Here is a 72,089-nt window from a genome sequence, read left to right on the forward strand (position 1 = left end):
CCACCATAAACAAATCATAAACATATTGCAAACCCTACAGCGGGAATCCCTCACGCTTGCGCGACACGGAGGGCACAATAGGACAGCACCAATAATAAAGCTTGCAACTCAAACCAATCATGATCATCAATTAACCCATAGGACAAAACGGATCTACTCAAACATCATAAGATAGCCATACATCATTGGGGAATAATATACAGCGTTGAGCACCATGTTTAAGTAGAGATTACAGCGGGTAAGAGAGAGGTTACACCGCTGCATAGAGGGAGGAAGATTTGGTGGAGATGTTGGTGAACATGGCGGCGGTGTTGGTGAAGATCGCGGTGATGATGATGGCCCCCGGCAGCGCTCCGGCGCCACCGGAAGCAAGGGGAGAGGGTCCCCCTTCTTCTTCTTCTTCCTTGACCTCCTCCCTAGATGGGAGAAGGGTTTCCCCTCTGGTCCTTGGCTCCCATGGCGTGGGAGGGGCGAGAGCCCCTCCGAGATTGGATCTATCTCTCTGTTTCTACGTTTTCTGTTTCTTCCCCTTCACCGTTTCCTTTATATCTGGAGATCCGTAACTCCGATTGGGGTGAATCTTTCGCCTAGATTTTTCTCATAAAATTAGCTTTCTTGCAGCAAAAGTATAGCCTCAACCGCCTTACGGGTGGCCCACGAGAGCCCAGGGCGCGCCCCAGGGGGGGCGCCCCCTTGTCTCGTGGCCATCTTGGGCACTGTTTCGCGTTGATTCCACCTCCCAAAAATCACAAATATTCCAAAATAATTCTCCGTCCGTTTTTATCCCGTTTGGATTCTGTTTGATATGGGTTTTCTGCGAAACATAAAACATGCAACAGACAGGAACTGGCACTAGGCACTGGATCAATATGTTAGTCCCAAAAATAGTATAAAAAGTTGCCAAAAGTATATGAAAGTTGAAGAATATTGGCATGAAACAATCAAAAATTATAGATACGACGGAGACGTATCAGCATCCCCAAGCTTAATTCCTGCTCGTCCTCGAGTAGGTAAATGATAAAAAGATAATTTTTGATGTGGAATGCTACCTAGCATTATCTTGATCATATGTCTAATCATGGCATGAATATTAAGACATGAGTGATTCAAAGCAATAGTGTCACATCCTAGCTAGCCATGCATTAGAGTGTTGCATCATGTTTCCTCTTTCATCAGAAACTTGAAATGGGGATCTGTGAAACCCTCAGAATCATTTTTTGAAAATGATCCAAATAAAAATTTCTCCAAAAAGGTCCAAGAAAATGCTCATGTTGCTCTCTGAAAATATTGGACAGAGATAAAAATCAAACCAATATTTTTAAGAGCTCATAGGTATTTATTTTGGGCATTTGGAATTAATGCATAAATATTTGCATTGGAAATATATTAATTATATATATTAATATATGTCCAAATATTATGCCATTTATAAAGGAGCTCTGAAATAATATATCTAGCTCCTGCAAAAATTGGCATAAGGAAATAAAATGATTTAATATTTTATTTAAATCAAAACAAATGTCAGAAATTAGAAAACAGAAAAAAAATAAAAGGGAGAAGCTTACCTGGGCTCCTCCCTGTGCAGCCCAGCCAGCTGGCCGGCCCAGCCAGCAGCCGGCCCAGCCCACCTCCCTCCTCTGTCGTCTTCGTCCCGACAGAGGGAGGGGAGTGTGGCCGGCGCGCGCGCGCGCCACCGCGCCACGCCACCTCTCTCCCTGCCTGCCTGCCCTCCCCTCCTCGCCTCGATGCCCTGGACGACGCCACGCCTCCCCCCTGCTCTCTCTCACTCTCCCCCGGCTCTTCCCTCCTCTCCCTCGCTCTCTCTCTCACACGGCCGAACACCACCGTCGCCGCCGTTCGCCACAGCAGCCGTCTCCGGCCACCCCTCGCTCCCCCGACTAGCTCAGAAGCTCCGCCACGACCCCCTCTTCCTCCCCACCGCTCCACAGCTCCCCGGAAGCCCTGCATCGCCGCCACGTCGCCGTTCCCCTCTTCGGGCTCCGACCATCGTCGCCGTCGAATTCGTCGTCTCCAGCGCGTCCCCGAGCCCGCTAACCATCCCTGCAGCTCCGCGGTGAGCCCCCGGATCGTTTCCCCCTTCTCCCCTGGTCTCTCCCGACCTCTAGGCCCTAGCCCCACCTTGGCCGAGAGCTCCACGCCGCCGGCGATGTCGCCGTCGTGGCCACGGTCACCGTAGCACCCAACCGAGCACACTATCGTGCTCCACACCTCACTAGGATCACGCAGCACACACTAACGCCTCCCCAAACCCCCTGCAACATCGATCCCGACCGCACCCGAACTCCGGCGGCCGCAGCCGAGCTCGCCGCCGTCGACTCCGGCCACCCCAGGCCCAGCCACGGCCACCGTTCGACGCGCGGGAGCAAGGGCTCTCCAACGAGCCCAAGCGCGGCCTTGCCCGTGCCCTGTAGCGCGATCCCGCGTCGCGCCGCCGTCTCGGGCCTCGCCGGCGTCACGTCGCCGGTGGGTTTGACCCACTTTGACCACGGCAGGACACCCCCTGAGTCCCTGACAGGTGGGCCCAGCCCTGTAGCTAATTAGGATTAGTGCTAACCACTGTTAGTTAACCCCCTGACACTGACCAGTGGGCCCCAGCGCCACTAATCCCTAATTAGGATTAATCTAAACCTGTTAAACCCCCCCCCCTGTCACTGACGTGTGGCCCCCACACGTCAGGTTTGACCCCAGACAGCCGCAGTTGACCACTGACGTCATGCTGACGTCATGCTGGCGCAATAATTATAATTTCTGGATTTAATTTAAATCAGGAAATTCCAGAATATTATTTAAACTTCAAAAATTCATAACTTTTATTCTGTAACTCCAAATTGGACAAATTATATATGAAAAATGATCAGAAAAATCCAATCTATCCATCTGTACTATTTTCATGCATGATCAAACAAGTTAAATTGATGTTTTAAGCAGAACAAGGAAAAGCACTTAAAGAGGCCATGTTTGAGTTTGAAATTTGAATCTTTGATTCAAATTTGTTCAAACCCTTCTGGTTTTAGTTGCATTAGCCCAACACACTCATATTGCCATGTTTCATGCATGCATCATATTGTTGCACATTGTTTGGTGATGCTTGTGTATCGATGTCCTTTGCGACAGGTTCTGCCCCCGAGGAGTACCGTGATTACCCTAACGAAGAACCGTATCAGTGCATCGAACCATCAGGCAAGCAACCAACCATTTGATCATATCGATACAATCCCATGTTCTCGCTCCTGCTCTCTTTTACTGCATTAAGACAACGCGTTTCAAACTGCTGTGTGCTACGGTAGTTGAACCCATTTCCTCTGCATGACCTGTCATTGCCACAGTAACTAGATGAAACCCACTAGCATGTGTAGGAGTTGATTGAGCCATATGTATGTGTTGTTCCTACCTTGCTATGCCTGCTATGCTTAGAGTCGTGTCAGGTCTGGTTCATCTGGGTGATGGGCTAGAGTGAAATGATTATGTCGGTAATGAGAGTGGTGTGGTGAACACGATTTGGTAAAGGTATCGATGAGAGGCCATGTAGGAGTACATGGTGGGTTGTTTCATTGAAGCCGACCTTAAGCACTGAGATCTGTATGTGTGATTTAAGATACAGCTACTACCATGCATTGGGCCCTGAAATATGACCCCGCTCGACTTCTTATTCACCCTAGCCCTCTGTCCAGGAGTTGCACGTAGTTTCTGGTGTTTGTAGCCTACTGGAGGCCGTGGACAGCGCTGACCGTAGGGGTGGGCTGTGATGCGGTAGGTACGTGGCACGGTGTACCGAATACCCGTTAGGTATCTCGGGAACCCTGTTCACATCGTTCGGGGCCGTATGGGAAACCTCGGCCGGACTCCCTGCGGATGGAACCTGAATAGGCGATAAACCTGGACTAGAGGCTTAAGTGTTTAGGTAGGTCGTGGTCTACACCCACGTCGGCTTTCGCTTGAAGTCTGCCGAGCACATGTCGTGTGCAGACGCTAAGTGGTGGAAACATGTATGAAGAAGTACACCCCTGCAGGGTTATCATAATCTATTCGAATAGCCGCGTCCGCGGTAAAGGACTACTTGGTTGCCGATACAGTTCATAGACAAGTAAATGGAAACTACTAAAAGCCTCAAGATAAGTGTGAGTGCCGAGGATGGCTCTTCCGTAGGAAGACGGAGGTGGATCCTCGGTAGTGTATTGAAGTGGTGAGTAGTGGACTCGTGTGCGCAAAACCATTTCAAGTTGGAGTATCGTAGGATAGTCTAGCCAAGAGTCAAAGCTGGCTTGCTGCAATAACTCCACCAACCCTTCTTGATAATATGCATGTATGTAGGATCTGATGTAAGTCTTGCTGAGTACCTTGTACTCATGTTGCTATAATCTACATTTTTACAGAAGACGCTGCAACCCCTTCTGATGGGTTCTATGTAGACGTTGACATCAACGAGTAGGCTAAAGACCCAGGTGGTGACCCTGAGCTTGTGATGGACCACGTAGTATAGCTAGGCTTTCCAAGCCTCTTTTATTTTACTAGTTGTCTGTACTCAGACAATGTACTTCCGCTGCTGGTTTGTATGACTGTATGACTTGTATGTTGGGTCGTGAGACCCGTACCTTTGTGTATGTATGTATGGCTCTCTGAGCCTTAAATAAAGTACTTGTGTCGTAGAGTCATGTTGTGATGCTTCGTTGTATTTGCACATATCGAGCATATTGTGTGTATGATTGAAATGCTTGGTATGTGTGGGATCTGACTATCTAGTTGTTTATCTTTAGTAGCCTCTCTTACCGGGAAATGTCTCCTAGTGTTACCGCTGAGCCATGGTAGCTTGCTACTGCTCTGGAACACTTAGGCTGGCCGGCATGTGTCCTTCTTCGTTCCTGTGTCTGTCCCTTCGGGGAAATGTCACGCTTTGAGTACCGGAGTCCTGTTAGCCCGCTACAGCCCGGTTTACCGGAGTCCTGCTAGCCCAGTGCTACAGCCCGGACCCACTTGCTGATGACCGACACGTTCGAAGCTGGGTCATGGATGCCTGTCCCTGTAAGTCCGTGCCACTTTGGGTTTACGACTAGTCATGTCAGCCCGGGCTCCTTATCATATGGATGCTAGCGACACTATCATATAAGTGAGCCAAAAGGCGCAAACGGTCCCGGGAAAAGGTAAGACGACACCCGTGGGATACCGTGCGTGAGGCCGCAAAGTGATATGAGGTGTTACCGGCTAGATCGATGTGACATCGAGTCGGGGTCCTGACAGCGTTGGCATCAGAGCCGGACTGCCTGTAGGTTCTCCAAGCCAAACTGGTCGATGTTGAGTCTAGAAATTCTTTAGTTATATGTAGGGGAATTGTTTGTGGGTTGGAACGTAAGGCTCTTTTTACTCCTTTATCTTATGACATTCTGATCTGAGTCATTCCATTCTTCCACCGGGGGTTAAGGAATTAGGATCTGTTCTCTCTATCAGGATCACGAGTTACTAATCAGTAGTACCTTATAAGTTGATGGATTCAAGCCTAGTTCAGTTTTACTACCACATGATGTTGTTAGAATGGATTCAGAACTTTGATATGATGATGTTGAGTGTGTACGAAATCCTTTGTCAAATGTCTCAAAATCCTTTTTGAGCATTTACAGCTGTTATGCTGCCGAAATTTTGCTAGAAATTCTAATGCCCTTGCATTATGATTGTGCTTTCAGATGGCCACTCGCGACCTCAATCAAGTGGTTCGCCTGACTCGATGCCTAGATGTACCCGGCCATACTGCCAAGTTGGTCAGGGTAATGACTGAGGCTGGATACCGTTGGTATCCTGAGTACACGGTCGAAGAGCAATTCCGAGACTTTAATCAAAGCCAGTATCTCTGCACTGTCAGGATATTTCCATCTTATCCTGGATCCACCGAGCCTCTTCACTGCTCCTATGGACTCGGGGTTACTATTGAGATGGCTGTGCAGGACGCCGCCTACTCTATGATGACCATTATGTGAGTCAGATCTGGTTTATTTCGGGACTCTGATTTCCGGTATATGCCAGGATCACTTCCGGGAGCACAAGGGTATCTCCAGGCTATTTATGCTGACCCCACTCAGGAGGATTCACGGACTCGCACCACTGCTGAGATGCTCGAGGATAAGGACCGTGAAAATCGGGCCTTAAGGTTAGAGCTCTTCAATACCCGTGCTGACCACTGGGCCACTTTGACTCGGTTCGCACCGGCGGTGCAAGCTGGATGTTCAGATATGCGCGATCTCTATCCTGTGAGATCTGCTCTGCCGGACGTGATGGTTTGGCGTGATGTAGGAGGCATCACCCCACCTCGCGGTCCCCGCAGGCCACCGTCTGTTGGTCCAAGGCCTCATCCTAGCCCCTATGGTCCACAAGCTCCGCGAGACCGTCTGTTTCCGGATGATCATGTTGAACTTCCAGGCTATGGAGGCGACTTCTACGAGGACTACTACGGATCGGTCTGAGTTAGTGGTAGTATCACTAGTTCGCACTAGCTGTGTCTTCTATCGTCCCGCGTGACTCGTGGGATATGACCTAGTTTGTACTCTTACCGGATGGTTGTAGATTACCGACCCGTCAATTTGGTCACAATCAAGAACAAATATCCACTTCCCAGGATCAACGATCTGTATGATCAGCTCGCTGGATCCTCAGTCTTCTCCAAGATGGATTTGAGGTTGGGCTACCATCAAATCAAAATCAGAAACGGGGACATTCCTAAAACGGCCTTTGTTACTCGTTATGGCCAATACGAGTACACCGTCATGTCCTTCGGTCTAACCAACGCTCCAGCCACCTTTTCTCGGTTAATGAACTCAATCTTCATGGAGTATCTGGATAAATTCGTCGTAGTTTACCTCGATGATATACTCATCTACTCCAAGAACGAGGAAGAACATGCCGAACATTTGAGGCTAGTGTTGAAGAAACTTCGAGAGCATCGCCTTTATGCCAAATTTTCTAAATGTGAATTCTGGTTGTCAGAAGTGACCTATCTAGGTCATGTAATATCTGGTAAAGGTATTGCTGTTAATCCTGAGCGAGTTCAAGCCATCCTTAATTGGACTCCACCTGAATCGGTCAAGCAAGTTCGGAGTTTTCTAGGCTTAGCGAGCTATTGTCGTCGTTTTGTCGAGAACTTCTCCAAAGTTGCTAAACCCCTAACCGAACTCCTCAAGAAAGATAAGAAGTTCGAATGGACTCCACAATGTGAGCACAGCTTTCAGGAACTGAAAAGACGCCTGACCTCTGCTCCCGTACTGGTACCGCCAGACTTTTCCAAGGACTTTGTTATCTACTGCGACGCCTCGCGACAAGGACTAGGTTGCATTCTTATGCAAGATCGACACGTAATTGCTTACGCTTCACGGCAATTGCACCCACATGAGGAGAATTATCCTACTCATGATCTAGAGCTTGCAGCCGTAGTCTATGCACTTAAGACCTGGCGACATTACCTCCTCGGTAATCGTTGCGAAATATTCACTGATCACCAAAGTCTGAAGTACATTTTCACCCAACCGGATTTGAATCTCAGGCAGAGACGTTGGGTTGAATTGATCACAGACTTCGACTTAGGAATAACTTACACCCCAGGGAAAGCCAACGTCATGGCTGATGCGCTAAGTCGTAAATCTTATTGTAACAACCTGATGTTACAACAAAGTCAACCGCTCCTCCATGAGGAATTTCGGAAGCTTAACCTTCACATTGTACCTCAAGGTTTTCTTTCCACCTTGGTAGCAAAACCTACTCTTACGGATCAAATCATCGCTGCCCAAAGGCGAGATAAGGGAATATCTAAAATCAAAGAGAACATTGCTAGCGGAGGTGCTAGTTGTTTCTCCACAAATGATCATGGTGTTGTGTACTTTGAGAACCGTCTAGTGGTTCCCAAGAACCAGCATCTACGGCAATTGATCCTTAAGGAAGCTCATGAATCTCCTCTCACCATTCATCCCGGTAGTACTAAGATGTATCAGGACCTACGCCAGAGGTTCTGGTGGACTAGGATGAAGAGAGAAATTGCTCAGTATATTGCAAATTGCGACGTCTGTCGTCGTGTAAAAGCAGAGCACCAACGGCCTGCTGGCACCCTTCAACCCTTAGCTATTCCTGAATGGAAATGGGATAAAATTGGTATGGATTTCATTACCGGTTTTCCCAGGACCAAGAGAGGGAATAATGCTATTTTCGTCGTGGTCGATCGTCTTTCCAAAGTAGCCCATTTCTTACCTGTTCGTGAGAGTATAACCGCTAGTCAGCTGGCAGATTTGTACATCTCCCGAATAGTGTCTCTCCATGGTGTTCCTTTGGAAATTAACTCGGATCGAGGAAGTCTTTTCACCTCTCGATTTTGGGAAAGTTTCCAAAATGCTATGGGGACTCGTCTCTCCTTTAGCACCGCCTTCCACCCTCAGTCGAGTGGTCAAGTGGAACGCGTCAACCAGATTCTAGAAGACATGCTTCGAGCCTCTGTTATCTCATTCGGAATGGACTGGGAGAAGTGCCTTCCATTTGCCGAATTCGCTTACAACAACAGCTATCAATCTAGCTTGGGTAAAGCCCCTTTTGAAGTTCTCTATGGACGACGGTGTCGAACACCCCTTAACTGGTCAGAGACCGGGGAAAGACAATTCTTTGGCCCGGATATGATTCAGGAAGCAGAAGAACAAGTTCGCATCGTTCGTGAAAAGTTGAAAACAGCCCAATCTCGTCAAAAGAGTCAATATGACCGAAAACATAAGGCTATGACTTTCGAGGTTGACGAGAAGGCTTATCTTCGGGTCACCCCTCTGAAGGGAACCCATCGTTTCGGTATCAAAGGCAAATTGGCTCCTCGTTACATTGGACCTTTTCGCATTCTCGCCAAACGAGGAGAAGTTGCCTACCAGTTGGAACTACCTCCGCACCTCTCCAGAGTCCACGATGTCTTTCACGTTTCTCAACTCAGGCGTTGCTTCTCGGATCCTATCCGTGAAGTGGACCACGAAACGCTTGATCTTCAAGATAATCTTACATATCGAGAGTACCCCATTCGTATCCTCGATCAAGCCGAACGTACCACCCGACGTCATAATATCAAGTTTCTCAAGGTTCAATGGTCGCACCATTCTGAGGATGAAGCAACTTGGGAAAGGGAGGATCGTCTTCGACTCGAGTATCCCGCCTTCTTCCCGGAGGAACCCAAATCTCGGGACGAGATTCTTTTGAGTGGGGGTGAGTTGTCACATCCTAGCTAGCCATGCATTAGAGTGTTGCATCATGTTTCCTCTTTCATCAGAAACTTGAAATGGGGATCTGTGAAACCCTCAGAATCATTTTTTGAAAATGATCCAAATAAAAATTTCTCCAAAAAGGTCCAAGAAAATGCTCATGTTGCTCTCTGAAAATATTGGACAGAGATAAAAATCAAACCAATATTTTTAAGAGCTCATAGGTATTTATTTTGGGCATTTGGAATTAATGCATAAATATTTGCATTGGAAATATATTAATTATATATATTAATATATGTCCAAATATTATGCCATTTATAAAGGAGCTCTGAAATAATATATCTAGCTCCTGCAAAAATTGGCATAAGGAAATAAAATGATTTAATATTTTATTTAAATCAAAACAAATGTCAGAAATTAGAAAACAGAAAAAAAATAAAAGGGAGAAGCTTACCTGGGCTCCTCCCTGTGCAGCCCAGCCAGCTGGCCGGCCCAGCCAGCAGCCGGCCCAGCCCACCTCCCTCCTCTGTCGTCTTCGTCCCGACAGAGGGAGGGGAGTGTGGCCGGCGCGCGCGCGCGCCACCGCGCCACGCCACCTCTCTCCCTGCCTGCCTGCCCTCCCCTCCTCGCCTCGATGCCCTGGACGACGCCACGCCTCCCCCCTGCTCTCTCTCACTCTCCCCCGGCTCTTCCCTCCTCTCCCTCGCTCTCTCTCTCACACGGCCGAACACCACCGTCGCCGCCGTTCGCCACAGCAGCCGTCTCCGGCCACCCCTCGCCCCCCCGACTAGCTCAGAAGCTCCGCCACGACCCCCTCTTCCTCCCCACCGCTCCACAGCTCCCCGGAAGCCCTGCATCGCCGCCACGTCGCCGTTCCCCTCTTCGGGCTCCGACCATCGTCGCCGTCGAATTCGTCGTCTCCAGCGCGTCCCCGAGCCCGCTAACCATCCCTGCAGCTCCGCGGTGAGCCCCCGGATCGTTTCCCCCTTCTCCCCTGGTCTCTCCCGACCTCTAGGCCCTAGCCCCACCTTGGCCGAGAGCTCCACGCCGCCGGCGATGTCGCCGTCGTGGCCACGGTCACCGTAGCACCCAACCGAGCACACTATCGTGCTCCACACCTCACTAGGATCACGCAGCACACACTAACGCCTCCCCAAACCCTCTGCAACACCGATCCCGACCGCACCCGAACTCCGGCGGCCGCAGCCGAGCTCGCCGCCGTCGACTCCGGCCACCCCAGGCCCAGCCACGGCCACCGTTCGACGCGCGGGAGCAAGGGCTCTCCAACGAGCCCAAGCGCGGCCTTGCCCGTGCCCTGTAGCGCGATCCCGCGTCGTGCCGCCGTCTCGGGCCTCGCCGGCGTCACGTCGCCGGTGGGTTTGACCCACTTTGACCACGGCAGGACACCCCCTGAGTCCCTGACAGGTGGGCCCAGCCCTGTAGCTAATTAGGATTAGTGCTAACCACTGTTAGTTAACCCCCTGACACTGACCAGTGGGCCCCAGCGCCACTAATCCCTAATTAGGATTAATTTAAACCTGTTAAACCCCCCCCCCCTGTCACTGACGTGTGGCCCCCACACGTCAGGTTTGACCCCAGACAGCCGCAGTTGACCACTGACGTCATGCTGACGTCATGCTGGCGCAATAATTATAATTCTGGATTTAATTTAAATCAGGAAATTCCAGAATATTATTTAAACTTCAAAAATTCTTAACTTTTATTCTGTAACTCCAAATTGGACAAATTATATATGAAAAATGATCAGAAAAATCCAATCTATCCATCTGTACTATTTTCATGCATGATCAAACAAGTTAAATTGATGTTTTAAGCAGAACAAGGAAAAGCACTTAAAGAGGCCATGTTTGAGTTTGAAATTTGAATCTTTGACTCAAATTTGTTCAAACCCTTCTGGTTTTAGCTGCATTAGCCCAACACACTCATGTTGCCATGTTTCATGCATGCATCATATTGTTGCACATTGTTTGGTGATGCTTGTGTATCGATGTCCTTTGCGACAGGTTCTGCCCCCGAGGAGTACCGTGATTACCCTAACGAAGAACCGTATCAGTGCGTCGAACCATCAGGCAAGCAACCAACCATTTGATCATATCGATACAATCCCATGTTCTCGCTCCTGCTCTCTTTTACTGCATTAAGACAACGCGTTTCAAACTGCTGTGTGCTACGGTAGTTGAACCCATTTCCTCTGCATGACCTGTCATTGCCACAGTAACTAGATGAAACCCACTAGCATGTGTAGGAGTTGATTGAGCCATATGTATGTGTTGTTCCTACCTTGCTATGCCTGCTATGCTTAGAGTCGTGTCAGGTCTGGTTCATCTGGGTGATGGGCTAGAGTGAAATGATTATGTCGGTAATGAGAGTGGTGTGGTGAACACGATTTGGTAAAGGTATCGATGAGAGGCCATGTAGGAGTACATGGTGGGTTGTTTCATTGAAGCCGACCTTAAGCACTGAGATCTGTATGTGTGATTTAAGATACAGCTACTACCATGCATTGGGCCCTGAAATATGACCCCGCTCGACTTCTTATTCACCCTAGCCCTCTGTCCAGGAGTTGCACGTAGTTTCTGGTGTTTGTAGCCTACTGGAGGCCGTGGACAGCGCTGACCGTAGGGGTGGGCTGTGATGCGGTAGGTACGTGGCACGGTGTACCGAATACCCGTTAGGTATCTCGGGAACCCTGTTCACATCGTTCGGGGCCGTATGGGAAACCTCGGCCGGACTCCCTGCGGATGGAACCTGAATAGGCGATAAACCTGGACTAGAGGCTTAAGTGTTTAGGTAGGTCGTGGTCTACACCCACGTCGGCTTTCGCTTGAAGTCTGCCGAGCACATGTCGTGTGCAGACGCTAAGTGGTGGAAACATGTATGAAGAAGTACACCCCTGCAGGGTTATCATAATCTATTCGAATAGCCGCGTCCGCGGTAAAGGACTACTTGGTTGCCGATACAGTTCATAGACAAGTAAATGGAAACTACTAAAAGCCTCAAGATAAGTGTGAGTGCCGAGGATGGATCTTCCGTAGGAAGACGGAGGTGGATCCTCGGTAGTGTATTGAAGTGGCGAGTAGTGGACTCGTGTGCGCAAAACCATTTCAAGTTGGAGTATCGTAGGATAGTCTAGCCAAGAGTCAAAGCTGGCTTGCTGCAATAACTCCACCAACCCTTCTTGATAATATGCATGTATGTAGGATCTGATGTAAGTCTTGCTGAGTACCCTTGTACTCATGTTGCTATAATTTACATTTTTACAGAAGACGCTGCAACCCCTTCTGATGGGTTCTATGTAGACGTTGACATCAACGAGTAGGCTAAAGACCCAGGTGGTGACCCTGAGCTTGTGATGGACCACGTAGTATAGCTAGGCTTTCGAAGCCTCTTTTATTTTACTAATTGTCTGTACTCAGACAATGTACTTCCGCTGCTGGTTTGTATGACTGTATGACTTGTATGTTGGGTCGTGAGACCCGTACCTTTGTGTATGTCATGTATGGCTCTCTGAGCCTTAAATAAAGTAATTGTGTCGTAGAGTCATGTTGTGATGCTTCGTTGTATTTGCACATATCGAGCATATTGTGTGTATGATTGAAATGCTTGGTATGTGTGGGATCTGACTATCTAGTTGTTTATCTTTAGTAGCCTCTCTTACCGGGAAATGTCTCCTAGTGTTACCGCTGAGCCATGGTAGCTTGCTACTGCTCTGGAACACTTAGGCTGGCCGGCATGTGTCCTTCTTCGTTCCGGTGTCTGTCCCTTCGGGGAAATGTCACGCTTTGAGTACCGGAGTCCTGTTAGCCCGCTACAGCCCGGTTTACCGGAGTCCTGCTAGCCCAGTGCTACAGCCCGGACCCACTTTCTGATGACCGACACGTTCGAAGCTGGGTCATGGATGCCTGTCCCTGTAAGTCTGTGCCACTTTGGGTTTATGACTAGTCATGTCAGCCCGGGCTCCTTATCATATGGATGCTAGCGACACTATCATATACGTGAGCCAAAAGGCGCAAACGGTCCCGGGAAAAGGTAAGACGACACCCGTGGGATACCATGAGTGAGGCCGCAAAGTGATATGAGGTGTTACCGGCTAGATCGATGTGACATCGAGTCGGGGTCCTGACAAATAGTCTATCATTTGACATAAAAAACAGTAATACTTCGAGCGTACCAATAAAGCAATCATGTCTTTTCAAAACAACATGGCCAAAGAAAGTTATCCCTACAAAATCATATAGTCTGGTTGTTGCTCTATCTTCATCACACAAAGTATTTAATCATGCACAACCCCGATGACAAGCCAAGCAATTGTTTCATACTTTAATAATCTCAAACTTTTTCAACTTTCACGCAATACATGAGCGTGAGCCATGGATATAGCACTATAGGTGGAATAGAAAATGACAGTGGGGGTTATGTGGAGAAGACAAAAAGGGAGAAGGTCTCACATCAACGCGGCTAATCAACGGGCTATGGAGATGCCCATCGATTGATGTCAATGCGAGAAGTAGGGATTGCCATGCAACGGATGCACTAGAGCTATAAGTGTATGAAAGCTCAAACTGAAAACTAAGTGGGTGTGCATCCAACTTGCTTGCTCATGAAGACCTCGAGCATTTGAGGAAGCCCATCATCGGAATATACAAGCCAAGTTCTATAATGAAAATTCCCACTAGTATATGAAAGTGAAAGCATAGGAGGCCCTCTCTATGAAGAACATGGTGCTACTTTGAAGCACAAGTGTGGTAAAAGGATAGTAACATTGCCCCTTCTCTCTTTTTCTCTCATTTTTTTTCTTTTTTTCTTTTTTTTTCTTTTTTTCTTTTTTTTTCTTTCTTTTTGGTGGGCTTCTTTGGCCTCCTTTTTTTTATTTGGGCTTCTTTGGCCTCTTTTATTTTTCATAAAGTCCGGAGTCTCATCCCGACTTGTGGGGGAATCATAGTCTCCATCATCCTTTCCTCACTAGGGCAATGCTCTAATAATGATGATCATCACACTTTTATTTACTTACAACTCAATGTCTAGAACAAATATATGACTCTATATGAATGCCTCCGGCGGTGTACCAGGATGTGCAATGATCTAGCGTAGCAATGATATCAAAAAACGGACAAGCCATGAAAACATCATGCTAGCTATCTTACGATCATGCAAAGCAATATGACAATGAAAAGCTCAAGTCATGTATATGATGATGATGAAAGTTGCATGACAATATATCTCGGAATGGCTATGGAAATGCCATGATAGGTAGGTATGGTGGCTGTTTTGAGGAAGATATAAGGAGGCTTATGTGTGACAGAGCGTATCATATCACGGGGTTTGGATGCACCGGCGAAGTTTGCACCAACTCTCGAGGTGAGAAAGGGCAATGCACGGTACCGAAGAGGCTAGCAATGATGGAAGGGTGAGAGTGCATATAATCCATGGACTCAACATTAGTCATAAAGAACTCATATACTTATTACAAAAATCTACAAGCCATTGAAAACAAAGTACTACGCGCATTCTCCCAGGGGATAGATTGGTAGGAAAAGACCATCGCTCGTCCCCGACCGCCACTCATAAGGAAGACAATCAACAAATAAAATTGTGCTCCAACTTTATCACAAAGCGGTTCACCATACGTGCATGCTACGGGAGTCACAAACCTCAACACAAGTATTTCTACTAATCCACAATCACCCACTAGCATAACTCTAATATCACCACCTTTATATTGCAAAACTATTGCAAGGAATCAAACATATCATATTCAGCGATCTACAAGTTTATGTAGGATTTTATGACTAACCATGTGAATGACCAATTCCTGTCATCTCTCTAAATAGATATAAGTGAAGCAAGAGAGTTTAATTCTTTCTACAAAAGATATGCCCACGCTCTAACAAATATAAGTGAAGCAAAATAGCATTCTACAAATGGCGGTTTTCTATGTGAAGAGAAACAGGCAATCCAAACTTCAAATGATATAAGTGAAGCACATGAAGAATTCTATAAAGCCATACTCAAAAGATTTAAGTGAAGTGCAATGAGCATTCTATACATCAACCAAGGATATCTCATACCAGCATGGTGCATAAAAGAAAAGTGAAAACTAAATGCAAAAGACGCTCCAAGACTCGCACATAATGCATGAACGAAACGAATTCGAAAACATACCGATACTTATTGAAGAAAGAGGGGATGCCTTCCAGGGCATCCCCAAGCTTAGACGCTTGAGTCTCCTTGAATATGTAGTTGGGGTGCCTCGGGCATCCCCAAGCTTGATCTCTTGCCTCTCTTCATTTTCCTCATATCGAGACATCCTCGATTAGACACTACATCCACACAAAACTTCAATAGAAAACTCGGTAAGATCCGTTAGTATAATAAAGAAAATCACCACTCTAAGTACTGTAGCAAACCAATTCATCTTTTATTTTTGCATTGTGTCTACTGTAATATAACTTTTCCATGGCTTAAACCACTGATATAAATTGATAGATTCATCAAAACAAGCAAACTATGCATCAAAAACAGAATCTGTCAAAAACAGAACAGTTTGTAGCAATATGAACATCCACCATACTTATGGTACCCCAAAAATTCTATCAAAATTAGGAAAAATAAAAAAGTTGTATAGAAAGACAGTGCGAAAGAAATCATAACCAATTGACGTTCCAGTTAAAAATGTAAAATCGCGCCCTACAGCCAAAGTTTCTGTCCTGCATCGTACAAACCAACAAGCATTGTAAACATCCTAAAGGCAAACCTTGGCACATTATTTTTATAATACAATGGAATTGTACAAGGGTATAATTATTTTTGATGAAAAGTTTCTGTAATCAAGATTCACAAAGTTTCCGTGAGCATGAACAAAGTTCAAGGAGCTCTCCCACTTCAACAATGCTTGTCTCTCTCACTTTCACTTTCCTTTTTGAAAAGTTTTTAGGTTTCCCTCTTTATTTTTTTGTTTTTAAACTATATAAAAGCACTCAACAGAAATAAATGACTATCTAAAACTTCTGGGTTGTCTCCCTGGCAGCGCTTTCTTTAAAGCCATTAAGCTAGGCATTAAAGTGCTCAAGTAATGAATCCACCCGGATCCCAAGGTATATCAAAGCCAATTTAAATCAACAATTATTTGTAATTTAGTAGTGAGCACAAAGTAACATATATCATGCAACAACAAAGTCTAACTCTCTTCCTATGCATCGGCATGTCATAAAAGAACAATTCATGCACACATAGTAAAGGCCAATGCATAGTATAAACGGTTTCTTGCAATTCTATCGTGTTGGAAACATAGAGAGGTGGAGACATAGTTCCTCTCTCATAATAATTACAAGTAGGAGCAGCAAGCACATGCATATTATATCTATCAAAATCATCATGTGCAACGGTAAAAGGCAACCCATCAATATAATCCTTAATAAGCACAAACTTCTCCGATAAAGTGTGGTAGGGAGAATTCAAAAAGATAATAGGACTATCATACGTGGGTGCAATAGCAACAATTTCATGTTTAACATAAGGAACTATAGCAAGTTCATCTCCATAAGTAATTCATATTGGCATCTTGGCCACAAGCATAGCAAACATCATCAAAAAGGGATATTTCAAACAAATTCAAGGGATCATAGCAATCATCCTTCGGTAAGCATGAAGGGGAATTAAACAATGTATGAGTTGAAGAGTTACTCTCATTAGAAGGTGGGCACGGGTGATCAATCCGCTCTTCCTCCTTTTGTTCTTCGCTCTCCTCATCATCTTTTTCATCCAACGAGCTCACTGTTTCATCAATTTCTTCTTCCATAGCTTCCTGCAAAATATTAGTCTCTTCTTGGACAGGTTGACTTTCTTCATAAAAGCATTAATATAGTAATTGTATTCATAATTTTCATAGCAATATCCAAGTATAGCAAGATTTTCCGGCCTATAACCATCATCATCAAAAGCTTCATACTTTTCAAACAAAGCTTCAATATCATAGGCAGCCTTAAAAGCAACAAATTCTTCTATTTGTTCCACATCATAGTAATCATATATACCATTAGCATAAGAAGCTAAGGTTTCATTATCGTTAAATTTGCATGAAAAGGGAGGTGTGGATCCTCCATCCTAGAGCAACAAGTAATATCATATCTCATGCATAGATTCCAGGCATACCAACGCAACATAATAAATTGATCCCATAATAGTTTCCCTTTTTGTGTCGAGCGATAATCCCTAAAGTATTCACATTGATCCAACGTGTCTCCCATTATAAAGTTGAATGGGGCTTTCTCAGGATTATCAAAGCAGTACATAATATCTTTCGCATAATGAGAACCGAGGGTTTTAGGAGTTACCCCATCCTCATGAGTAGCAAGTACAGCTAATTTTTTTGGTATTTTGCGTTCCATATCCATAACTAAAGATAGAGAACAACTTAGAACAGCAAATAAAAATTACTTAGTGATAAAGCAAACAAGCACACACGAGAGTATTCACCCCATGCTATGAATCCCCGGCAACGGCGCCAGAAAAAGGTCTTGATAACCCGCAAGTATACGGGATAGTTGTAGCCTCTTTCGATAAGTAAGAGTGTCGAACCCAACGAGGAGCTAAAGGTAGAATAAATACTCTCTCAAGTCCCATCGGCCACTGATACGACTCTACGCACGCTTGACGTTCGCTTTACCTAGAACAAGTATGAAACTAGAAGTACTTTGTAGGTGTGATTGGATAGGTTTGCAAGATAATAAAGAGCACGTAAATATAAACTAGGGGCTGTTTAGATAAAGAAGCAATAAAGTAAATATTAGTAGAGAGCTTTTTGTTATGAGAAAGTTATTTGTCCAAGGCATTCGATAACTAGACCGGTAATCATTATTGCAATTCTATTTGAGGGAGAGGCATAAGCTAACATATCATCCCTTACTTGGAATTCTATGCACTTATGATTGGAACTCTAACAAGCATCCGCAACTACTAAAGATTCATTAAGGTAAAACCCAACCATAGCATTAAAGCATCAAGTCCCCTTTTATCCCATACGCAAACAACCTACTTACTCGGGTTTGTGTTTCCGTCACTCACGCAACCCACCATAAGCAAATCATAAACATATTGCAAACCCTACAGCGGGAATCCCTCACGCTTGCGCGACACGGAGGGCACAATAGGACAGCACCAATAATAATACATGCAACTCAAACCAATCACGATCATCAATTAACCCATAGGACAAACGGATCTACTCAAACATCATAAGATAGCCATACATCATTGGGGAATAATATATAGCGTTGAGCACCATGTTTAAGTAGAGATTACAGCGGGTAAGAGAGAGGTTACACCACTGCATAGAGGGAGGAAGAGTTGGTGGAGATGTTGGTGAAGATGGCGGTGGTGTTGGTGAAGATCACGGTGATGATGATGGCCCCTGGCAGCGCTCCGGCGCCACCGGAAGCAAGGGGGAGAGGGTCCCCTTCTTCTTCTTCTTCCTTGACCTCCTCCCTAGATGGGAGAAGGGTTTCCCCTCTGGTCCTTGGCTCCCATGGCGTGGGAGGGGCGAGAGCCCCTCCGAGATTGGATCTGAGCCCCTCCGAGATTGGATCTATCTCTCTGTTTCTGCGTTTCCTGTTTCTTCCCCTTCACCGTTTTCTTTATATCTGGAGATCCGTAACTCCGATTGGGGTGAATCTTTCGCCTAGATTTTTCTCATAAAATTAGCTTTCTTGCGGCAAAAGTAGAGCCTCAACCGCCTTACGGGTGGCCCACGAGAGCCCAGGGCGCGCCCCAGGGGGCGCGCCCCCTGTCTCGTGGCCACCTCGGGCACTGTTTCGCGTTGATTCCACCTCCCAAAAATCACAAATATTCCAAAATAATTCTCCTTCCGTTTTTATCCTGTTTGGATTCCGTTTGATATGGGTTTTCTGCGAAACATAAAACATGCAACAGACAGGAACTGGCACTGGGCACTGGATCAATATGTTAGTCCCAAAAATAGTATAAAAAATTGCCAAAAGTATATGAAAGTCGAAGAATATTGACATGGAACAATCAAAAATTATAGATACGACGGAGACGTATCAGGATGCTACATGTAATATTTGCGGCTGTGATGAGGGGGGTGAGTTTCAAGCTGTTGTGGAATGTACAAAAAGCAGAGCATTGAGAGAAGCCCTAAAAAAGGAATGGGCCCTGCCCTATGAGCATGCTTTCCATCAAACAGGCCCTGACTGGCTCCAGATGTTACTCTTCCCAGAACCTGATGAAGTTAGGGCCAGAGTTCTCATGATGTTGTGGAGGAGCTGGCATCTACGTGATGATATTGTGCATGGGAATGGCATGGAGCCGATCAAGAAATCAGTCATGTTTCTGTTGCAGTACGAGAAGGACTTGGTTAGGGATGTTCAGACACATATGTCTGTGGCTGGAAAAGATATTTGGCCTTTGGCCAAAGAAGCACCCCAGCAGAAAGTGCACAAATGCAGCAAATTGACTGCTCCATCCCGCGGCACTATCAAAATCAATTCCGAGTCGCCTTCCTGCCAGACAGCGGAGAATGTTGGGCGGGCGTTGTAGCCAGGGATCATAATGGTCAGATCATCTTGTGCATGGGGAAACGGCTGAGTCCCTCGAGCTCTGTAGAAGAGGTCGAGGCCAGAGCTGCTCTGAGTGGTCTGCATGCATTGGAGACGATGTATAAGGGCCCGATGGAGTTGGAAATGGACTGCAAGTCAGTTATCATGGGACTGACAAACACAGATCCCTGTCTGTCCCCCTGTTTCGCAGTAATCCAAGACATTAAATCTATGGCGGCCCGGTTTGCCTCGCACAAATTCTCCTTTGTTGGGCGAGAATGCAATGCACTGGCACATGAAATCACAGCTGAAGCCAGGAGGGTGGGAGATATGCATGCCACTACTCGAGTGCCGGACAGGTTAAGAGACATGATGCTAAAAGAGTGTAACAACCATTTGGAGTAGTTTGTTTCTGCTCTGAATTCTCAAAAAAAAGGTATCATCCAGACAACTGCTTCCATAATGTTGAGAACATTTGAACAATCTTCTTTTCTGGGGTCGTTTACTAACAGACACAAGACATTAAGATAATAAATAGACAGTGAGTATCAGCTGATATAATATTTGTGAAACAGCCGAGCTGCATTTGCATCACATCAATCAGATCAAGGAAAATAGGTCCTCATAAATATATGCAACTGATGTCGCAAGCACATCAATAAGAGGTGCACCTCGTCTGACACAAACATTGGTACGCCTGCAAGTTTTAGCCGTAAACATCCTTTTTTTGCTATCCCGTGGTCCTTTTGAGCTGATAGTCGCGTGTTCATGAACGCGTGCAAGAGGATGCCATTATCTGTCGTCGTGATGGCATTGACGTTAGTTGGGCCTGACAAGGCATATGCATTGATCTCTCTTGAAGATGTCAGCGGAAGAAGGCGGCGGCGGATTCATCAGTGTGCGCATGGCAACCTGGGGTGGCCACCGGATTAGATGGTGTGCGTGGATGCGCCAGGGCACTCCACAAGACTTGTAGGTGTAGCGATTGAGGTCGCCAGAAAGGTGGCTTTGGGTTGATCCATGTATCTACTTTGTCAAACTCTATTGAATAATTAATAAATATGGTTATGTGCATTACTCGATGCAGAGGCCGGAGATAATCCTCATTTTTGAAAAAAAGTTGTCGACAAATCATAAAGAAGCAACTCTAATTTAAGCCATCTTAATCTCCGCAAAAAAAATATTGACTTGCTTTAGAAAAGTTCAGCCTTGTTTTCATAGCTAAAGTAATGATTATCTGGAGTATAGCAGATCGGTTATATTTTCCGCAAGATAAAAAAAGATCAGTTATCCTTGTCACAACTAACTCCCCCTTTATCACTTTTTTTAGCCCTGGCTGTAGATCAATTGTTCTATGGTATTTTTCATTAAATAAAATAGGTATACAGAGTTACAAAGAAACAAAAATAAAAAGAACTCCCTTTATCACTTTTGCTTTAAACTCCCGCAAAAATGCTAAGGTTATGTATGTTAGGCATCTCCAACGCAGATTACCAAACGGACATTATCAAATGTTGCCGACAGGTCCGGACATTCATGGACATCTCATGAGGCAGAGGCCATCCAACCGTGATCACCAAATGTCTAGCCCATTTCAAACAGATCGAACACAAAGACAGACGAAATTTAAGCTAAATGAATGAAATTGAAGCAAGTTCCGGATATTGTATGCAAACAGATGATATATTTAACTAGTTGAACCTAAGCCTAAACTAAAACTAGGCCATCTATCGGGCAATGACTTCATAGGCATGGCCACTGAGGCTACCGGCACCTCCGCCGTCGTATGGTCCGCCTTCATTGTCGCATTAGTGGCGGGAGGCATGTCAGGCGTTGCAGCACCCCTGCCGGCCCACCACGGTGCGCTCGCAACGCAGATGCTGTCACATCCTCAATCGTCTCGCGACGCTTGCCTTTGGCGGCCCGGGCGAAGAGGGCACGCTCGGACTCTACCAGCCCCACTTGGAGGAGCTGCGTGATGACGGCGCCAATGGAGGGGCATCTGACTCGACAGTGGTCTTGGACCGGTCGATGGAGCAAGCCTCCACGAGTGCAGGGTCCGCGAGCACCCAGGCCGGTGCCACCTAGGTCTTAGGGCGTGTTTGGTTGCCTGTATAGGCCTCGACCAGGCCCGCGCGGGAAGTATCCAGCCTGTTTGGTAGCCCGCATACACTATTGGGCCTGCATCGTACACTTCTTAAAGCACCTTGGGCCTAGCTCACTAGAAACGCACGAATCGGCAGTTTCTCCAGGGACAGGCCCGAGCGGTGCACGTGGGCGGCTGCAGCTGCACGCGCGCGGCCACGCTCGAGAAGCCGCGTTGCTTCCCGAAGCGCCGGCAATTATTAGCCTCACCGCCCCTCACCGCTCCCTCTCCCCACTCTTCCCCACTCTCTGAACTCTCACCGGCGGCGGCGGATCAGAGCAGAGGAAGAAGACCACCGAACTCCATCATCGACGGTGGCAGATCGGAGCAGAGGAAAAAGACCACCGGACTCCATCAATGGCGGTAAGAACTTCTCTCTCTTCGACATGCACGCTTGATTCGATCCACGGCGATAGATTCGATCCACGGCGGAGGGGAATGGGGAATAGAGGTAGATAAGCATAGGGGTAGTTCATACTAGTTCATAGCAGTTCATACGAGTTCATACATGCAAGATCAGAATGCAGAAGGTGGATTGCGGGATTGGGGGATTGGGGAATAGGGGGATAGGGTGTACACAACGGACATCGGCTGACCGCGGCGGCCGTCGTGCGGAGCGGCTGGTTGAGCCGCTGGCCTTCATCTTCTTCTTCATCGCCATGCGGGCCGGCGGGTCATCCTCGTCGTCCTCGGCGGAGTCGAGGTCGATCTGCCAGGTAGGATGGCCTGGCTCCGCCGCCCTAGCTGGCATGTGCACTGCTTCTTCTTCCTCCTCCTTAGGCTCCCCGCCGATGACCGCCGGCGGCGCGATAGCCGTCTCCAAGTACACTGCGGCACGGCGGTCATTAGGAGCCAAGTAGGTCTTGTACTTGCACCACTTCTTCCTCTGTTTAGCGTCGTCGAGGATGGCCTGATTCATGGCCCAGCGAATGATGTCAACTGCCATCGCGCCCTTTGTTGGGTCAGGAATCAGCGTCTTCAGCTCTTCTTTACTGGCCTTCATGAGGACTGCATTAGATTCATTCTGCATGTCCGGCATGGAGCCGAAGTTCGAGCACACCTCCATGGTGTTCTCGAACTTGGTGCGGTCACCAGTCGACCACCCAAGGAAGAAGGCCCTCCAGCCAATACCCCAAGGGAAGGGGTTGGCGTTGGAGCTGGAGCTAGAGCTCATGGCGATGGGGAGGAGGAAGGTTGACAGTGAGAGAAGAGAGGAGGTGGGTAAGTAGTGGTGGGCAGGGTGAGTAAATATAGGGGGGTGGAGAGGAGGAGAAGAGTGACAGTCATGTCGTTTTAACTACAAGCTCTTCGATTAGCCATGAACTTTGTGCAGTGCGTGACTCCATGAATTGTGTGCAGATCGAGGAGAGCAATGAGATGGGCACGGAGGTGCTCATGGCCGTTGACAACAAGGGCAAGCAGCCCCTTCACCCAATGCCCGACGAGGTTGTGCTGCCGCCCACCGCCGACAAAGACCCGAAGACGCATGAGGGTGGCGACAACAAGGGCATGGAGGAGCCCCCCAGCAACAAGCGCCGCAACTACGGCCACTACCATCAGGAGGATGGCCCAACTCACTTCTGCAAGGTCATCCTTGCACCGAAGATTGAGTGCATCCCCATGCCCCTGGACTTCACCAAGCACTTCGTCACGGTGCCGACGGAGTTCAAGCTCGGGAACAACACCGGCTGCTCCTGGAAGGTGACGGTCAAGCTGATGAATGACTGGGTGACCCTGGATCAGGGTTGGGCCACCTACGCAGTCGTTCATTATATCAAGATCGGCTACATGGTGACGTTCAAGCTCCTCACTCCCGACACCCTCAAGGTCATCATCTTCGACGACGATGGCATTGAGGTCGTCAACAAGTGCGGGAAGCACGACAAAGCCTTCGCCGCCAAGGAGTAGGGTCGGGCCACCTCTTTCGAGCGTACTATCAAGTCTGCTTTGAAGATGTTTATGGTTTATGCGTTGAACTGTTATGAAGTGTGGTACTGCTTATATCTGGATTATGCTAGTTGATGCTCTGTTTATACTCTGTTGTGCTTACGATGTGTGCTGCCGAAGTGTGGTGGCAACCTCACCAACTAGCCAAAGAGGTTACCACACACCAGGCGTTGTATACAACCAAACACCATGCCTTGGGTTTGTCCACTAACATGCAAGCAACCAAATACCAGGCAGTGTGGTTCTGCCCATGCAAGCAAGAGGCCATGCAGGCAACCAAACAACATGCAGATAGTGCATTTAAAGCTGCATTTGCATATCCAGGTTGGGTGAAGAAGTGTATGCAATGCGGGTACTGTAGCGCACGGCAACCAAACACGCCCTTAATGAATGTCGCCATGCATGTGTGCGCCGAGCCTCCGCCTAGGCTTTGCACTTGCACAATGTGGCGTCGGGACCTTGTAGTAGTGTAGACACGGGGGCGGCTTCAACGATGGCGGGCAGGACGGGTGCTCCTTGTCGACAGGGATTTGGACGTCGTGGTTGGGCAACGGGGACGGCAACTCCTTCAGGCGAAGGTGGCTAGTCTGAGCGACTGCCGCCGAGCAGCTACCATGAACGCACATCAAAGTTAAGAGTGGCAGACGATGCGCGCTAAGATTCATGCTCAAAATCCGTAGTTTGCTGGAAATCACCTAAAATGACGTCAGCTGAATAACATTTCCCTTTGTTTCTCGGTTACGCCTAACAGAAGAAGAATGGCAGGCTAAAAACTGACGTCAACTGAATAGCATTTCCCTTTGTTTTTCAGTTATGCCTAATAGGAAAAAAAATGGCAGGCCTTGTTATTTCAAAACAGAAGGGAATCAACTAGAGTAACAAATATGAGATGCAACATGCTCATTTATTCTCACTTAAAAAATAACCAGCTAATCCCCTGACCACAAAAGATCCGAAAGCAGAGTCAAAGCAACTTCCACCCGTCATGGAACTCGGGCTACATTCCAACTAAACAAGTTGAACAACATAGCCAACATTTTCATGCATTGTCATGGCAACACAGTGTATCAAAATTGAGGTGATATGAACTACATCGGCACCTTCACATCCTACAGGCTACAGCAAACCATATAGTGTCAAAGCACCAACTACACAATTCTACAGAGCGGTGACGTAAATATATATCTCAAACTTTGCTACTTCACTACTCTGGCTTTAGGCATGGTCGCAACCAAACCGAAACGCTGGATCATATGATGTACATTGGCAACTCAAAAACCTTGACGGCAAGGGTACATCTTTGCGCATAATGACCGAACACATGAAGTTCCTCTGTTCCTCAGCCGGTTAACAGATGCTACTGCAGCCGCTTAGGCTGGAGATGACAGGCCAAGGCAAATCAAAAACTGCAATTCCGTGGTGCACATCCACTAGCCATTAATTTGGGGGAAGATTTGCGATATCTTCATAAAAACATCCATGACCTAGCATCATAGACATCCAAGTGAAAGAGAAGCAAGGTGAGTTCGATCATAAAGTTAACATGTGAGCTGACGACCCAACTTAACTAAATTAAAAAATACCTCTTGGTCATTTTGGTATTTTACAATATTCAGAGGGTTCTGCGAGCACTGCATCAACAAGATGCCATGTCAGAATAAGCAAATGACTAGGGATAACTGGATATATCCAATTCCAAATGCTTGCAATTTGAAAATACCATTAACTTTGAGAATGGCAAGTGGGTCCAGGTCCCACATGCCATTAAAACACCAGTGGCATTTTTTCAGCAACACAAGCTTTGTAGTGGCATAAATCTAAATTTCCAAATAACTATGCAGTCCAACAAAGTTTGTACAGAACTTACATCCATGATGGCCGTTTGAATTTTTGGATTCTGGAATGCAACAGCAACTTCTGGGTTCGCCATTATTTTCGCTACAACTTCCTCTGGAGTCATGCCAACTTGAGCTGTACAAGCAATTAAAAAGCTTCAGAATTCACATGTAATCATATCAATTCGAAATCAAATTTAGGAGTCTTGTAGCAAAAATAAAAGCTGATTCAGGGAAGAATGAAGTCGTAAACTCGCAATTCAAATCTCCTTAACAATTTCCATCACCTACCAAGTAGTATAGCAATAACCCCAAAAATAGGAGCACGAGGCAGGCTATGATAGGCATTTATAGAACAAGAAAATAGCAAGGGTACAAAAAGAACTAAAAACATGGGAGCATGCATCGACACTATGCTAGGCATTTAGTAAGAAAATGGTAACGCTATTCGACACTAAATGTTCAATACTCCCTCTGTTCCCCAATCTAGTGCCCAAAGTTTTTTTCACGAAAATTCCACTTTGTAGTGACTAGTGTGTATCAGCACCCGCTGGCGATTCTAGTCCCGCGCCGCACGGACGCACTCGGTTTCCTCTCAATCCTCTCTTTCCTTTGTTCGCTCTATTCCCTCCTCCTGCACGCGATGCGTCGCCTCCTGGAAGCTTGTGCCACCGTCTGAGAAGGCGACAGCCATGCAGGCCGTCGGGATTGGACCAGCGGTGGTGGAAATTCAAGGAGATGGAGGAAGAAGTTGACGGATGGCGCCATGGGCGGGAAGAGGAGTCACCAGATGATGGCGCCACGGGCAGGAGGAGCCACCTGACAATGGTGGCGCTAGGGACTGGCTGGACGCCCTCAACACACAGGAGGTTGGCGTGGTCATGCCCTCTGCCAACGTTGACCTCAACGAAAGGTTGGCCGCTGCCTCCCAACCTCAAGTGTCCGCCTCGGGCGCAACCACGTCACCTCGTCCACAACCGGCATCTCGGCGTCCATGGCCGCTGCCAGCATGCCCGTGTCTGTTGCCAGCATCACCATGTCCACGGCCGGCGTTCTCCGCGTCCAGTGAGAACAAGTCACGAGGACACGCCACCGGCAAGACCTAGCCGCAACAGCACGTTGCCACTTTCTTCTCTACTATTACTGCTTGTGCACATGGGACTAGGACAAACCATTGGTATTCAGAATTTTCTTCATATAAGTTTAGACGGGAAAAAGGTATTGAATGGTAGATAATGGGAAATCACCCACAGAATTCATGATTTTGAATTTCCAAACAGCACCCAACTAAATGTGGAAGTGTTGAATCACTCACCAAACTGCTGCCTAACTTCAGGACTGCTAAGGTCAAAGTTCTTCAAGTGATCAACCATGCGGTTATCCCATTGACCAGGAGATGCGCCCATGTTGTTTCTGTTAATAGCCACAACAATGGTATATAAGAAGGTTAGAGAAGATATGCACAGTATTACGTTCATAGATTGGTACAGTTCAACCCCACACTGCAAGAGGCATAATAGACTGTTACAGTAAGCAACATCATGGGTCATCGGTATGACTTCTTAGCTAACATAAGTTACATAAACATATAAGCAGAAACATATGCACAGATAAGCAGTGCTAAGAATAATTGCATTACAGCATATCCTCCAGTTGCTGGCGGTACATCGGATTCTGAAGCATCGCTGCAAAATAAATTCCCACATCACCATATAAAACAGAAAATAAACTCCAATTTATGTGATACTTAAGTGTTTTAACAAATTCACAGGAGCATACACTTGAATGAATCTGGGTTCCTCATCTCCTCGGGCAAGTAGCTGCAACATGTGAAGAAATCAGCATCGTTAAAAATACTGAAGAGATATAAGTTACACTTAATTTTATATTTTTTATGACATACACACTAGAATAATTTCATACTACCTCCGTCCCAAAATAAATGTCAACTTTAGTACAACTTTGTACTACAGTATAAAGTTGAGACTTGTTTTGGGACGGGGAGAGTATTACTGAAACTGGCACACGCATATGTTGTCCACTATATGGGAGCCAATGCCAGTACGACCACCTCACTAAGCCATGATTGCAGTGCTGAAAAAATACCAATGCAAATTACATAGTTATTTTAAGTTATAGATTTACATCCATGCGGAACTAATCTACACACAAGCAGTTGTCCACCTATAGATTGATGCCAACTAAAGTAGTTAAATTCAGTAATGAATTATTCGTCTGCTAATCAAAGTGTTTATGTTAGCATAATAATCCTTAATTATCCTCATCATCCAGAAAATGAATACATGAAGAAACCCTCTACAAACGGGAGTACCACTTGTGCCATATTGAACACAGATGTTGTGATTCATTAAACCATATAGAACCACTTGGACTCATATATAGATCAGAAACCCATTTGGGCCACAAGCAGCATAAAACAGGAAAGGACCTAGCCACTACATAGGTGTGCTGGGTCCAGCTGGCTCCTAAGGTGCTACATGCGACATGATAGATTCGGTGTGCAGATAGCCAGCAGGACTTATTGAGCCTTACAACCAAATGGTGAATGCATCTACTAAGGAATGAAAATATGAAGGGAAAACATGGCACAGAGTGTTCTAAAAGGCATTAGGTGCTACGCAGGTGGTGCCTAGAGCCTAGTCACAAGCTAGTCATAGGGAGTGGGGCCTAGTGCCTAGGTGGGCAACAGAGACACATTTTACAAGAGTGAGCACAAGATGTAAAGTTGAACTTGGTTGCAACTTACGGGTAAACCATCTTCTGCACAGCTGGGTCTTCCATCATTTTCTCAATTGTATCAATAGATAGCATAGGTCCTGATTTACCTGTACAGCATAATCAGGATCAATTTAGTTCACTTGTACACACATGGAAGCAACTGACAAAAAGAATATTACAACATCATTTTACGAAAATACAGATGAGCGAATAAAATATAAGTCCTAAATTTGAGTAGATAAATGTGCAATTACTAACTGGATTCAGTTGTCCAGGTAGAGGAATCTTCACTCGGCTTAAAAGCAGCACCATTTGTAGGAACCTTTAAGAACCATCGGAAAGTATTAATTACAACAAATTGTACAGGGAGCCTATTACCAAGCTTCTGAAGGGAACTTACTTGTTCAGTATCACCCTTCGTTTCACTTTCAGTGCTATCACTTTTTACATCTACCGTCTGCAATGAAGATTGAAGCTCCTTCTGTTTTTGCAACTCTTCGGGAGAAACATCAACGAAGGCTGCACAGATTTTGTTAACAAAAACACAATCAAATACAGATGCCAAATATCTGAAAAATATGATGCTAAGCACTATTAAGAAAAGAAGCAGCACAGTCGAGCCCATTCAGATCATGTTCACGCTCATTAGTGGTGCGTGTTTATTTCCTAATGTTGTGCTACAAGAGGAGCCCAGAAATAGGACCACAGAAATATAAATTAAGTGCATCAAGAGGTATAAATTCAGCATGTTATAGACAATTTGGCACATAGAAGATCCCATTTGCCACTCAACTGTAGTTGGAGGGGAAAATTTCGGACATGAAAGGTCGTACCAAATTTCTTTGAAGGCTTCGATGTTTCTGCCACATCAGCTGCTTCCGAAGATCCAGTTGCTGCCACTTCAGTAGCTGAAACATCAACAGTTGCACCTTTGGGGGTATTTTTCCTTGGTCCTGAGTATGGGTAACTACTTGGTGCCGTGGAACCTGCCTGTGGTGGCATGGAGAATGGGAATGGCGAGTTCGCACCAAATGTGTTTTGTGGTGCCTGGGTCATCATCGACTTGAATGCTTGTTCCATTGCATATTTCTGCAAGAAATCAGTAAAACATTAAAACAGGAATAGGCACTAGGTAGGCAAGTAAATGTTGGTCATGTACAGCTAAATACATTTTTTTTTATTTAAGTTGATCAACCAGGACTAGCCCTCGGTGGCCTTTGTTTAAAGAAGAGGAAACTTGTGCGGCAGGTAGAGCCTCAAACGCACGGCAAGGCTAGAGACACCAACCTACTCAAGCTAGCAACATATGGTAGCACGCAGCTATACGAGAAATACCATAAAGGCAACAGCAAAGTGTATATGACCAAGGCGACAAACAGAATATTGAATTACTTAAAGCCATGCAGAAACATACTAAGCCATGCAGAAACATACTAAGCCATGCAGAAAGGGATTTATCATAATACCATTTAACGAAATTTGGTGCCCAATGTCAATGAAAATCAAATCTTAAAAAATTCTTTAACATGAAAAGAAAATTAACTGGCCATCAAAGTAAAGCACAATGACACCCTTATCGGGCCAGAAACAAATCTCTGAAACAGCGAAGTGAACTGGTAGAGTATAATACAGATGTGTCGGAAGGTTAAGCAGGTTCAAGCAAAAAACGACTCAATAATTTTACCTCCATGACTCATGCCCAATTATACAAAGGTACACCAATGGGTCATTCTGAGGAACACTGTGCAAATAATTGAGGATACATACTCTTTCTGGAGTGCAGAAACAAAGAATAACTGCGAGCTCACCTTTACCATCGAAGAAACCTGATAAACCAACCACCAAGTATTAATTTACGAAGAGAAGATATGCACAAAAATAAACTAAAGCACAAGAGGAAGCAGAATTTCGCACCATGGAAAATGCTGCAGATAATGCTACACCAACGCCAATCCAGAAAACAGGTGAACCACTGCATAGATTTTGGAACTCGCCATCATGGGAAGGTAAATTTGAGAACAGAAAATGCAGGAAAAACAAAGAGATAAACTCACATATATGATGAGGGAGGCGGCATGGGAGGCACGGTGCCAGTTCCCGTCGATGTATTCTCGGTGCTGGTTGAAGACGATATGCTTGCAAATCCCTTTGTGTTAAATCCATCTGAAACTGATGTAGCAAACAGCATATAGTATGTAAAAATAAGAACAAGGAGGAAGATGCTCACAAGAATATCAAAATGAGTGCAAACCAAAGCAAATTAACATACGATACTTATCAGGTAGTACTGAAACTGATGTAGCAAACAGCATATAAGTATGTAAAATAAGAACAAGGAAGATGCTCACAAGAATATCAAAATGGGTGCAAACCAAAGCAAATTAACATACAATAGTTATCAGGTAGTACTATAAAAAAAATATGGATGGATGAGGTGCGCATTATCTACTTAACAAGTAGTATGTCAGAGACACGGATGGATAAACTGACAATTTCCAATCTCAAGCTATCATGTGCCCTTGCTGCAAATACAAATAGGAGAACATTGTTGCGGATGCACGATGCAACAAGGTCGAATTCTCAGCCGTGGATCTAGCTCACGAAAACCACAGCTCAGAGTCGAGTGCCGCAAACTTTGGCCGCTTGCTCCTTCCTAATCAAAGAGCGCATCGGGGGTCGCATCGCATCGCATCCAAACACAGCACAATTCACGCGGAGGCGACGGAACAAGGCGGTCCCTCACCGTTCCTAGATCCGCGGGACGCGGCGGAGACGACGAGCCTCGGCCGCCTGGCTCCCCTCCGCCCGGCGCCAGCGGAGAGCGGCGCCGCCGAGAGGGGCCGCGACGGGCGGCTGGCGGCGGAGAGGAGGGGCAGGCGGGGAGACGCGGAGCAGGAGGAGGCGAGGACGAGGCTCTCCATCCCGGGCTGGGGGAGGCGACCTTAGCTCCACTCCGGTCTCTGGGTCACGAGGCCTTGTTGCTCTCGCCTCTGGCTGGCGCTAGGGTTTTGGGTTTGCGTGCGGAGAAGCCGAACTGGATGGCGAAACCAAAGCCCTCCCCTCTCTCGCCTTTCGCTGTTGGGGTGGTTCGCGAGCAGGCAGGCTGTAGTAACATAACAGGGGAGGTAGAGCAACATCTATCCACTCGTACAATACAAGCAGGGTTTCACTCCGCACTTTCTGCTGGAAGAAAGACGAGATCCGTGCAAGTGCACAACATTCTGCACCTTGGAATTCCTTCCCACGCTTGGAACAGGGCCTGACGATCCCTACATTTTCTGAGCTGAGCAGGTTTTGGTTGTAATATGTATGTATTCAAAATAGAAGTTGGAACTTTTGATCTAATTTTCACAAACACCTTGCAAAAATGATATTGATACACCGAAAGTTCATTTTCCGCGCACCAGGTTGGCGGAGTATGCTGACATAGACGACTGACGAGATCTGAACATGGAATAAGGATCATGAAAACTTGGAAAACCAAAAATCTGCATACATCTTTTTTATTTGGGAAAGGGCATACACCATCTCAATATCTCTGATTCAACACCGACCAGTCAATAACTACCAGCTTGAGTCATTACATAGTTACAGAGTACAATGGAACACACGAAAGGGCACAGATTGCCATCAGCCTGACTGTGCCAAGGTTTTTCTCTTTTTTGGCAGCGCAAATATTCAGTAAATATAATTGGCTCACATTAACCTCTCATCTCCTGATTATGCATAGCAGAATGGTCATTCTGATGTCTGAGTGTGCTTGCTTGTCAGATGTCGATGTACAGATATTTTGACCACAGAAGCTGAATATATTTATGCCAGGGAGATACATGCATCAACAACTGAAAATGCTGCAAGTCAAAAACAAATGTCAAGTGTATTACGCGGCCCTGATCTTTTGCGTGTTGAGATTATATCTGCATCTTACTTCATGTTTGCTGCTCCTTTGCTCTCTTACGAGCCAGTGCTCGTTCTCTAGCCGCGGCAAGTGCATCATTACTCCTCTTGTAGTGCTCACCGGTGATTGGTGCTGGTTGAGTATTCTGGAGAGCCTGTGAAGCAGATGAGGAAACATATGCCTCTTTCTCAGTAGATCTAGCAGATGTAGAATCTTTCTCAGTAGTTGCAGTTTCTGCCACACTTCCACTTTCATGAGCCTTCTCAGATCCTCCACTGGATTCCCTCCTGCGCTTAGGAGAACGACTAGATCCTTCGGCATCAGACTTGCTACCTTGAATATCTTCTGCTTTACTTTCCAACTTTTCAGGTTCTGCAGCTTCTGTGCCCTCATGTGTCCGTGCACCGAAAGCAACATTCTTAGCAAGCCCAAAGTAAAAATCACTCAAGTCTTTCTTTTTAGTTACCTACATAAAAACAGATAACAAAATTCAAATTAGTTAGCCAAAAGACAAGATAACTGTTAAACATTAGATATATGTTTTCTTTGCAAGGGAGATAAACTTATGTACAAACCAGCTTTTATTGCATTAATGTTGTGGGCAAAGTTAATACAGATTACTCGGAGGATGTTTGTGTAAGCACAAGCCAGCATGTCAAATTTTTGCATGACGGGAAAAGGTAGAAAGTGAGGACAATCCTTAAAAACGAGGGGAAAATAAAATAGAACGTAAGGGGAAATAAAATTATAAAGTGGTACAACGCAGAATTCAAAGGTACAATTGTACCAACTCCCTTCGTTCTCCAGCTCTTCTGGCTGCACAAATGGCACAGCCACACAGCACACTTGCTTGATCAGACAAAACGGCACAATTCAGAATAAGAGTTTCATCATCATCACTCGCGATCATCCGACTTTTTCAAGTTTCCATGCGAATATACAGACCAACCCTAGTACCTACATGGTCATACTTCTGACAGAACAAAGAATGGCATGCCATACCATATCATATACGAACAAAGTAGCATAAAATGTGCAACTTAAAAAACATATAAACTAAGCATGAAGATAAGTAGCATATGTATAAGAAATTAAGAACAATGTATATAATGATAAACAAGTGAGCAAAACTTACATCATCCCTTTCTTCTTGAAGCTGCCGTCGTCTTTCTTCCTCTAGCCATTTTTTCTCCTCTTCAAGTTTCTTCCTGTAGGCAGATGTTACAAACTTGTCCTTGTCAGCAAACAGGTGGTCTTCCTTGCTCCTCTCTTTATGAAGCTTCCTCTCATACACTATGTCCTGTTCTCTTTTACGTTGTTCTGCTTTCTCCTTAAGTGCTTCAATGTACTTTGACTGCGAAAACAAAAGCATGGAACCAGGAACTTAAACAGTTAGATGCCCCAGTAAGAGGTCCAAATATATGCGTCCAATTTAGCTTGCATTATGTGATTCAGATTAATAGTAGGATTTGTTGCATTTGCACAACCCGCCGCACATTCTACATTATGTGCTTGTCTCTGCATAGATGTCTGTTACACATTTAACAAAACCAACAACCTCACTACACCAACGAAGAACCATAAACATACCCAAAGGCATTATACAAACCAACCATGAAGGACAATTTCAGTTAGTCCTAAGCTACATGTTTGGCCTTCAATTATGTCTCAAAAATTAGAAGGCAGATGATCTCTACCTTTTACGCTAAAAAAATGTGATGTTCCAAACATTTATCTGGCAAAACTAGCAGGAACCAATCACCAAGATAGACGCCATTTCCCAAATAACTATCTCAGGCTGATGTTTCTTTCCAGCAAACAGACAAACAAATATCTGGAAATTGCTCCTTACAAATTAAAACTTGAGTGCCCCGGATCAAACTAAGAAACTGGACACGAAACTAACCAGCAACAACATTACACCTCGCCGTGGTATATAATCTCCAGTGTATCCAATTAAGCATAAATGAACCAGACGAGGCGCCCCTAAAAAATTGCATTGGTGCAGGACGGATAATTTACCTCGCGAACAACCTTGGCCTGTATCTTGGGCCGAGCGGCCTTCTCCTTCATATCATCGTACACCTCATCATAAGCAAACACCGAGGGATCCTCCTCCATCGCCTTCTTCTGCAGTTCCTCCACCTGCGCGGTCACACCGTGACGCAAAGAAGAAATCAACCATCTAATGGCCCGACAACAGAGAAGGAGAATGCACAGCATGATTTCCAGTGGAGCCAGGATTGGAGCAGATCCCGGGCTCAAAGTTTATCTGTTTAAGCGCTTATAACTAACCCGTAAAGTACCCTTGTCACGTCATCAAAAACTATAGCTCAATAGCACAGCTATGGTAGAATTGAAATCGAAGTTTAAAGATCCAAGAAAATAGATAAACATGACAAAAATACAAATGGTGGTACAAGAATACAAAAGATGGCACTACCAAATCAATGAGTTACTAGAGCCGACGCTATCAACAATATTATTCGGACTGAGTTGAGCATAAGGTTAATTGGTTGGTTACAGGCACATGTGGATAAAATCTCTTCATCGTCTATTTATATAACTTAACATTGACACAAAATGAACCAATTAATTAATTGTTTAATCCAAGACATAAAAAACAAAAAATGATGCGTAGCAGCATGGCAAATCCATGAGCAGCAAATGTGCATCTGCGCGAGTCAGGGAGCAGCGAGCTCGACCAACAGGCTTGGCTCGGTTCCTCTAGAATCAGGGACTGGCGGGGAGACGAGGGATCGGCGCGGCAGCCAACAAAGGCGGGGAGCAACGGCACAACACGGCAGGATAGCAGAGGGAGACAACCGCGAGGCGGTGCGGCAGAAAGAGATGACGGAGCGAAAGCGCAGAGGCGGCGACCGGCGGGGACTGCGTGGCGCGGTGAGGCGGGGCAGGGAGCAGTAAAAGGGCTCGTGCAACAGAGGGCATGGGATCCGGATGGCTGCTTACCTTCTCGAGGGCGCGTTTCTTCGATGACTGGCGGAGGATGTCGGCCTCCACATCGTCATCGCTGTCGTCGGCGAAGGCCGCCAGGGGGCGCGCCGGAGGTGGCGGTCGAGACGACGAGGAGGCCGCCGGCTTTTTGCGCAGCTGCAGCCCGTACCTCTGCATCCCTGCGTCAGTGGCGAACTGTGGGCACGACGCAGAGCAAACCCTAGCCTGCGAATTTCGGTTTCGCCCCAACTGTGGTAGCTCGGAAGGGGAGCCGCGGCGCGACAAGGACCAGGCAGGCGAGATAGAAACTTTACGCTTCCTTGGACAGATAGCGGTGACCCTGGGCATAGGACGCCTTCGAATTGGAAAGACGGGCTACATATTATTTTGACTTTATCTAAAAGAGGTTGAGATTAAACTTCAACGGAAATCTCATCAGAGAATTCTAGCAGATCCCACAAAATGTCCGGCCGCTATAATAACCACCATTTTACAGGGTCGGAGAGAAAAATCGCCCTGCATAGGTCTTGGAAAAAATTAGAGGAGCGGTATATTTCAGCCCTCCTACCGCATATGCTCAGTCCTCCCTCGGATTTACCGATTCCCCCATCTCTCGTGCAAGTTAGTGGGAGGGACATTTCTGCTACTTGCTTCCTGCCCTCCCTCCCCTCGCCGCCGCCGACGATCTCCCCGACCTCGTGCCTTCTCGCGTCATCACGCCCCCAATTGATGGCATGGAGAACCCACGGTAGTCGCCCGTCGGTTTTCATGCCTCGCATACCCTATCGGTGTTGCCTCGACCTTTTGTGCCTCCCACGGTCGGCTTCCTCGCTGTCGTGCCAACTTCTCCCGCCGCCAGCATGAAGCGGAAGCGGTAGGGCAACCACATCGTCCATGGAGCCGTCCCAGCCGTCGCGCCAACTTTCTTCCGCCATACTCCCTCGAGGACGGGCGCCTCCTCCACCCCCTCCAGTGGATGGACAAAATCACAGGTCGAGGGCCCGAGGAAGAAGGCAGTGGCAGCTCGAGGACGGGCGCCTCCCCCCCCCCCCCCCCCCCCCCCCCCCCCGTGGCCCATGTACCACGCAATCCTGGCCACTCCACCGGCGTCCACAACATGTTCGAGGAAATGCCGGAGAGGTAAGAAAAAATTCCGTTTCAACCAGTGTGTGCCGAATTTGGTTCTTTGCTTAGTGTTTTGGCCTTTGGATTTTGTAGTTATGTTCATACATCATATGCGGATTTGCTGGAGGAGAACGAGGTGAATATATGAGTGCTCCACTTGACACATTCAATTCGGGCATGGGAGCTGAGGTCGAAGCCGAGGTGGAAGAGGGGAGTAACGACAATGATGATGTAGAAGAGTTTGAGGAGGAGTTCGATGCTAGCCAAGCAAAATTTGGAAAATGAACCGAGAATTACACGGGGATGTAGGATCTTTGTTTGGTGAGAGCTTGGGAGAGTGTGTCACTTGATGCGGTGGCCGACAAAGAATGTTGACAATGCATTGAGGACAAGTAGCATAAGCTCATGTCGATCCCATTCAGCCGCTCATTGAAATCACTCCAACGCTGGTGGGATGTGATAAACGACTCAGAGCAAACCCTGGCCTTCGTATTTTGATTTTGCCCCAACTATGGCAGCTCGGAGGGGAGCCGCCGCGCAACAAGGACCAGGCGAGATAGAAAGTTACACTTCCTTGGATGGATAGCGGTGGCCCTGGGCCTAGGATGTCTGCCTTTGAATTGGAAAGACGGGTACATATTATTTTTACTTTTTCTATAAGAGCCCAAGATCTCTATTCCGGGGGAGTACATAGTCGTTTCATTTCATTTCGTTTCGTTTCCCATCGATCAAAGCCTCCTCCCCACCTATGTCTCCTACCCTCCCCACCAATTTTTTCCTATCCAACCTCAAACAGGTGGACAAAAAATCCAAAAAAAAACCATGCACATCTCCCTCCCAAATCCTTAGCTAAGCCATCGCTCATCTTCCCTCCACCTACAGCCGCCGCCGCACGCCCACACCCCGCACCACATGCCATCTATCATTGTCGCCACGGATTTCTCCCCGTGCCCCAACCTCCAAGTTCTAGAAGGAGCATCCAGACCTTCAACCTTGCGAGCACCCACGAACGGCGGTATAGCAACCACCAACACCCAAGACGGCGGCCATGGCATCGGCCTTGAACCCTCTCCCTCATGAACAAATAGGAAGCGGTGGCTGGAATTTTGGACCGGCCACGACTCTGGAGAACCAGCAAGTGAAAACAACGGCGCCTTGATTTGTGCAGGTATTGTCCATCTCACTTGGGCAAGGTCGTCCTGACACCACTCTCCCCATCCCCTCACTCCCTGTCTGCCACGTCTGTTGCTGGCTTCCTCCACCATGCGGCGTGCCACCCAGTGCACCTCTCCCTCCCTCGGCGGTGAGAACAGGCGTGGGTGCCCTACCCGTTCGGCCTGCAGCCCCTGCCCATGCCATGGAGGAGCTCTAGGTCAAACTCTCTACTCGCATTGCTCAACTGCTCTGGTGCTCCTATTTTTCTCCAAATGGATCGGATAACCTCTAATTTTATCTCCTGGGTCCTCACAAATATACTTGTCGAGCTCAACTTAAATTGACAGAGTGCCTAACGACAGAGTAAAACTACCAATGATATGATATATTTGAATGCAATCATCTCTACTCCTAAAGGGGAAGTACGTAGTTGTTTCGTTTCATTTGGTTTCATTACCCATCGATCGAAGCCTCCTCCTATGTATGTCTCCCCCCTCCCCCGATTTTTTCCTGACCAACATAAAAAAATGCACATCTTCCTCCCCAATCCCAAGCTAAGCCATCGCTCATCTCCCCTCCACCGGCAACTGCCGCACGCCTGCACCCCACACCACGGCCCCTCTATCATCGCGGCCACTGATTTCTCCCTATGCCCCTACCTCCATGATCCAGAAGGAGCATCTAGGCCTTCAACCTTGTTGTCGCTATCAAAACCGGTGGATCTCGGGTAGGGGGTCCCGAGCTGTGGATCTAGGATCAATGGGGAACAAGGGACGAAGAACATGGTGTTTACCCAGGTTCGGGCCCTCTCTAAGAGGTAACCCTACGTCCTGCTTGATTGTATTCGATGTGTGTGGTATGGTTATAGAGTCGATCTACCTCGAGATCAGGCGAGCTAAACCCTAGGTCGATGGGGTGTTGGATGTTGCTCTAGCCCTAAGACTAGAACCCTCTGGTTTATATAGACACTAGTAGGATTAAGGTTACATGTGATCGGTGATGACCCACAAGTATAGGGGATCTATCGTAGTCCTTTAGATAAGTAAGAGTGTCGAACCCAACGAGGAGCAGAAGGAAATGACAAGCGGTTTTCAGTAAGGTTTTCTCTGCAAGCACTGAAATTGTAGGAAATAGATAGTTTTGTGATAAGATAAATTGTAATGAGTAACAAGCAATGAAAGTAAATAAAGTGCAGCAAGATGGCCCAATCCTTTTTGTAGCAAAGGACAAGCCTGGACAATTTCTTATAATGAGAAAAGAGCTCCCGAGGACACATGGGAATTATCGTCAAGCTAGTTTTCATCACGCTCATATGATTCACGTTCGGTACTTTGATAATTTGATATATGGGTGGACCGGTGCTTGGGTACTGCCCTTACTTGGACAAGCATCCCACTTATGATTAACCCCTATTGCAAGCATCCGCAACTACAAAAGAAGTATTAAGGTAAACCTAACCACAACATTAGACATATGGATCCAAATCAGCGCCTTACGAAGCAACGCATAAACTAGGGTTTAAGCTTTTGTCACTCTAGCAACCCATCATCTACTAATTACTTACCAATGCCTTCCTCTAGGCCCAAATAATGGTGAAGTGTCATGTAGTCGACGTTCACATAACACCACTAGAGGAAAGAAAACATACATCTCATCAAAATATCAAACGAATACCAAATTCACATGACTACTAATAGCAAGACTTCACCCATGTCCTCAGGAACAAACGTAACTACTCACAAAGCATATTCATGTTCATAATCAGAGGAGTAATAATATGCATTAAGGATCTGAACATATGATCTTCCACCAAGTAAACCAATTAGCATCAACTACAAGGAGTAATCAACACTACTAGTAACCCACAGGTACCAATTTGTGGTTTTTAATACAAGATTGGATACAAGAGATGAACTAGGGTTTTGAGAGGAGATGGTGCTGGTGAAGATGTTGATGGAGATTGAACCCCCTCCCGATGAGAGGATCGTTGGTGATGACGATGGTGATGATTTCCCCCTCCCGGAGGGAAGTTTCCCCTGCAGAACAGCTCTGCCGGATCCCTAGATTGGTTCCGCCAAGGTTCCGCCTCGTGGCGGCGGAGTTTCGTCCCGTAAGCTTGCCTCTGATTTTTTCCAGGGTAAAAGCCTTCATATAGCAGAAGATGGGCACAGGAGGGCCACCAGGGGGGCCAGGAGACAGGGGCGCGCCCAATAGGGGTGGGCGCGCCCCCCCCCGCCCTCCTGGCCAGGGTGTGGGCCCCCTCTGGTGTTTTCTTTGCTCAATAATTCTTATTAATTCCAAAACTGACTTCCGTGGAGTTTCAGGATTTTTGGAGCTGTCCAGAATAGGTTTCCAATATTTGCTCCTTTTCCAGCCAGAATTCCAGCTGCCGGCATTCCCCCTCTTCATGATAAACTTTGTAAAATAAGAGAGAATAGCCATAAGTATTGAGATATAATGTGTAATAACATCCCATAATGCAATAAATATTAACATAAAAGCATGATGCAAAATGGACATATCAACTCCCCCAAGCTTAGACCTCGCTTGTCCTCGAGTAGAAGCCGAAATCAAAAAATATGTCCACATGTTTAGAGATAGAGGAGGGCATCATGATCATTCTTATAACAACAACATATAAAGATTTTGTCATATGATTTCTTATGCTCAAGTAACAATCAATTCACAATGTCAAGTATGGTTCAGAAACTTCACTGGGAACTAACAAACTATAATCTCAGTCATTGAAGCAATTGCAATTTATCATAACATCAGAAAGAGTCAAGAATAGAGCTTTTCAGCAAGTCCACATACTCAACTATCATATAGTCTTCTACAATTGCTAACACTCCCGCAATACTTGCGGTTATGGAGTTTCAACCAGACACTGAGAAAGATAGGGGCTTATTGTGTTGCCTCCCAACGTATTCACCTTTGGGTGATGTCAACAATAATAATTCATGCTAACTTACATCCAATTGGATATATATATCAAGATATTTCAAACACGAGGAGCTTGCCAAAGGATAAAATGAAAAAGGGAAAGGTGAAGATCACCTTGACTCAAGCATAAAGTAAAAACATAAAGTAAAAGATAGGCCCTTCGCAGGGGGAAGCAGAGGTTGTCATGTGCTTTTAGGGTTGGATGCACAAAATCTTAATGCAAAAGAATGTCACTTTATATTGCCACTTGTATATGGACCTTTATTCTGCAGTCCATCGCTTTCATTGCTTCCATAACAAGATCGTATAAAGCTTATTTTCTCTGCACTAATAAGTCATACATATTTAGAGAGCAATTTTTATTGCTTGCAACATGACAACTTACTTGAAGGATCTTACTCAATCCATAGGTAGGTATGATGGACTCTCATGGAAAAACTGGGTTTAAGGATATTTGGAAGCACAAGTAGTATCTCTACTTGGTGCAAGGAATTTGGCTAGCATGAGGGGGAAAGGCAGGCTCAACATGTTGGGAAGATCAATGATAATATACTTTAACTGAGATGTGAGAAAACATAAACATTACATTGCCTTCCTTGTCCAACATCAACTCTTTTAGCATGTCATACTTAATGAGTGCTCACAATCATAAAAGATGTCCAAGATAGTATATTTATATGTGAAAAACTCTCTCCTATTATTACTTCCTATTAATTGCAACGATGACCAAAACTACGTTTGTCAACTCTCAACAACTTTTATGCCTCATACTTTTTAGGTGTGAAGTCATTACTATCCATAAGATCAATATGAACCCTTTTATTCTTTTTATTCTTTCTACTTTCTCAAGATCATGGCAAGACAACAAAGCCCTTGACTCAACACTAATCTTTATCATAGATAGCTCACGGACTCGATTACATAAAGAGATCACAAAGCAAAACTCAAAACTAATTGATACTAAAACTTCAATCTACTAGATCAAGATACTACTAAAAGGATCGAACTAAGTAAAATGGTAAAGATAGGAGTGTGATGGTGATACGATACCGGGGCACCTCCCCCAAGCTTGGCAGTTGCCAAGGGGAGTGCTGAAAGCACAAGTGCTCCCTAGGTGGTTTTGGTAATTAATGTCAACATATCTCTTGTTGGACTAACACTTTTATCTAGTATGTTTCAGATAAGTTCAACAATGGAGTGTCATGGACTAAAGGATGTGGGAACTCCTTCAAGATGCTAAGGACAAAGGATTGGCTCAAGCTTCAAGCTCAAGACTCTTCATTTTACATTTTAGTGATCCAAGATCACATTGAGTCTATAGGAAAAGCCAATACTATCAAGGAGGGATGAGGTGTTGCTTAATGAGCCTCTTGCTTCAAGTGCTTAGTGATATGCTCCAAATACCCTCAACTACTTTCCCACTTCCACACATATGTCCTAAACCTAAAGTCAAACTCGGCCCCACCGATTCTTCCTATCCGGCGCCACCGAGTTTGGATGTCTTAGCCACTGCCACAAACCCTAAGCAAATCGGTCTCACCGATAGGGATCTCGGTCTCACCGAGATGGGATTGTAATCTCTCTGTGTATGTCCATTATCAAAATCGGTCTCACCGAGTTTGAGCAATCGGTACTACCGAGATTACAATGCAAACTTTCTGGTTGACTCATTACCAAAATCGGTCCCACCGAGTTTGATAATCGGTCCAACCGAGTTTGCCTGACCAACTCTCTAGTTAGCTAATTACCAAAATTGGTCCTACCGAGTTTGTGTAATCGGTCTCACCGAGATTACGTTATGCCCTAACCCTAATCGAATCGGTCCTACCGAGTTGCATTTCGGTCCCACCGAAAATCCTAACGGTCACTAAATTTACTAAATCGGTCCGACCGAGTTTGTTGATTCGGTCCCACCGAGTTTGGTAAATTGTGTGTAACGGTTAGATTTTGTGTGGAGGTTATATATACCCCTCCACCTCCTCTTCATTCGTGGAGAGAGCCATCAGACTAAACCTACACTTCCAACTTACCATTTCTGAGAGAGAACTACCTACTCATGTGTTGAGGCCAAGATATTCCATTCCTACCATATGAATCTTGATCTCTAGCCTTCCCCAAGTTGCTTTACACTCAAATCCTCTTTCCACCAGATCCAAATCCTATGAGAGAGAGTTGAGTGTTGGGGAGACTATCATTTGAAGCACAAGAGCAAGGAGTTCATCATCAACGCACCATTTGTTACTTCTTGGAGAGTGGTGTCTCCTAGATTGGCTAGGTGTCACTTGGGAGCCTCCGACAAGATTGTGGAGTTGAACCAAGGAGTTTGTAAGGGCAAGGAGATCGCCTACTTCGTGAAGATCTACCGCTAGTGAGGCAAGTCCTTCGTGGGCGACGGCCATGGTGGGATAGACAAGGTTGCTTCTTCGTGGACCCTTCGTGGGTGGAGCCCTCCGTGGACTCGCGCAACCGTTACCCTTCGTGGGTTGAAGTCTCCATCAACGTGGATGTACGATAGCACCACCTATCGGAACCACGCCAAAAACATCCGTGTCTCCAATTGCGTTTGAATCCTCCAAAACCCTTCCCTTTACATTCTTGCAAGTTGCATGCTTTACTTTCCGCTGCTCATATACTCTTTGCATGCTTGCTTGATATGTGTTGTGAATGTTAAACTTGTGCCTAAACTCCACTTAAACTTTAAGAACTTAAAAACTGCAACTTTGGTACTTAGTGTCTAATCACCCCCCCTCTAGACACCTCTTCTCAAGGTCCTACAAGTGGTATCAGAGCATTGGTCTCCATTGCCTTGGTTTAATCACCATTGGAGGAAGATGGATGAGTCTACTTTGGGGAGTCTTAGACATAGAGTGCCTATTCTTGATGGAGAGTATTTTCATGAGTGGAAAAATGAGATGCTTGTAATTTTCAATCAATATCATTTGAACAAGTACATTGCTAGCCCTTGTGCACCTTATGTTGACCCTATGCATCCTACCCATGATGAGTCAATTGACATGGTTAGGAATCTTAGAACTGCCGAACTTATTATTAGAGGATTGCCTAGAAACTTGATTGGATGTTTGCCTACTCTTAAGTGTGCCTACACTATATGGAAATTTCTTGAGGAACGATTTCCAGATTATTCATTGAAAAATCTTGATGAAATTCTCCATAAGTCTATTGCTTTGAGTAAAATGAATACTAGTGATCCTATGTTTGGTGATCGTCTATTTGAGCTTACAAACCTTATGCGTGCCAAAGGAAATGTTGGTATTATTAGTGATATTATTTCCGAAGCTATAAAAATTCATAGACAAGATCATTGTCAAACTCACTCTAACGAATCACCCTCTCTAGGATTTGATCCACCACATGACGATGTTGAACATGGATACTATGATGAGGATGATGATAGTGACTTCGATCTTGATGATGCAATGAGACATTTTGGTCTTATGGCAAATCTTCGGGGATATATGTCAGGAGGAAAGGAATGGGTTCTTGATAGTGGATGTACCGATCACATGACCGGAGATAAAGACATGTTTCGTGAGCTTGCTGATAATGATAGTCCTCGAAAGTATGTCACTTTCGGTGACAACTCAAAGGGTAAGGTGGTTGGCCTCGGTAAGGTGGCCATATCACATGATAGCTCCATACAAAATGTCATGCTCGTTGAATCTCTTGGATACAACTTACTTTCAGTATCTAGACTTGCTGATTTCGGTTTCAATGTCCTATTTACTGAAGTAGATTGCCAAGTGTTTCGTCGAGACAATCATAAAATGGTCTTTACCGGTATACGTAGAGGTGATCTATACATTGTTGATTTCACTAAAAAGGCTCAACCTAAAACTTGCTTCATTGCTAAATCCTCAAAAGGTTGGTTATGGCATAGACGACTAGGTCATGTTGGTATGCGAAACCTTGACAAGCTTATTAAAGGGAATCATATCCTTGGAGTTAATGATGTCATATTTGATAAGGATAGACTTTGCAGTGCTTGTCAAGCAGGTAAACAGGTTGGAGGAAGGCATCCCGTGAAGAACATTATGACCACAAGGAGGCCACTCGAGCTACTTCATATGGATCTCTTTGGTCCCAACTCTTACAAGAGTCTCGGTGGACATTCTTTTGGTCTAGTTATAGTTGATGATTTTTCAAGATTTACGTGGGTGTTCTTTCTCGATGATAAATCGCAGGTCCAAAAGATCTTCAAAAACTTCGCTAGGAAGGCCCAAAATCAATTTGAAGTGAAGATCAAGAAGGTTCGCAGCGACAACGGAACGGAGTTCAAGAACGCAAATGTGGACACCTTTCTTGACGAAGAAGGGATTTCACACGAGTTCTCGGCTATGTAGACACCTCAACAAAATGGAGTTGTTGAGAGGAAGAACCGGACGCTCATCGAAATGGCGAGAACGATGCTTGATGAGTACAAGACGCCGAAGCACTTTTGGGCAGAAGCGGTTGAGACAGCTTGTCATGCAACAAATCGCTTGTATCTTCACAAGCTACTCGGCAAGACGGCATACGAGCTCCTCACCGGTAACAAACCCCAAGTTGGATACTTTCGAGTATTCGGCTCAAAGTGCTACATTCTTGATAAGCATCGTCGTTCTAAATTTGCTCCTAAGTCTCATGAAGGTTTCCTACTAGGTTATGGCTCAAACTCTCACACTTACCGTGTCTACAACAATTTCACCCGAAAGGTTGAAGAGACGGTAGATGTGAAGTTTGATGAATCTAACGGCTCGCAAGTAGAGCAATTGCCAATTGATGTAGGAGACAAAGATCCTTCGGAAGCAATCCAAGACTTGTCTATTGGCAAGGTCCGTCCAACGGAGGTGAAGGAGAGTACCTCGTCCGTCCAAGTGGAAGCTTCTACTTCACGACAAGGTGAACCAAGAGTTGATACGGAAGCATCCACAAGTGGGACACACCAAGATGAAGAAAACGAGGAAGTGCATCAAGATGAACGTCAACAACCTCCTTCTCCACCACGACAAGAGAACGACAACGCCAACAATGAAGAAGGCCAAGAAGAAGAACAAGATGAAGAAGATGTTCAACCAAGACCAAGCAAAAGCTTTCACGAGTTCGAGCAAGAATTGCTAAAGACCATCCCGTCGAGCAAATCTACAATGATATTCAAACCGGGAGAATCACTCGCTCTAAAACTCGTTTAGCTAACTTTTGTGAAAACTATTCTTTCATCTCTAGCATTGAACCTATGAAGGTCGAAGAAGCATTGGAAGATCCGGATTGGATAAATGCTATGCATGAAGAGCTACACAACTTTGAGAGGAACCAAGTTTGGACATTGGTTGAGAAGCCCGACAACAACCACAACATCATCGGTACCAAATGGGTGTTTCGCAACAAGCAAGATGAAGATGGACAAGTAGTTCGCAACAAAGCACGTCTCGTCGCCCAAGGCTACACACAAGTCGAAGGTATGGACTATGGTGAGACTTACGCTCCCGTTGCTAGACTTGAGTCCATTCGCATCTTACTTGCCTATGCTAATCACCATGATATCACCTTGTACCAAATGGACATTAAAAGTGCTTTTCTAAATGGTGAAATAGAGGAGGAAGTTTATGTTAAACAACCTCCCGGCTTTGTCAATCCTAAGAAACCCAATCATGTTTACAAACTTCACAAAGCTCTTTATGGTCTTAAACAAGCTCCTAGAGCATGGTATAAATGCTTGACCAAGTTCCTTATTGAAAAAGGCTTTGAAATTGGGAAAATTGATTCTACTCTTTTTACTAAAAGGGTTAATGGAGAACTATTTGTGTGCCAAATCTATGTTGATGATATTATATTTGGTTCAACTAACCCTCATTTTAGTGAAAAGTTTGGGAAGCTAATGTCGGAGAAGTTTGAGATGTCTATGATGAGTGAACTCAAATTCTTTCTTGGGTTGCAAATCAAGCAAACTAAGGAAGGTACTTTTGTCTCTCAAACGAAGTACACCAAGGACTTATTCAAGAAGTTCAATATGCAAGAATGCAAAGGTATGACTACACCCATGCCTACTAGTGGACATCTTGACTTAACCAAAGATGATGAACCGGTTGATCAAAAGGTTTATCGCTCTATGATTGGTTCATTGTTATATCTATGTGCTTCACGTCCCGATATTATGCTAAGTGTGTGCATGTGTGCACGATATCAAGCTGCTCCTAAAGAATGTCATCTTAAGGCCGTGAAAAGGATAGTGAGATACTTAATCCATACACCAAATTTTGGCATTTGGTATCCTAAGAGGGCCTCTTTCGATCTTGTTGGCTACTCCGACTCGGACTATGCCAGAGACAAGGTTGATAGAAAGTCCACTTCGGGTACTTGTCAATTTCTTGGTAGATCTCTTGTGTCTTGGTCCTCCAAGAAACAAAACTCGGTATCCTTATCCACTGCCGAAGCGGAATACATTGCCGCTGGTTCATGTTGTGCTCAATTACTTTGGATGACCCAAACTCTTAAAGATTATGGGATATATGTGAAACATGTTCCATTGCTTTGTGACAATGAAAGTGCTATCAAAATTGGTCATAATCCTGTGCAACATTCTCGAACTAAGCATATTGAAGTTCGTCATCATTTCATTCGAGATCATGTTGCTAAGGGTGACATTGATCTTAAGCATGTTCGCACCGAAAAGCAATTAGCGGATATATTCACTAAACCTCTTGATGAGAAAGTGTTTTGCAGGTTAAGAGGAGAATTGAACATCATTGATGCTTCAAACTTGGAGTAGAAACTCCATTGGATACATGCAAGACATGAGCTTATGACTAATCCTTGATATTTCTCTTATGATGAAAATCTTATGTCTTGGATATATTTGTATCTTGCATGTTATCTAACCCATGTAGGTACTTGGTTGAATCAAATTCCATGAGATTGTAATCTACTCATATCTTGAGCAATCTCTACATCACCAAGTCTCTACACAAAGGTGGTTGAAGACAAGGAAGCACGAAACCATTCAAACATATCCTTTGACAAATTCTATGTTGAGCTTCATGATTGTCATTTTTGGATACACAAGTGCTCTTCCTTGCAAGAACTAACCCATGTAGGTAGATGGACTCAAATTCCAAGTGGTGCTCCAAATTCTTGATGAGCTACATCAACCTTGAGCAACCCACACAAGTTCAACTACATGGACAACACCACCAACCAAGGTATGTTATTCCATCTTAGAGAAGCTTTACTCCAAGTCATGAGTTAAAGCAACTCGACAAGATGTGAATACATCAAGATGCTTAAACGAAAAATGGCAACCCCATTTTGAGCTTAAACGATGAGTATGACCTATGATCAAGTGATCTCACTTGACTCCTAAGTCAATATACTCTAACATAGGTGACTTTGTCACCGACCATCTCTAGATGAAGTTCTCTTATGTTCTTTTCTGTGTTTTTGCATTCGTCTCATGCATATTTGTTTCCTTAAAAAAACAAAAAAAAAACTTCATCTAGATTTCCTTCTGTTTTCTCTGCATTTTCTGCATCCAATTCATTGCATATCATTTAGTTAATTCCTTGCAAATCCTTGTGAGATATTATTAGTCTAGTGAGCTGAGGTGACAAGTGTTTTCTCTGTGATGAACTCGGTTTCACCAATTTGTTGTTTTCGGTCCAACCGAATCCTATCGGCACAACCGAAGCCTACAACTCGATGCCACCGTTTCACAACAGGAAGAACAGTTTGCCACTTATTCTGTGTTTCTTTTGATCCAGCTCCACTCAATGAATCTTGTCCTCTACAAGCATCACATTTTTATCAACGCTTTGTACTATGACTCAAGGATCAAACCCATTCAACAGATTCCAGAAAACCCTTCTTGAAAATTGATGTCAAAAGGGGAGAGAGAGATCACATCAAAGCTTATCACTTAAAGAGATCACATCAGAGAGAGAGTATCACCTCCTCAAAGGGAGAGAGAGATCCTTCAGGGGGAGAGAGAGATCTCCAGGGGGAGAGAATACTAGTAGAGAGTATTTCTAAAGGATCCCAGATGCTTGGTGTTCAAGAGGAGAGATGCCACATGTCTTCTTGAGGGGAAAGACATGTTCATATGTGCTTATTTGCATTAGTTTGCATTAGCTCTGTTCATTTATATCTTTCAGCTCTAATTTTCTGTTCCCTATCTTCTCCCAGTATCCCATGCTAGATTCAGGGGGAGCAAGACATCTAAGGGAAAGAAATCATCTAAATTCATTGCATATCTTTACTCTTGGGGACATGTCTAATCCAATGTAGTACTTAGTACTCACTCTCTACATGTCATCCCAGTCTTGGTATTCTTGTAGTTTCTTCTGTTTGCTTTGGCTAGTAGGTGCATCTGTGTTATCTAACCTTATTTTCACAGGTTCATTCCATCCTAAGCCAACTCAAGACTACAAGGTAAGTATATGCATCACAATCATGTGTATGAGGAATTCTTGCTGATGTACATACTGTTTGCAAGAAGGACTCATGGGCATGAAGGTATTTCCTTTAATACTTTTTGCTCTGATGCATATGGCCAAGATACATGTAACACATTGCCTGCTCTATCATGGTTATGCTCTCACATGCTTCTATATTCCATATTCACATGATTGCATACATGTAGGGGGAGCCTATGCTTGTTACATGTCTTTCTAAAGCTTTACTTGCTATTCTTTATATCTTTATCTAAAGCTTTGATGTATGTTGTCATCAATTACCAAAAAGGGGGAGATTGAAAGCACAAGTGCTCCCTAGGTGGTTTTGGTAATTAATGTCAACATATCTCTTGTTGGACTAACACTTTTATCTAGTATGTTTCAGATAAGTTCAATAATGGAGTGGCATGGACTAAAGGATGTGGGAACTCCTTCAAGATGCTAAGGACAAAGGATTGGCTCAAGCTTCAAGCTCAAGACTCTTCATTTTACATTTTAGTGATCCAAGATCACATTGAGTCTATAGGAAAAGCCAATACTATCAAGGAGGGATGAGGTGTTGCTTAATGAGCCTCTTGCTTCAAGTGCTTAGTGATATGCTCCAAATACCCTCAACTACTTTCCCACTTCCACACATATGTCCTAAACCTAAAGTCAAACTCGGCCCCACTGATTCTTCCTATCCGGCGCCACCAAGTTTGGATGTCTTAGCCACTACCACAAACCCTAAGCAAATCGGTCTCACCGATAGGGATCTCGGTCTCACCGAGATGGGATTGTAATCTCTTTGTGTATGTCCATTATCAAAATCGGTCTCACCGAGTTTGAGCAATCGGTACTACCGAGATTACAATGCAAACTTTTTGGTTGACTCATTACCAAAATCAGTCCCACCGAGTTTGATAATCGGTCCAACCGAGTTTGCCTGACCAACTCTCTGGTTAGCTAATTACCAAAATCGGTCCTACCGAGTTTGTGTAATCGGTCTCACCGAGATTATGTTATGCCCTAACCCTAACCGAATCGGTCCTACCGAGTTGCATTTCGGTCCCATCGAAAATCCCAACAGTCACTAAATTTACTAAATCGGTCTGACCGAGTTTGTTGATTCGGTCCCACCGAGTTTGGTAAATTGTGTGTAACGGTTAGATTTTGTGTGGAGGCTATATATACCCCTCCACCTCCTCTTCATTCATGGAGAGAGCCATCAAACTAAACCTACACTTCCAACTTACCATTTTTGAGAGAGAACTACCTACTCATGTGTTGAGGCCAAGATATTCCATTCCTACCATATGAATCTTGATCTCTAGCCTTGCCCAAGTTGCTTTCCACTCAAATCCTCTTTCCACCAGATCAAAATCCTATGAGAGAGAGTTGAGTGTTGGGGAGACTATCATTTGAAGCACAAGAGCAAGGAGTTCATCATCAACGCACCATTTGTTACTTCTTGGAGAGTGGTGTCTCCTAGATTGGCTAGGTGTCACTTGGGAGCCTCCGACAAAGATTGTGGAGTTGAACCAAGGAGTTTGTAAGGGCAAGGAGATCGCCTACTTCGTGAAGATCTACCGCTAGTGAGGCAAGTCCTTCGTGGGCGACGGCCATGGTGGGATAGACAAGGTTGCTTCTTCGTGGACCCTTCGTGGGTGGAGCCCTCCATGGACTCGCGCAACCGTTACCCTTCGTGGGTTGAAGTCTCCATCAACGTGGATGTACGATAGCACCACCTATCGGAACCACGCCAAAAACATCTGTGTCTCCAATTGCGTTTGAATCCTCTAAACCCTTCCCTTTACATTCTTGCAAGTTGCATGCTTTACTTTCCGCTGCTCATATACTCTTTGCATGCTTGCTTGATATGTGTTGTGAATGTTGAACTTGTGCCTAAACTCCACTTAAACTTTAAAGAATCTTAAAAACTGTAACTTTGGTACTTAGTGTCTAATCACCTCCCCTCTAGACACCTCTTCTCAAGGTCCTACAAGTGCCCATACCCATGTGATTATGTCTCCTTCTTCATAGTTGGTGTTGTGATCTTCTTGGCGATGATGCCCCTCAGGATACGATTCTCCTCCTCAAGCTTATTGACTAGTTGTTTGAGGTCCATGATTTTTTTGCGGAGCTTGCCCGTAACGGCTAAAGCTCCCTTTACCCAAGGATGTTGCATAGCTTCTGGAGAACAAGTGGCGCTCTTTTTCATATTTTCATAAGAAAGAAATTTAACATCGGAAGGGATGACTGAATTTGGGAGGACCGAGCTATGTAGTTTCCCCATCATGAATCCTGCTTGGAAGCGAGAAGTAACTTCTTCATCTTCCTCCATGGCATCTATCCTTTTCAAGTCGGACTCCATCTCATCCTCCGTTGATGGTCCAAACTTATAAGCATCGCTATTTGCTCCTGGACCTGGTGTTGGGTGAGACACTCGACTCTCCCCGACTGACTCTTGAGAAGACATCTTGCTCTTTATCTGCAACAGGAACAACTTGAAACAAAAACAATGGATATTTGCGTGATACGGTGGTCAAAGCCTTCGGGAGATTATATAATGAATTTTTACCGACCAAAATACGTAACATGCAAGAAAACAGAGTCCGGGAGGCACACGAGGTGGCCACGAGACAGGGGGCTCGCCCAGGAAGGGTGGGCGCGCCCTCCACCCTCGTGGAGGCCTCGTATCCTTCCCGAACTACTTCTTTCTTTCCAAAATTCTTAAATATTCCAAAATGGATAAAAATTGCCATTACAATTGTTTTGGAGTCGATTTACTTACCGTGCCACATACCTATTCCTTTTCGGAGTCTGGAACGTTCTAGAAAGTGTCCTTTATGTATTCCTCTGGGGTTACGGTCTCAACAATATTAGTTTCAACATTGATAGGATTACCTGAGATATAATGTTTGATTCTTTGACCGTTCACCACCCTCAGGCTTGTGTCGTTGATTTTTATGGCACCAGAATGATAGACCTCCTCGATAATGTATGGACCTTCCCATTTAGAGAGAAGTTTTCCTGCAAAGAATCTTAAACGTGAGTTGAATAATAACACATAATCACCTACTTTAAACTCACGCTTTTGTATCCTTTTGTCATGCCAACGTTTGACTTTTTCCTTGAATAGCTTGGCATTCTCATAGGCTTGGGTTCTCCATTCATCAAGTGAGCTAATATAAAATAACCTCTTCTCACCGGCAAGTTTGAAGTCATAGTTGAGCTCTTTAATAGCCCAATATGCTTTATGTTCAAGTTCAAGAGGTAAGTGACATGCTTTTCCATAAACCATCTTATACGGAGACATACCCATAGGATTTTTGTATGCAGTTCTATAGGCCCATAATGCATCATCATGTTTTTTGGACCAATTCTTTCTAGATCTATTCACAGTCTTTTGCAAAATTAATTTGAGCTCTCTATTGCTCAACTCTACTTGACCACTAGACTGCGGGTGATAAGGAGATGCGATTCTATGATTAACATCATACTTAGCAAGCATCTTATGGAAAGCACCATGAATAAAATGTGAATCACCATCAGTCATAATATATCTAGGGACTCCAAACCTCGGAAAAATAACTTCTTTAAGCATTTTAATAGAAGTGTTATGATCAGCACTGCTAGTTGGAATAGCTTCTACCCACTTAGTAACGTAATCAACAACAACTAAAATATGTGTGTAACCATTAGAGGCAGGAAAAGGTCCCATATAATCAAAGCCCCAAACATCAAATGGTTCAATAACAAGAGAATAATTCATAGGCATTTCTTGGCGTCTACTAATATTACCATATCTTTGACATTCATCACAAGATAAGACAAACTTACAAGCATCTTTGAAGAGAGTAGGCCAATAAAAACCAGATTGCAATACCTTATGTGCAGTTCTATCTCCAGCGTGGTGTCCTCCATATGATTCAGAGTGACACTTGCGTAGGATATGTTCCTGTTCATGCGCAGGTACACAACGTCTAATAACACCATCTACTCCTTCTTTATAAAGGTGCAGGTCATCCCATAAGTAATATCTTAAATCATAAAAGAACTTTTTCTTTTGCTGGTATGTGAAACTAGGTGGTATAAATTTAGCAACAATGTAATTAGCATAACCAGCATACCAAGGAGCAGTACGAGAAGCATTGATGACTGCTAATTGTTCGTCGGGAAAGCTATCATCAATAGGCAGTGGGTCATCAAGAACATTCTCTAACCTAGACAAGTTGTTTGCAATGGGGTTCTCAGCTCCCTTTCTATCAATAATATGCAAATCAAATTCTTGGAGCAAGAGAACCCATCTAATAAGTCTAGGCTTAGCATCTTTCTTTTCCATAAGATATTTAATAGCAGCATGATCAGTGTGAATAGTAACTTTGGAATCAACAATATAAGGTCTGAACTTATCACATGCAAACACAACTGCTAAGAATTCTTTTTCAGTAGTAGCATAATTTCTCTGGGCAGTATCAAGAGTCTTACTAGCATACTGGATAACATTCAATTTCTTATCAACTCTTTGCCCTAGAACATCACCTACAGCATAATCACTAGCATCACACATAATTTCAAAGGGTAAATTCCAATCAGGTGGCTGAACAATAGGTGCAGTGATCAAAGCTTTCTTAAGTATTTCAAATGCTTCTGCACAATCATCATCAAATACAAAAGGAATATATTTTTGTAATAAATTAGTCAGAGGCCTAGAGATCTTAGAAAAGTCTTTAATGAACCTCCTATAAAAACCGGCATGACCAAGGAAACTTCTTATACCTTTTATGTCCTTGGGACATGGCATCTTTTCAATATCATCAACTTTAGCTTTATCAACTTCAATACCTATCTCAGAAATCTTATGCCCCAAGACAATGCCTTCATTAACCATAAAGTGGCACTTTTCCCAAATCAAGACGAGACTGGTGTCTTCACATCTCTGCAAAACTCGATCAAGGTTGCTCAAGCAATCATCAAAAGAGGATCCATAAATGGAGAAATCATCCATGAATACCTCACAAATCTTTTCACAAAAGTTAGAGAATATAGCCATCATGCATCTTTGAAAGGTAGTAGGTGCATTACATAAACCAAAAGGCATACGTCTATAAGCAAAGGTACCGAAAGGGCAAGTAAAAGTAGTTCTTGATTGATCCCCCGCTGACACAGGTATTTGAGAGAAACCAGAGTAACAATCTAGAAAGTAGAAATGTGTGTGTTTGGATAGTCTTTCTAGCATTTGATCAATAAAAGGTAAAGGGTAATGATCTTTCTTAGTAGCTTTATTTAATTTATGGAAATCAATTACCATCCTATAACCTGTAATAATTCTTGTGGGATCAATTCATCTTTATCATTAGGAACGACAGTAATACCTCCCTTTTTAGGAACACAATGGACAGGGCTTACCCAATCACTATCAGCAACGGGATAAATTATACGTGCCTCAAGGAGCTTTAGTATCTCCTTTCTTACCACTTATTTCATCTTAGGATTCAATCGTCGTTGAGGATCTCTAACTGGTTTGGCACCTTCTTCCAATTTAATTTTGTGTTGGCATAGCGTGGGACTAATGCCCTTGAGATCATCCAGAGTATATCCGATAGCAGCACGGTGCTTCTTCAGAGTTTTCAATAATCTTTCTTCTTCTTGCTCTGAAAGGTTAGCACTAATAATAATAGGATATATTTTCTTTTCATCAAGATAAGCATACTTAAGATTATCAGGTAATGGTTTGAGTTCAAACACGGGATCACCCTTGGGTGGAGGGGGATCCCCTAGAATTTCAACGGATAGGTTGTGTTTCAGAATAGGTTCCTGTTGAAGGAACACTTCATCTATTTCCCTTCGTTCATTCATAAACATATCATTTTCATGGTCTAGCAAATATTGTTCTAACGGATCAGTAGGAGGAACGGCAATAGAAGCAAGACCAATAATCTCATCCTTACTAGGTGATTCTTTATCACGGGGTTGTCTACAAAACTTAGCAAAATTAAACGCATGAGACATATCCCCTAAGCCAATTTTAACAGTATCCTTTTCACAATCAATCCTAGCTTTAACAATATTCAAGAAGGGTCTACCAAAAATAATGGGACAAAAATCATCTTGTGGGGAACTAAGAACAAGAAAATCAACAGGATATTTAACCTTCCCACACAAAACTTCAACATCTCTAAAATCTCAACTGGTGAAATAGTATCTCTATTGGCAAGCTTGATGGTAACATAAATACCTTCCAATTCAGTGGGTGCAATATCATGCATAATTTCTTTATATAAGTCATAAGGTATTGCACTAGCACTAGCACCCATATCACGTAAGCCATGATAACAATGATCTCCTATTTTAACAGAAATAACAGGCGTGCCTACAACCGGTCTATGTATCTTAGCATCTGGTCTAACAATATTGGTAGTCTCACCACAGAAATAAATAACATGCCCATCTAAATCATCATCCAAGAGATCTTTAACCATAGCAATACTAGGTTCAACTTTAATTTGATCAGGAGGTGTATAAGTCCTAGTATTACTCTTACGAACAACAGTTGAAGTTTTAGCATGATCCTTTATCCTAACAGGAAAAGGAGGTTTCTCAACATAAGTAGTAGGAACAATAGGATCACTATAAGTGACAGTCTTTGTTCAACTGTAATAGGTGCAACTACTTTTACTTCAATGGGAGGATTATATTTAAACCACTTCTCCTTAGGGATATCAACGTGAGTAGCAAAAGATTAACAAAAGGCAGCTACTATCTCAGAGTCAAGTCCATATTTAGCGCTAAGTCCACGAAAAGCATCGATATCCATAAAATATTTAACACAATCAAATTTAGGTGTCATACCTGACTCCTTACCATCGTCGAAACCCCAATCTTCAGAGTTGCGTTTAATTCTTTCCAATAAGTCCCATTTGAATTCAATAGTCTTCGGCATATAAAAACCAGCACAGGAAGTACCGAGCATGTTGCAATCATTGGGAGAAAGCCGAGCATAAAAAATTTGAATAATCATTTCTCTGGAGAGCTCATGATTGGGGCATGAATATAACATTGACTTAAGCCTCTCCCAAGCTTGAGCGATTGTTTCTCCTTCGCGAGGCCAGAAATTATATATGTAATTACGATCACGATGAACAAGATGCATAGGATAGAACTTTTGGTGAAATTCCAACTTCAATCGTTTATAATTCAAGATCCCGTATCATCACATAGCCTATACCATGTCAATGCATATCCCTTCAAAGATAAAGGGAAGACCTTACTTTTGACAACATCATCAGGAATACCTGCAAGCTTAAATAATCCACAAACTTCATCCACAAAGATAAGGTGTAAATCGGGATGCAATGTTCCATCTCCTGCAAAGGGATTAGCTAGCAGTTTCTCTATCATACCCGAAGGAATCTCAAAGTAAATATTTTCAGTAGGTTCAGTAGGTTGAGGAGCAACTCTTTGCTCTTCTGGTTGGGGTGAAAATACCCCAAACAAGCCCCTTAAAGGATTAGTTTCCATAGTAACAAGTGACAGAAAATTTCAGCACAATATATGAATGTTTCCTTACCAAGTTGCACTCACCAAAGGCGCTTCACTCCCCGACAACAGCGCCAGAAAAGAGTCTTGATGACCCACAAGTATAGGGGATCTATCGTAGTCCTTTCGATAAGTAAGAGTGTCGAACCCAACGAGGAGCAGAAGGAAATGACAAGCGGTTTTCAGTAAGGTTTTCTCTGCAAGCACTGAAATTGTAGGAAACAGATAGTTTTGTGATAAGATAAATTGTAACGAGTAACAAGCAATGAGAGTAAATAAAGTGCAGCATGGTGGCCCAATCCTTTTTGTAGCAAAGGACAAGCCTGGACAATTTCTTATAATGAGAAAAGATCTCCCGAGGACACATGGGAATTATCGTCAAGCTAGTTTTCATCACGCTCATATGATTCGCGTTCGGTACTTTGATAATTTGATATGTGGGTGGACCAGTGCTTGGGTACTGCCCTTACTTGGAAAAGCATCCCACTTATGATTAACCCCTATTGCAAGCATCCGCAACTACAAAAGAAGTATTAAGGTAAACCTAACCACAACATTAGACATATGGATCCAAATCAGCCCCTTACGAAGCAACACATAAACTAGGGTTTAAGCTTCTGTCACTCTAGCAACCCATCATCTACTTATTACTTCCCAATGCCTTCCTCTAGGCCCAAATAATGGTGAAGTGTCATGTAGTCGATGTTCACATAACACCACTAGAGGAAAGACAACATACATCTCATCAAAATATCGAACGAATACCAAATTCACATGACTACTAATAGCAAGACTTCACCCATGTCCTCAGGAACAAATGTAACTACTCACAAAGCATATTCATGTTCATAATCATAGAAGTAATAATATGCATTAAGGATTTGAACATATGATCTTCCACCAAGTAAACCCATTAGCATCAACTACAAGGAGTAATCAACACTACTAGCAAACCAGAGGCACCAATTTGTGGTTTTGATACAAGATTGGATACAAGAGATGAACTAGGGTTTTGAGAGGAGATGGTGCTGGTGAAGATGTTGATGGAGATTGACTCCCTCCCAATGAGAGGATCGTTGGTGATGACGATGGTGATGATTTCCCCCTCCCGGAGGGATGTTTCCCCGGCAGAACAGCTCTGCCGGAGCCCTAGATTGGTTCCGCCTCGTGGCGGCAGAGTTTCGTCCCGTAAGCTTGCCTCTGATTTTTTCCAGGGTAAAAGCCTTCATATAGCAGAATATGGGCACCGGAGGGCCACCAGGGGGCCCAGGAGACAGGGGGCGTGCCTAGTAGGGGTGGGCGCGCCCCCACCCTCCTGGCCAGGGTGTGGGCCCCCTCTGGTGTTTTCTTTGCTCAATAATTCTTATTAATTCCAAAACTGACTTCCGTGGAGTTTCAGGATTTTTGGAGCTATGCAGAATAGGTTTCCAAATATTCCAGCCAGAATTCCAGCTGCCGGCATTCCCCCTCTTATTGATAAACCTTGTAAAATAAGAGAGAATAGCCATAAGTATTGAGATATAATGTGTAATAACAGCCCATAATGCAATAAATATTGACATAAAAGCATGATGCAAAATGGACGCATCAATCGGTTACAAGAAAGGAAAGATCACGCTAAATCTTGACTTGGAGGGCACACCACGACTCCAAAGATCTCATGTCCGGTCACGGGTCCACGCCCTAGTTCGACTCCACAGTAGCCCATCAGACCGGCTCGTAAGCAATGTGCCGGCGGCCCAAGGACCCCATAATCCAGGACTCCCTTAGTAGCCCCTGAACTAGCCTCCAATGTCGGGGATTGCCACCTGGCGTGCTTCAATTCTTCATCTTGCGAGGTGAGTTCTTCACCTTTACTCGTATCGTTCGGAGCAGTGTTCCATCGTCGAATACTATCCGGAATCCGGATTAACGTTGGAGGTTCACCACCCAGCATTATCCGGATAAATACTGCATTCGTGCCGGTTTTGACAATCCAGAATTCAAGGACCTCACTAGAACACGGTGGGGCCATCAGAGTTAATGCTTTCCTTGGGGCATGGGCAAACTTTGACTATCGTGCCCTTTTAGAAGGCGAACGACCCAATGCCCCCCTTTTGCAGACCCGTCCTTTCAACTTGAGGACAAAACGCCTATTTATAAATCCAAAAGTGTGGGGGACGACTGACCTGTCCCCCCCCCCCCCGCGAAAGCCAATGCCTGAGAAATTTTAGGCGCCATGGCCGATGCCCCATGATCATCTTCATAGCCTCACGGTCCTCTTCCAGGCGACTGGGCGAGCTGCTCCATCTCATGCCTTCAACTGAGTAATCTACCGATGCAAGGATATCTTCCTGCCGTGGATCTTATTTCCGTTCACGCCGGATTGATCTCCGTGGATGGCCAAGGGTTCACCGAGAACTTCCCTGCTCCAAGCAAGGAAGAGAGGGTATGTTTCGTGCCCTTTCTTCTATGGGGCCTAGGCTTTCCCATTCACCCCTTCTTGCGGGGTTTATTAGAATGCTATGGGATCCAGCTTCACCACCTCACCCCAGGGTCCATACTGCATATTTTTGGTTTCGTGGCCCTTTGCGAGATATTCCTGAGATGTGAAGCCCACTTTGATTTGTGGAGAAAATACTACTGCCTCGTCCCCCATACCCGTGAAGGTTCAATGTTTTAAGTAGGTGGAGCAGAGGTATGGCACATAGCCGGGACAGGGTATCCCATTGGGACCCCACAAAAAGATTCCGAGGAATGGACCTCGGAGTGGTTCTATATTGAAGATGTTCCCTTCTCTGACCCAATCCAGAGGGGGCTGCCCGAATACTCAACCGCCATGCTAAAGAAGTGGTTCAACTGGTGACCCAAGAGTCCTTCCCAACTAGACAGCATAGAGGTGCACCTTTTGGCCACCAAAACTCGGCTGCTAGCCCATAGAAAACTGACCATGATTGAAGTGATGGCCGTTGCCATAGCCGGATGCATACAACCCCTTCAATAGTGGGGGAATCCTCTGTGGTGCTACAATGGGACCAGTGATGCAACCCGCTACAAGCGACAAGGGTCGGACAATCAAGCGACTATGGCCAAAATACTAGCCGATCTCTTTAAAGGAGATGAGGAGGATTTTGCTCAATTAAGTATCCGGGCGGGTTGCTCTCGCGATAATCCGACAGATTGGGTAAGCTTCAATCCCTTGTCTTTAGTTCGGGGATTACGTCTGAAAACTTACTGGATGTAACTTTCTCTCACACAGGGTTGGCGGCATCAGGTCAAGTCCGTCCACTGCCCCTCCCCTCAACCGGAGAATTATTCCCGTGATGACGACCCGGGGTATCATGATGATCCGGAGACGTCAATTGATTTTGAAGACGGGGTCTTTTACCAGGAAAGCCTTGATGGCACCAAGGTTGCCTTGACGACCGAGCACCCTGGGTCTCTTCCTTCCTCCACTGTAAGTGAAAGGAAGACCTTTTCCGAAATAGGGCGCTCGTCTCGCACCATCCCGAATGTGCTAACTTCTACTCCCAAGGGTCACCGCACTGCGCGCCGAACAACCGTGGGAGGAGCACGGACTATGACAACCTCGGCCCATAATGGGGGATCCAAGCGGGAGGCCTCCGCTGGAGCAGAAGCAACCGCTTCCTCGACTTATAGGTAATATGTTTGGAACAATGACAAGATTTGCTCTTAATGTCTTTCTTCTGACATTCACTTAGCTTTGCAGAAGAAGTGTATCACCGGGCCAATCCGAAGACTCCCCGGGCGTGTTGAGGCATTGTTCCAATCTTGGGCCTTCGGCACAGGTTAGGGACCCTGCCGAACACGCAGTTGCTGGCACACCTCCGGAGGATCCTGATGATGTTTCGGTTACCAACTCCAAAGTTGGGAGCGTGATGAATCACCGCCGCCGGAGGGAATCCTTACGTCATGCTGCCTTCACTGACCAAGAATTCTATGCATTTAATTTAGTGGACGCGTACCTTGGAGTGGCCTAAACATGGCTTGAAGGGATCGCTAGTCTTTTTTCTGCCAAAATGCAGGTGCGAGATTTAAATAGCTTAAGAGCATATCATAATCCCTAACCTAGCAGCCCCAAGCCTTAATTTGGGCGGGATGGCCAAGTTAAGGATCTGTATTATCTTGATTTTACAGGCCGCAGGGGAATAAAATAACAAGTTATCCGAAGACCTCAAGCTGAGCCGAACATAGTTGGCGGATACTAAAGCCGAACTGGAAGCGGCCAAGAAGGCTACCAGCAACATTCCTGGTAAGTGAAAAATCTTTAGAATGATTGAAAATTGTACGGCGTTTCCTGTGTATTGATACCATGTTGTCCCTGCGGCCACTGAATCCATGAGCCAATTGCAGAGGGAACTATATGCTAGCAAACGGGTGCTGACACGATGTCATGAGGAGAAGAATGGGATCAAGGAGAAAAATCAGTGGAAAGCCAAAGAAGTCGAGAATTTAAGATCACAGATGGTGCAAGCCTTGGAGGAGAACCATAAGCTAAAAGGTGGCATATTCGGTAAGTCACGAATACAATATTCATGTGTGTAGATGATCACAATATTTTGAAAAAACATGTTGCCCCTATTTGCTAGGTCTCCTGATAGGCCGTCCGGAAGAGGAAGTCGATTCCTTTAGTGGGAACCTTTTGAAGGAACTGACCAAAATGCACGAGAGAGCCCGGAAGGCCATGAAAAGCATGGTCAAGGCATTATGGCCGCTGGACGTACCGCCAGAGAGCATGGGTGAGCTGGCTGGCCGCTTTAAAGGGGCGAGGCGATGCTTTCAATTATGGAATAAATCGGCCTATCGGGAAGGAGCGCGCGAGGCCTGAGCAATGTTGAAGACCCGGTTTACCAAACTCGAACCTGAACATATGGCTCGAGTTGGAACCATGGGGTTGGATGGCAGGAAATAGCTCTTAGCTTAGTATATGACCAAGTAATGTCTGCTGCTCAGTACTCTCAACAAGATTGTGCCTTGGACAGTTTGATAGATGGCATTGACAAAGAGTAGGGTGCGTGATCCTATGTATCCATGTACTTTACATCGCGCCATCTCAATCCACAGTAAAAACGTTGTCTTAACCGACCATCGGCTTCTGCCTCCCCGACCAGTGATCGGTGAGTGTTCTGTACTATATTCCCTGGTGAACAAGGAATATTTCTGGTAACCCGACAATCCGGCATTTGGTGTGAACAGACAGAACGTGCACAACAAGTTATGTTATATTACTTTCTAACGTAAGAAACATCTTTTGAAGAAAATAGTTCCTCCAAGGGTTCCTTTCTTCGGGTATGGTATGTTGACCATAAGCCATGAGTCCGGATGCCAACGATTTCTACTTCTTGAGCTTGCATTGGTTTTTCCCTTGAAGAGGAAAGGGTGATGTAGCAAAGTCGAGATAAGTATTTTCCTCAGTTTGAGAACCAAGGTATTAATCCAGTAGGAGACAACACACAAATCACCGAATACCTGCACAAACAATCAAACAAACTTGCACCCAATGCGATAAAGGGGTTGTCAATCCCTTCACGGTTACTTGCAAAAGTGAGATATGATAGAGATAGATAAACGATAAAGTAAATATTTTTTGGTATTTTTGGTTTATAGATCGGAAAGTAAAAGATTGCAAGAATAGTAGATTGGAAACTAAGATTGTAGATCGGAAACTTATATGATGGAAAATAGACCCGAGGGCCATAGGTTTCACTAGAGGCTTCTCTCAAGATAGAAAATAATACGATGGGTGAACAAATTACTGCCGAGCAATTGATAGAAAAGCGCAAAGTTATGACGATATCTAAGGCAATGATCATGAGTATAGGCATCATGTCCTTGTCAAGTAGACCGAAACGATTCTGCATCTACTACTATTACTCCACACATCAACCGATGTCCAGCATGCATCTAGAGTATTAAGTTCATAAAGAACGGAGTAATGCATTAAGTAAGATGACATGATGTAGAGGAATTAACTCAAGCAATATGATGAAAACCCCATCTTTTTATCCTCGATGGCAACAATACAATATGTGCCTTGCTGCCCCTACTGTCACTGGAAAAGGACACCACAAGATTGAACCCGAAGCTAAGCACTTCTCCCATTGCAAGAAAAACCAATCTATTTGGCCAAACCAAACTGGTAGTTCGAAGAGAATTACAAAGATATCAAATCATGCATATAATAATTCAGAGAAGATTCAAATAATATTCATAGATAAGCTGATCATAAATTCACAATTCATCGGATCTCGGCAAACACATCGCAAAAAAGTATTACATTGAATCGATCTCCAAGAACATCGAGGAGAACATGGTATTGAGAATCAAAGAGAGAGAATAAGCCATCTAGCTACTAGCGATGGACCCGTAGGTCTGTGGTAAACTACTCATGCTTCATCGGAAGAGCAATGGTTTTGATGTAGAAGCCCTCCATGGTCGAATCCGCCTCCGGCAGGACGCCGAAAAAGGCCCCTAGATGGGGTCTCACAGGTACAGAAGGTTGCGGCGGCGGAAAAGTGTTTTCGTGGATGCCTCTATTGGTTTGGGGATATATGGGAATATATAGGCTAAAGAATTAGGTCAGGAGGTGCACGAGGGGCCCACAAGGGTGGGGGCGCACCCTCTGTCGTTATGGCCGCCTCATGGCTCCTCCGACTTCATCTCCAAGTCTCTTGGTTGTCTTCTGGTCCAAGAAAAATCATCGTGAAGGTTTTATTTTGTTTGGTATTCCTTTTCTGCGAAACTCAAAAACAGGGGGAAAACAAGAACTGACACTGGGCTCTAGGTTAATAGGTTAGTCCCAAACATAATATAAAATAGCATATTAATGCATAGAAAACACCCAAAACAGATAATATAATAGTATGGAATAATAAAAAATTATAGATGTTGGAGACGTATCAAGCATCCCCAAGCTTAATTCCTGCTCGTCCTCGAGTAGGTAAATGATAAAAACAGAATTTTTGATGTGGAATGCAACCTAACATATTTATCCATGTAATTTCCTTTATTGTGGCATGAATGTTCAGATCCGTAAGATTCAAAACAAAAGTTTTTGTTTGACATAAAAAAGATAATACTTCAAGCATACTAACAAGGAAATTATGTCTTCTCAAAATAACATGGCCAAAGAAAGCTTATCCCTACAAAATCATATAGTCTGGCTATGCTCCATCTTCATCACACAAAATATTCAACTCATGCACAACCCCGATGATAATCCAATCAATTGTTTCATACTTTTGATGTTATCAAACCTTTTCAACTTTCACGCAATACATGAGCGCGAGCCATGGACATAGCACTATAGGTGGAATAGAATATGGTGGTTGTGGAGAAGACAAAAAGAGGGAGATAGTCTCACATCAACTAGGCGTATCAACGGGCTATGGAGATGCCCATCAATAGATATCAATGTGAGTGAGTAGGGATTGCCATGCAACGGATGCACTAGAGCTATAAGTTTATGAAAGCCCAAAAAGAAAAAATAAGTGGGTGGGCATCCAACTTGCTTGCTAATGAAGACCTGGGGTAATTTGAGGAAGCCCATCGTTGGAATATACAAGACAAGTTCTATAATAAAAAAATTCCCACTAGTATATGAAAGTGACGAAAATAGGAGACTCTCTATCATGAAGATCATGGTGCTACTTTGAAGCACAAGTGTGGAAAAAGGATAGTAACATTGCCCCTTCTCTCTTTTTATCTCATTTTCCCCTCTTTGTTTCTTATTTGGCTTCTTTGGCCTCTTTTTTTCCTTACATGGGACAATGCTCTAATAATGATGATCATCACACTTCTATTTACTTACAACTCAATACTTACAACAAAAATAAGACTCTATGTGAATGCCTTAGGCAGTGTACCGGGATGTGCGATGAATCAAGAGTGACATGTGTGAAAGAATTATGAAAGGTGGCTTTGCCCCAAATACGATGTCAACTACATGATCCTGCAACACAATATGAAAATGATGAAGCGTGTCATAATAACGGAACGATGGAAAGTTGCATGGCAATATATCTCGGAATGGCTATGGAAATGCCATAATAGGTAGGTATGGTGGCTGTTTTGAGGAAGGTATATGGTGGGTGTATGGCACCGGAAAAAGTTGCGCAACACAAGAGAGGCTAGCAATGGTGGAAGGGTGAGAGTGCGTATAATCCATGGACTCAACATTAGTCATAAAGAACTCATATACTTATTGCAAAAATCTATTAGTCATCAAAACAAAGTACTAAGCGCATGCTCCTAGGGGGATAGATTGGTAGGAAAAGACCATCGCTCGTCCCCAACCACCACTCATAAGGAAGACAATAAAAAAATATCTCATGCTCCAACTTCGTTACATAACGTTTCACTTCACCATACATGCATGCTACGGTAATCACAAACCTTAACACAAGTATTTCTCAATTTCACAATTAATCCACTAGCACGACTCTAATATCATCATCTTCATATCTCAAAACAATCATAAGGAATCAAACTTCTCATAGTATTCAATGCACTTTATATGAAAGTTTTTATTATATCCCTCTTGGATGCCTATCATATTAGGACTAAATTTATAACCAAAGCAAATTACCATGCTGTTTAGAGACTCTCAAAATAATATAAGTGAAGCAAGAGAGTTCATTAATTTCAATAAAATAAAACCACCACCGTGCTCTAAAAAGATATAAGTGAAGCACTAGAGCAATATTGCCTAGCTCAAAAGATATAAGTGAAGCACATAGAGTATTCTAGTAAATAACGATTCATGCATGTCCCTCTCAAAACGTGTGTACAGCAAGGATGATTGTGGAAAACTAAAAAGCAAATACTAAAATCATACAAGACTCTCCAAGCGAAACACATACCATGTGGTGAATAAAAATATAGCCTCAAGTAAAGTTACGGATAGACGAAGACGAAAGAGGGGATGCCTTCCGAGGCATCCCCAAGCTTAGGCTCTTGGTTGTACTTGAATATTACATTGGGGTGCCTTGGGAATCCCCAAGATTAGGCTCTTGCTGCTTATTATTCCATAGTCCATCAAATCTTACCCAAAACTTGAAAACTTCACAACACAAAACTCAACAGAAAATCTCATAAGCTCCGTTAGTATAAGAAAATAAATCACCACTTTATGGTACTATTGTGAACTCATTATTTATTTATATTGGTGTAATATCTACTATATACCAACTTTTACATGGTTCATACCCCCCGATACTATCCATAGATTCATCAAAATAAGCAAACAACACATAGAAAACAGAATCTGTCTAAAACAGAACAGTCTGTAGAAATCTGTAACTCTCGAATACTTCTGTAACTCCAAAAATTCTAAGAAATTAGGACAACCTGGGAAATTTGTGTACCAACCCAGTGCATAAAGAATCAGATCAAAATCATGCTTCTGTGAATTATTAAAATTGTTTTCCTGGGCGTAAAAGTTTATGTTTCTCAGCAAAATCAAAACTACTATCACCGTAAGCTATCCCAAAGGTCTTACTTGGCATAAACACGAATTAAAACACAAAACCACATCTAACCAGAGGCTATATGAATTATTCAAAGCAAAAGAGGAACAAAAAACAAAGAACAAAAATAAAATTGGGTTGCCTCCCAACAAGCGCTATTGTTTAACGCCCTTAGCTAGACATAAAACACAAATAGATCTAGGTATTGGCATCTTTGATATTCAATCCATAAGTGGCTCTCATAATAGATTTATATGACAACTTAATTTTGTTTCTAGGAAAGTGTTCCATGCTCTTCCTTAACGGAAATTGAAATCTAATGGTTCCTTCTTTCATATCAATAATTGCACCAACGTTCTAAGGAAAGGTCTACCAAGAATAATAGGACATGTAGGATTGCAATCTATATCAAGAACAATGAAATCTACGGGAACATAATTCCTATTTGCAACAATAAGAACATCATTAATCGTTCCCATATGTTTCTTAATAGTGAAATCCTCAAGATGCAAATTTAAAGACCAATCATCTAATTCATGGAAACCTAACACATCACATAAAGTTTTTGGAATTGTGGAAACGCTATCACCCAAATCACACAAAGCATGACACTCATAATCTTTAATCTTAATCTTAATAGTAGGTTCCCACTCATCATAAAGTTTTCTAGGGATGGAAACTTCCAATTCAAGCTTTTCTTCAAAAGATTGCATCATAGCATCAACGATATGTTTAGTAAAAGCTTTGTTTTGATTATAAGCATGAGGAGAATTCAACACAGATTGCAACAATGAAATACAATCTATTAAAGAACAATTATCATAATTAAATTCCTTGAAATCCAAAAGAGTGGGTTCATTGCTACTTAAAGTCTTCACCTCTCCAATCCCACTCTTATTACATCAAGAAAAAACTCTGAATCATTGGGATGCCTTTTAACTAACATTGACTCATCTCCAGTCCCATATTTATCAAGATTTATATTGGAAAACAAAGATTCAATAGGAGTCACATCAATCATTTTAAGATCTTCATCATTATATTCACGAAAACTAGAAGAACACGCCTTTTCACACAAATCTCGTTTAGCACGCATCTTAGCGGTTCTCTCTTTGCACTCATCAATGGAAATTCCCATGGCTTTGAGATACTCATTAATATCATTCTTGGGTGGAATAGATCCAAGTTTCAAAGAATCAAAATCAAGACAAATTCTATCCATGTTCCTAGCCAAATCATCAATCTTGAGAAATTTTTCTTCAATCAAAGCATTGAAGTTCTTTTTCCAACTCATAAATTCTTTAACACTAGTCTCAAAATCAGAGGGCATCTTATTATAATTTGATGAGTTGTAGGAATTACCATAATTATTAGAGGAATTACTAGGAAACAACCTAGGATTAAAATTACCTCTATACGCATTATTACCAAAATTGTTCCTACCAACAAAATTCACATCCATAGATTCATTATTATTCTCAATCAAAGTAGACAAACGCATATCATTAGGATCAATATAATCACTCTTACTAGCAAATAATTTCATAAGTTCATCCATGTTTCCACTCAAAACATTAATTTCTTCAATTTCATGCACTTTTTTTACTAGTGGGAGATCTTTCGGTGTGCCATTGAGAATAATTAACCATAATATTATCTAGGAGTTTAGCAGCCTCTCCTAAAGTAATTTCCATAAAAGTGCTTCCCGCGGCCAAATCTAAAAGATTTCTAGAAGCAAAATTCAATCTGGCATAATTTTTTTGTATAATCATCCACAAATTCAAACCGTGAGTTAGGCAATTTCATATCATCAATTTCATCCTGTGCCAAGATTGTGCAACATGGTCATGATTAAGTTGCTTAAAATTCATAATATCGTCCCTAAGGGAGATGATCTTAGCGGGAGGAAAATACTTAGAGATAAAAGCATCTTTACACTTGTTCCATGAATCAATACTATTTTTAGGCAAAGATGAAAAGCAAGTTTTAACGCGATTTCTAAGTGAAAACAGAAATAGCTTCAATTTGACAAAGCAAGCAATCCAACACATGAGCACACAAAAAGCAAGCGAAGAAGACGAATGGAAGAGGGGCGAAGAAAAGGCAAATCTTTTCAAAAATCATTTTAGAAGTGGGGGAGCGGAAAACAAGAGCCGAATGGCGAATAATGTAATGCAAGAGATGAGAGTTTATGATGGGTACTTGGTATGTCTTGACTTGGCATAGATCTCCCCGGCAACGGCGCCAGAAATTCTTCCTGCTACTTCTTGAGTTTGTGTTGGTTTTTCCCTTGAAGAGGAAAGGGTGATGCAGCAAAGTAGAGATAAGTATTTCCCTCAGTTTGAGAACCAACGCATAAATCAAGTAGGAGATAACGCACAAATCACCGAATAACTACACAATCAATCAAACAAACTTGCACCCAACACGATAAAGGGGTTGTCAATCCCTTCACGGTTACTTGCAAAAGTGAGATCTGATAAAGATAGATAAACGATAAAGTAATTTTTTTTTGATATTTTTGGTTTATAGATCGGAAAGTAGAAGATTGAAAGAATAGTAGATTCGAAACTAATATTGTAGATCGAAAACTTATATGATGGAAAATAGACCCGGGGGCCACATGTTTCACTAGATGCTTTTCACGATAGAATACGGTGGGTGAAAAAATTATTGCTGATGTCACATCCCTAGCTTCTGGCCATGCTCTAGGCTAGCTTCATGTGTGCACCATGTTTATTTTTGAAAGAAACTTGAAATGAGGATGTTCAAACCCTAGCACCAAATGAAATCCAACTAGGATCAAAATGAAATATTTTCAATGAACCCAAAATGCCCTTTGGAAATGTTCATCATTTCTGATAAAGGTAAAAACCTCTGCCACTAATGATGAACATATTTCTAGGTCATTTCTGGATTTTTGAATTAAATCATATTGTATTTGACTTTGGGCATTTAAACACTATAAATAATTTAAATGCTCAAATAATGTTGGAATTATTTGTGGGACACTGAAATAATTCAGAAAGTGCTCATGAATATTTTCAAGATTTATAAAATTGATTTGGTTTATTAAAACTGGATCAAAAACAAACTGCAAAATTAGAAAATAGAAACAAAAAATTAGAAAAGAGAGAGAAAGCTCATCTGAGCTTACCTGGCGCCTACCTACAGCCCACTGGCCCAACACTGTGCAGCCCACGAGCTGGCCCATCCCACCACCGCTGCTAGTCGTCTCCCAGCTCGCGCCAGAAGGACACGAGGCATGTGTTCGCCGCACACCGGCACGCGCCGGCCACCTCCTGCCTCTCTGCCTGTCTCCCCGTCGCCCCGAGGATGCCACGCACCTCCCTGGACCACTCTGACTCTCTCCCGTGCTTCTCCCCTTCTCTGCTCTCTCTCCCTCTCGCGCCCGAGAGTCGCCGTCGCCGCCGCTCGCTGCTGCCACGGCCAGAGCCACCTGCTCTCCCTCCGCCCGAGTCGAGAAGTTCCGCCTCGTCTGCATCGTCCTCTCCATCGACTCAAGCGAGATCGCCTCTTCTTTGTCGGGTCACCGAGATCGCCTCCGCCGCCCCGCTCGCTCCGGCCCTTCCCCAAGCCCGCCGAGGACACCGCGGCACTCTCTGTGAGCTCCAGCTTCGATTCCCCCCTTTCCTTGCGCTGTTTGGCCATTGTAACCGCCACACCGCTCGTGCCGGACTGCGCTGCCGCCTGAGCTCCTCACCGCCGTGGCCACGGTCACCGTAGCCTCCAACTGAGCTCATCCATGTGCTCGCCGTGCCGCGTAGGTGCCGTGGGAGCCACGGGTCAGGTTTGACCCTGTTGACCTTGCTGACATTGTGCTGTTATCATGCTGATGCAGTAACTGATTTTCTGGATTTTAAATAAACCAGGAAATTCCAGAAAATGCCCAAAACTTCTAAAACTCATAGAAAATTATCTGTAACTCCAAATGAAATAAGTTATATATGAAAAATGATCAGAAAAATCCAAAGAATCTATTTATATCATGCATGTTTGAACAACTTAAAGCTGCTGTATACAACAATTTGGATTAATGGCATTTGAAATGTCATATGTGGAGTTTGAATTTGAATCTTAGATTCAAACCAACCCCATTTAACTTGCTGCTAGTTGCATTAGCTCAAACCACAGCATATTGACATGTCATGATCATGCATCATATTGTGCATTGCATTGATTGTGTTCTTCCTTGTTTGCCGGTGTTTGTCCCTCTCGATAGACGTGGTTCCGACGATGAGTTCAATGACACCGATGAAGAGCTATACTATCTTCAGAAGTGCCAGGCAAGCAAAACACCCTTGTTCATTCCGATACAATCCCACTCTCTCGCTCCTGCTCTCTTTTACTGCATTAGGACAACAATGATTCATCTATTACCTGCTGCGGTAGTTAAACCCCTTTATCCTCTGCATGACCTGTCATTGCCACAGTAAATAGATGAAACCCACTAGCATGAGTAGGAGTTGTTTGAGCCCTGATGTGCCTACTCATTCATGCTTGTTTGTCATGCCTGCTATTGCTTAGAGTTGTGTCAGGTCTGATTCATCGGGGATGAATTGGAATGTGGTGGACATGTCCTACTGTTGAGAGCTAAGTGTGTGAACATGATTTGGTAAAGGTAGTGATGAGAGGCCATGTAGGAGTACATGGTGGGTTGTCTCATTGAAACCGTCCTCAGGAACTGAGTTCTGTGTTTGTGATCCATGAACAGTTACTACCACACATTGGGCTCCGGGCACTCCAAGCTCTCTTGACTTATTAATCAACATGATCTCTATCCAGGAGTTGCAACTAGTTTCTGGTGTTTGTAGGTTGTGTTAGTAGTCTACCAAGTGGCACCCGGTACAGGTGGGCTTGGACCAGACTAGGCACCGTGGCATGGTGTACCAAGCGTAGATCCACCCGTCAAGGTGGGCTTGGGAACCCTGCACACATTGTTTGGGGCCGTGAGCGACACCTCAGCCAGATCTCCTTGCGGATGGAACCCGAATAGGCGATATACCTGGACGAGAGACTTGTGTGGTTAGTCAGGTCGTGGCCGACGCCCTCGATGGGCTTCCGCTTGAAGGTTGTCGAGTACATGTCGTGTAAACGGCGATAAGTGGTGAGAGCGTGTGTGAAGAAGTACACCCCTGCAGGGTTAACATTATCTATTCGAATAGCCGTGTCCGCGGTAAAGGACTTCTGGGTTGCCTGTACAGTTCATAGACAAGTGAAAGTGGATACTCTAAAATGCGCAAGATAAGCATGAGTGCTATGGATGGCGTTCTCGTAGGGAGACGGCAGTGGATCCATAGTGGTGTATCGGTTGGAGAATATGTGGACTCGTGTGCGCCACCTCAAAAGAGTTACATGCAGTCATAGTTCAGGATAGCCACCGAGTCAAAGCTGGCTTGCTGCAGTTAAACCCCACCATCCCCTTCGTTGATAATGATGCATATGTAGATAGTTCTGATGTAAGTCTTGCTGGATACATTTGTACTCATGTTTGCCTATTTTATGTTTGCAGAGAGACTTCAGTCTCACTAGTAGTTTCGCATGGACTTCAACGTTTAGCTTGTTACCTCAGCTATGATCTTGTGCCCTCGGCAGGATCTGGTAGATAGTTAGGCTTATCAGCCTTTTTCATTTGTAGATGTCTGTACTCAGATATGTTAAGCTTTCGCATGTGCTTGACTTGTATGCTCTGAATGTTGTGTCATGATACCATGTTTGTAATATCTCGCTCCTCGGAGCCTATTGAATAAAATACTTGAGTTGTAGAGTCATGTTGTGATGCCATGTTGTATTTGCACATATCGAGCATATTGTGTGTATGTTATTGAAATGCTTGGTATGTGTGGCATCTGACTATCTAGTTGTTTATCCTTGGTAGCCTCTCTTACCGGGAAATGTCTCCTTGTGCTTCCATTGAGCCATGGTAGCTTGCTACTGCTCCAGAACACTTAGGCTGACCGACATGTGTCCTTCTTCGTTCCTGTGTCTGTCCCTTCGGGGAAATGTCACGCTGTGTCTACCGGAGACCTGTTAGCCTGCTACAGCCCGGTTTACCGGAGTCCTGCTAGCCCAGTTGCTACATCCCGGATTCACTC

The 72,089-nt window shown here is 44.2% G+C and overlaps 2 protein-coding genes across 5 annotated transcripts; both read right to left on the bottom strand.

Annotated features, from left to right (window-relative positions):
* Positions 1–24,855: 24,855 nt before the first annotated feature.
* Positions 24,856–31,581, bottom strand: LOC123045531 (protein TIC 40, chloroplastic). Of its 3 annotated transcripts, none has more exons than XM_044468609.1 (14): positions 31,209–31,578; positions 30,520–30,628; positions 30,380–30,437; positions 30,274–30,291; positions 29,299–29,554; positions 28,866–28,984; positions 28,724–28,787; positions 28,494–28,572; positions 27,506–27,546; positions 27,366–27,411; positions 27,042–27,139; positions 25,759–25,862; positions 25,475–25,522; positions 24,856–25,375 (listed from the first exon to the last, which is right to left on the bottom strand). In XM_044468609.1, exons 1-14 carry the CDS (start codon positions 31,384–31,386, stop codon positions 25,322–25,324), a joined length of 1,272 nt encoding a protein of 423 aa, XP_044324544.1. In that variant the 5' UTR covers positions 31,387–31,578; the 3' UTR covers positions 24,856–25,321. The 3 variants fall into 3 exon arrangements, with proteins under 3 accessions (XP_044324544.1, XP_044324543.1, XP_044324542.1); XM_044468608.1 differs by having other exon boundaries at positions 30,520–30,634; positions 31,209–31,575; XM_044468607.1 differs by having other exon boundaries at positions 28,724–28,984; positions 30,520–30,634; positions 31,209–31,581.
* Positions 31,582–31,937: 356 nt separating this feature from the next.
* LOC123045533 (nuclear speckle splicing regulatory protein 1) lies at positions 31,938–35,630 on the bottom strand. Of its 2 annotated transcripts, XM_044468611.1 has the most exons (5): positions 35,334–35,630; positions 34,386–34,508; positions 33,499–33,717; positions 32,394–32,829; positions 31,938–32,316 (listed from the first exon to the last, which is right to left on the bottom strand). In XM_044468611.1, the coding sequence occupies exons 1-4, from the start codon at positions 35,493–35,495 to the stop codon at positions 32,395–32,397; spliced, it is 939 nt and encodes a 312-aa protein (XP_044324546.1). In that variant the 5' UTR covers positions 35,496–35,630; the 3' UTR covers positions 31,938–32,316; position 32,394. The 2 variants fall into 2 exon arrangements, with proteins under 2 accessions (XP_044324546.1, XP_044324545.1); XM_044468610.1 differs by having other exon boundaries at positions 31,938–32,829.
* Positions 35,631–72,089: the final 36,459 nt, after the last annotated feature.

The sequence above is a fragment of the Triticum aestivum genome, chromosome 2B (genome assembly GCF_018294505.1).
Source record: "Triticum aestivum cultivar Chinese Spring chromosome 2B, IWGSC CS RefSeq v2.1, whole genome shotgun sequence".
NCBI lineage: Eukaryota > Viridiplantae > Streptophyta > Magnoliopsida > Poales > Poaceae > Triticum > Triticum aestivum.

Bases quoted from the DNA above. Each gene is read 5' to 3' on its own strand.
- LOC123045531 (XM_044468607.1), bottom strand. From the start codon at position 31,386: ATGGAGAGCCTCGTCCTCGCCTCCTCCTGCTCCGCGTCTCCCCGCCTG. The intron at 28,573-28,723 runs GTTAGTAATTGC...TATGCTGTACAG, and splicing joins TACCTGGACAACTGAATCCA to GTAAATCAGGACCTATGCTA. The intron at 27,140-27,365 runs GTAATGCAATTA...GGCTATTAACAG, and splicing joins CAGCAACTGGAGGATATGCT to AAACAACATGGGCGCATCTC.
- LOC123045533 (XM_044468611.1), bottom strand. From the start codon at position 35,495: ATGCAGAGGTACGGGCTGCAGCTGCGCAAAAAGCCGGCGGCCTCCTCG. The intron at 34,509-35,333 runs GTAAGCAGCCAT...GTGACCGCGCAG, and splicing joins AGAAACGCGCCCTCGAGAAG to GTGGAGGAACTGCAGAAGAA. The intron at 33,718-34,385 runs GTAAATTATCCG...TTGTTTTCGCAG, and splicing joins AGGCCAAGGTTGTTCGCGAG to TCAAAGTACATTGAAGCACT.